A 72089-nucleotide genomic window follows, 5' to 3' on the forward strand; every position below is an offset into this window, starting at 1 on the left:
TAAAATAAAGTTGTTTAAAAAAAAGAAAAAATCTGAGTTCAAAATAATGCTAAGTAAAACAGTATTCATATTTTTAGTTAAAAAAAAAATAATAGCCAGAAGCTGGAAAGAACCCAGTTGTCCTTCAGTAGATGAATGGATACAAAAATTGTGGTACATTTACACAATGGAGTACTACTCAGCTATCAGAAACAATGGCCTAACGAAATTCTCAAGAAAATAGATGCATCTAGAGAATATCATCCTGAGTGAGATAAGCCAGTCACAAAGGAACAGACATAATATGCAGTCACTGATAATGGGATACTAACCCCAGAAAGCTCTGAACACCCCAGAAACAACCCACAGACTGTGTGAAGATCAAGAAAAAAAAGAAAAAAAAAGAATATATTTTAATTAAAATAGAACTGTATCACATCCCCCTTTCCTTCCTACAGCCCCTCCCTGTTTCTCTCCTATTTTCTCAAATTAATAACCTCTTTTCCTATATTATTGTTACATACATACATATGTGTATGTATATATACCTACAAATACTTAATTATAACCTTTTAAAAATGTATTTGTATACTTTTATGCAAAAATGCAAAAATCTGTACATTTATCTTTGTTTTTTTAAAATTAAGTTAAAAAAATCAAGTACTGACAAAAATGCATTGGTATACTTTTATGCAAAAATGCTTAAAATCTGTTCATTTATCTTTGTTCTTTAAAAAAATAAAATAAAATGTGTTACATATATCTAATACATTAACCAGGAATTGAACAAAAAAATCTTAAATTTCTTTCAACAAACAATAATTCATACCAATGCAAAATGTTTGAGACTTGTTGCTTTCTTAGTCTAAAAGATTATCAATGCACCAAAGACTTTCAGATCGGTGGGTTTTTTTTTTCTTTTTCTTTTTCTTTTGTTTTAATAACTTAGTAATTCTTGGCTGCTCTTGTCTGAAGTGAGGGTTAGTCCCTCAAACTAGGACCCCAAAGCTGTTTCCTGACAGGAAGGGTTGCCTCGTGTGTCCCTCCTGGACCTGCACCTATTTGTACAATAATGCCCCTCACCCCAAAGTCTGTAAACTCCAGGGAGCAGGCTTTGGGCTTTCTTTAGGGGAACCCATTGCTGCCAAAAATGCTTGTTTGCTTCTCTAGCAGAATGTACCATATTTCTTAAGAGTTACCACACCAGGCATTTTGAGCTCTGAGGCTTTTAGTCTCGCATTTCCTTTGTAAATGGCCAGATTCACTGAAATTAAAGCAGATGATATTTTAATATTGGAGACCTTGTGTTGAGAAGGCTAGGCTGATTCCATGGCAGGTTTCAAATTGGCAGTCTCAGTGACTAGGCCTAGACAGGTCAAGTCCAGGCAAGTGAGTTTAAAAACCCTAGGCTTCAGGCAGCTACTCAGAAATTAGAAAGTGTACAGTCACCTAGCCTGAACCAAGGACAATGTGTCAGCAAGTTTCCAGACATCCCCGGTAGCAGGGTTCAGCCCCCATGCCCTGGTACTGGAATGCCCTTAGAGATGGAATAAGATAGGGGTCCCCTAGCCCTGAATTCCCATACAGTGTTTTAAATCTAGCTTGCAAGCTCATGTGGTTGTCTATCTTGGTAACAGGGATACCTCAGCATGCTAGACTTCTGTAGAATAAAACACTCTTTGAGCTTACATGCTATTTGAGTCCAGGGTGTCATTCTTTCGGCAATTTATGTACCCTTACAGTGTGACTACTGGGAAATCTAAGGGTGGTCATCTCAGACCAGCCCTCCTGAGACACAGTTTACTCAAGATTAACCCTTTCTCTTGAAATGGGATGTTTTGTTTTTCCAGTCACCTTTACATCCATTCACTGGCTCCTCATCCCCACTAGGGGTTGCAGGGACTTGAAACTAGAAGTGTGTGTGGCTCAGGGCCCTGGCCACAATCTGCCTTTTAGCCCAGTCTGCTTCACTCTTTTGTTCCAAACCAGTCTGTCTTCCTTTTTTCAGCCCTGTTCTCTTCCCAAGTCTTTCCATCTGTACACATAACCTCTCCAGTTGCATCTCAGACCCCACCATTTCCATTCATAATTTCCCAACTGCTCAGCCATTCTCCCAATCTTTTTGAGACAGAATATAGGAAGAAGAAAAAGCAGAAACAATAAATCCCTCTGGAGCAAAACAGGGGGAGAAGGTGGGAAGGGACACCACGTGGGATATGGGCCAAGGTTAGGAGAAGGAGGATGACACAGCAGCTGCAACCACAGTAAACTTTCTGCTGACCTCCTGAAAGAGAATATCCATTCCTCTGTGCCCTGACATCTCCTCTATGGCATTAGAAATCAGATTTCTCATTCTGCCTAGTTGCACATTTGGGCACCACCTGTTGGTGTTTTGTTCTGCTTTTAGCTCTTTTATTAGATTCTTATAACTACAATCCTTACTCCACATAATCCCTTTCAGTCCCCAACACTAGGTAGGAGATAAAAAATGTTAGCAGGGGGAAGGGTGGTGGTGGATACAGACCTCTTTAGACTACTTCCTGCTGATTAGGGGGGTTGGATTCCTTGGGGGGACATCCAATATTTATTATTAGGATATCCAAATTTTTCTTCTCATTTCTTTGCTTATGATCACTTGACCAAAGACAACAGTAGCAGGGACAGCAGTAGCCTCCACAGGCCCTCTCAGGACTCACCCATTTATCTCTCCTCCAAAGTTCTTAGAATTAAACTATCTACAGCTGACAAACATCACACCCTTACTAGCGCATGAGGCAAATCACAACCACCTTCTGTGAAGCAGCCTCTTACCCCCACCTGGGATTAAAACAAAAACACATTCCCATAACATAACATAACTGGATTCTTTTAAGAAAGCAAAATTCTCACGACAAGTATAGAATGCTCATTAAAAACACAAATCTCAACATACAGAAAAAAAATTAATTAGTTAATCCTCTCTATTTTATCTGTCCACAGAGAAATAAAGCTATGTATTAAGAATAAACACATCATATTAAATATAGTTATGGGTATTGAGTAACACTATTGAATGGCAATGAATCATTGGGAAAAAAAAAAAACAGGCTTTGAAAAAAAAAAGCCAAGCACTGACAAAAATGAATTCATATACTTTTATGCAAAAGTGCTTAAAATTTGTTCATTTATCTTTGTTTTTTTAAAATAAAGTTGTTAAAAAAAGAAAAAAAAACAGGAAAACACCAATGGCTCAAGCTCTAAGGTCAAAGATTAACAAATGGGACTTAATGAGATTGCAAAGTTTCTGTAAGGCTAAGGACATCGTCAAGAAAACAAAATGGCAACCAACAGAATGGGAAAAGATCTTTACCAACACCACATCAGATAGAGGCCTAATATCTAAGGTGTACAAGGAACTCAAAAAGCTTGACACCAGAGAATCAAATAACCCTATTAAAAAATGGGGTACAGAGCTAAACAAATCTTTTTCAGTTGAGGAACTCCGAATGGCCGAAAAACATCTGAGGAAGTGCTCGACATCCTTAGCCATCAGGGAAATGCAAATCAAAACAACCCTAAGATTCCACCTCACTCCAGTCAGATTGGCCAAGATCCAAAACTCAGATGACAGCAGATGCTGGCGAGGCTGCGGAGAAATAGGAACACTTCTCCACTGTTGGTGGGGTTGCAAGCTAATACAACCACTCTGGAAATCGGTCTGGCGATACCTCAGAAAATTGGATATAGTACTACCTGAAGACCCAGCTATTCCACTTCTGGGCATATACCCCAGAGACACTTTAATACACAACAAAGATATATGCACCACAATGTTCATAGCGGCTCTATTTATAATAGCCAGAAGCTGGAAGGAACCCAGATGTCCTTCAGAAGACGAATGGATACAAAAATTGTGGTACATATACACAATGGAATACTACTCAGCCACCAGAAACAATGACTTAACCAAATTCTTAAGAAAATGGCTGCATCTAGAGAAGATCATCCCAAGTGAGATAACCCAGTCACAAAAGAACAGACATAATATGCAGTCACTGATAGTGGGATGCTAACCCCAGAGGCTTGCACTCCCCCAGAAACAACTCACAGACTGTATGAAGTCCAAGAAATAAAGAAAACAAAAACTATACATATATTCACAAAACAAGAAGACTTTGACTATTTCCATGTTGCGTTTTGTTTTGCATGTACTTTACGCTTATTGCAACTAGTACGTTTTCAATGCATACTGTCAAGCCCTTGAAAAAAATCAAGTACCGACTAAAAAACATATTCACATGGTTTTATGTAAAATTTATTTTAATGTCTGAAAAAAAAGTACTGACAAAAATGTATAATTTTAAGCAAAAAATGTTTAAAATCTTTACATCTATCTTTGTTTTGAAAAATAAAATCGTTTAAAAAAAAAAGAAAAGAAAACAGCAATGCATTTATTTATATTAAAAAAAAAAAAAAAAAGCCAAGCACTGACAAAAATGTATTCGTATACTTTTATGCAAAAATTCTTAAAATTTGTTCATTTATCTTTTTTTTTAAAAATAAAGTTGTTCAAAAAAGAAAAAAAACAGGAAATTAATTTTTTCCCTATTGAGTGACAGTAAAAACAACATATAAACCTTTATAGGTTACAAGGAGGGTGATCCTAAGAGAAAGTTTATAAGTCAAACTCCCTACTTAAAAAAAAAAACCAGCCAATCCAAATAGACAACTTAATGATGCACTTTAAAAACAAGAACATCTAACACCTCAGAAACAGTAAACAGGAAGAAATAATCAGATAAGAACAAATTAATGGAATAGGAACAAAAATAACGCAAAGAATCAATAAAACGAAGAGTCAGTTCCTTGAAAAGATTAACAAGATTGCTAAACCTTTAGCTAAATTAAGCAAAAAGGAAAAAGAAAAGAGCCAAATTAATAAAGTTAGAGATGAAAAAGGAGACATAATAGACAGCAGTAAGATCCTGATGAATATAGAATATACTGTGAAAATCTGTGGTCTACCAAATTAGAACACATAAAAGAAATGGATGAATTCTTAATGAATATGGCAATGCCAAAATTAAAGAATGATAAAAGTGTTAAATAGATCAATCACAAACAATGATATTCAGACAGCAATAACAAATCCCACACACCCCCCCCACACACACAAAAGGCTCAGGCCCAGACAAATTTCCTATAGAATTTTACCAGACTTTCAAAGTAAACTCAAAGTGATTGTCTTAGTCTGGGTTTTTATTACTGCACAGAACATCATGACCAACATGCAAGTTGGGGAGGAAAGGGTTTATTCAGCTTTCACCACCAAAGAAAGTCAGGACTGGAACTCAAGCAGGTCAGGAAGCAGGAGCTGATGCAGAGGCCATGGAGGGATGTCACTTACTGGCTTGCTTCCCCTGGTTTGCTCAGCCTGCTTTCTTATAGAACCCAGGTCTACCAGCCCAGGGATGGCACCACCCACAATGGGCTGGGCCCTTCCCCTTGATCACTAGTTGAGAAAATGCTTTACAGCTGGATCTCATGGAGGCATTTCCTCAACTGAGGCTCCTTTCTCTGTGATAACTCCAGCTTGTGTTGACACAAAACCAGCCAGTACACTGATATTTCTTAAATTGTTTCACAACTAAAAAAGGAAGAATGCTTTAAGTTCTTTTATTACATTGATACTAAAGCCAGATGAAGACATAACAGAAAGTTAAAGATCAAATTTCTTGAGGACCAAGGTACAAAAGTTTTAAATAAATTATTACAATCTGAATTCATGAACACATAAAAATCACCCATCATGATCAAGTCAGTTTTATCTCAGAATAGACAGAATAGTTCAACATATAAATCAACAAATGTAATCAACTACACAAGTAGATTCAAGGACAAAAAAAAAAAAAAAAAAAAAAAAAAAAAAAAAAACCCACATGGTCATCTTATTAAATGAAGAAAAGACCTGCAGGATAAATGCCCAGAGGAGATTAGGAATACAGGAGACATTGCACCATAAGAAGGGCAAAATACATGTCTGCAGGCAACATCATGCTGAAAGGAGAGAAATAAGAAGCAATTCAATTAGATGAACTGGCCAGGGTTGCTTACTCTCTCCACTCCTGTTCAATATAGCACTTGCATCCTTAGCTAGAGCAACAAGACAAGAGGAGAAAAAGGAGGGTACAATAGGAAAGAAAATAGTTGAAACATCCTTATCTGTAGATAGTAAAATTCCACATATTAAAATCTCCTAAAGGCCATATCAGAAAACTACAGCTGATAAATACTTTTGCAAAAGAGCACACATAGTATGCACTCTGATGAGTGGATATTAGCTCAAATGCTCAGAATACTCAAGATACAATTTACAGACCACATGAAGCCCAAGAAGGTGGAAAACCAAAGTATGGATGTGTCAGTCCTTATAAGGAGGAACAAAATACTTACAAGAGGAAATAAAGAGACAAAGTATGGAGCAGAGACTGAAGGAAAAATCATCCAGAGACTGACCCACCTGGGGATTCATCCCATATACAGTCACTAAACTCAGACAATATTTCAGATGCCAAGAAGTGCATGCTTACAGGAGGCTGATATAGCTGTCTCCTGAGAGGCTGATGCTCTCAGCCAACCACTGGACTGAGAACAGGGTCCCCAATGGAGGAGTTAGAGAAAGGACTGAAGGAGCTGAAGAGGTTTTCAACCCCATGGGAAGAACAACAATATCAGCCAACCAGATCCCCACTGCACCAAGCTCCCAGGGACTAATCCACCAACCAAAGAGTACACATGGGGGAACCCATGGCTCCAGCCTCACATGTAGCAAAGGATGGCCTTATTGGGCATTAATTGGAGGAGAGGCCCTTGGTCCTGTGAAGGCTTAATACCCCAGTGTAGGGAAATGCCAGGGCTAGGAGGCAGGAGGGAGTGAGTGGGGGAGCAGCCTCATAGAGGCAGGTAGAGGTTGGATAAGATAGAGGGACTCCAAAGGAAACCTGGAAAGGGGATAACATTTGAAATGTAAATAATGAACATATCCAATAAAAAAAGGGAAAAAAGATGGAAAAACTTAGGGAAATGACATCCTTCACAATAGTCACAAATAATATAAAATATCTTCTTGTGATGCTAACCAAGCAAGTGAAAATATCTGTATGACAAGAACTTCAAATATCTTAATAAAGAAATTGAAGAAGGCCTCAGAAAATGGAGAGATCTCCCATGCTCACAGATTGGTAGAATTAGCATAGTAAAACTGGCCTCCTGCCAAAAACAATCTACAGATTCAATGTAATTCCCATAAGAACTTCAACACAATTATTTAAAGACATGGAAAGACCAATTCTCAATTTCATATAGAAAACAAAAGAACAAGGACACACACAAAACCCAGATACAGTGGATCTAATAGAAGAAAAAGTGGGGAAGAGCCTCAGACTCATTGGCATGGGGGAAATTTTCCTAAACAGAATTCCAATGGCTCATACTCTAAGATTAAGAATTGACAAATGGGACCTCATGAAAATGGAAAGCTTCTGTAATGCAAAGGACAGAGTCAATAGGACAAATTGGCAACCTACAGATTTAGAAAAAAAATTCACTAGCCCCACATTCAATAGATGGCTAATATTCAAAATATATAAAGAACTCAAGAGGTTAACCATCAAAAATCCAAACCCAATAAAAACAATGGGTTATAGAACTAAACTGAGAATTCACAACAGAGGAATCTTGAATGGCTGAGAAGCAACTAAAGAAATGTTCAAAGTCTTTAGTGATCAGAAAAATGCAAATCAAAAAACCCCGAGATTGCACCTTACATCGATCAGAATGGCTAAGATCAAAACCTCAGGTAACAACACATGTTGGTGAGGATGTGGAGAAAGAGGAACACTCCTTCATTGTTGGTGGGATTGCAAACTGGTACAACCACTATGGAAATCAACCTGGATGTTTCTCAAAAAATTGGACATAACGCTACCTGAAGACCCAGCAATATCGCTCTTGAGAATATACCCAAAAGATGCCCACCATGCCACAGGTGCACATGTTCCACTGTGTTCATAGCAGTCTTTTTTTTTTTTTTTTTTAGCATTTGTGGCTGTTTAGTATTTCATTCATTGTGCTTTTCAGCTTCCAAACTGAGGTTAGAAGACACTGACAATTAGTGTCACTTAATATTCACAAAGTCACATATAACACTGATGGGAATATATATGTTGAACATAATTTAGTGTGTGAACTATATGGTCTAGGCTACCTTCTCTTTCTTTCTTTCTTTTTTTTAGTAGAAGAGTTAAGTTTCTTTTTTTTTTTTTTTTGAAGAAACTTGAAGTTGTTTATTAATACAGTTTGAAACTAAAAGAATGAAAACTACAGCATAATGTACAAAAACAGAGAAGATGGTTGTTCTATCAAACAGGAAACATTTTATTCTTTCTCTGCCATTTTTTTCTTTTTTGCCCAAAGGAAAATTTATCTTACTTAAATAATATAATAAACACAAATGGCTACAAAATTATAAAATTGCCACCAAATAGAAAGAGTTTGCAATCTTTTAGAATATTGGCTAAAACGCCAAAACAAAAATGGTTAAGGAGAGAGAAAAACACAAGTAGGAAGAAATGTTTACAAAATGCATGATACCAAGGATAAGGACAACATGGATGAGATAAACACTGTATTTTAAGACGATTCTCTGAATAACAATCATCTGTGAAAATTTGCTAAGATCCTCTCTTAAAGAAGCCTTTTTTCCTGTTCTTTTTTGTTTCTTGAATTTCACAGTCTGTGAGTTGTTTCTGGGGTGTTCTGAGCTTTCTGGGGTTAGTAGCCCATTATCAGTGACTGCATATTATGTCTGTTTTTTTGTGACTGGGTTATCTCACGTAGGATGATATTCTCTAGATGCATCCATTTTCTTAAGAATTTCATAAAGTCATAGTTTCTGATAGCTGAGTAGTACTCCACTGTGTAAATGTACCATAATTTTGTACCCATTCATCCACTGAAGGACATCTGGGTTCTTTCCAGCTTCTGGCTATTATAAATAGAGCTGTTATGAACATTGTGGTGCATGCGTCTTTGTTGTACTTTGGAGTGTCTCTGGGGTATATGCCCAAAAGTGGAATAGCTGGATCTTCAGGTAGTACTATGTCCAATTTTCTGAGGAATCGCCAGACTGATTTCCAGAGTGGTTGTATCAGTTTACAACCCCACCAACAGTGGAGAAGTATTCCTCTTTCTCTACATCCTTGAGAATCTGGAAACAACCCAGATGTTTCATGACAAAAGAATGGATACAGAAAATGTGGTTCGTTTACACAATGGAATACTATTCAGCTATTGAGAATAAGGGCATCCTGAGTTTTGCAGGCAAATGGATGGAACTAGAAAATATCATCCTGAGTGAGATAACTCAGGCCCAAAAGCATATGCATGGTATGTACTCACTAATAGGTGGATATTAGCTAAAGTAAAAAATTACTGAATATCCAAGATACAGTCCACAGAACTCAAAAAGTTCAACAAGCTGAAGGACCCAAAGGAGCACCCTTCAATCCTACTTGGGAGGGAAAAGAAAGAAAAACAAGCAAGGAGGGAGATACCTGGGAGAGAAAGGGAACAAAGAGAGGGGGGAAGAGGAGAACATGATCTGGTATTGGGGTGGGGGAAAGGACTGAAGCCCCGAGGGCCAGCAGAAAGAATAGAAACAGGCAACCTTAGGAAGTAGGAGGTTGGGGGACACATCAGAATGTACCAGATACCTGGGAGGTGAGAGACTCTCAGGACTCAAAAAGAGGGATCCTAAACGTTATACCCTAGAGTGGGGAGAGGGAACTTTTAGAGCCCACCTGCAGCAGAAAGACAGGACATCAAATGAGGGATAGGGTTGCCATCCCACAGTCAAAATTCTGACCCATAATTGTTCTGTCTGAAAGAACTGCAGGGATGGAAATAGAGAGGAGACTTGGGGGGGGGGGAGGTCCAAGGATAGGCCCAAAGTAGGACCCAGCTCAAGAGGAGATCCCAAGGCCTGACACAGCTCCTGAGGCTATGGAGTACTCACAAAAAGAGACCTATTATGACTGCCCACCAAAAGACCCAAAAAGCAGCTGAAAGAGTCAGATGCAGATATTTACACCCAACCAATGGACAGAATATGCTGACCCCTGTGGTAGAATTAGGAAAAAGCTGGAGAAAGCTGAGGAAGAGAGCAACCCTGTAGGAAGACCAGCAGTCACATCTAACCTGGACCCCAGAGATCTGACACTGGGTCACCCACCAGGCAGCATACACCAGCTGATATGCTGCCCTCAACACATATACAGGAGAAGACTGTACAGTTTTGGTTCAGTCTGAGAAGATGCACCTAACCCTCAGGAGACTGGAGGTCCCAGGGAGTTTAGAGGTCTGGTGGGATGTGGAGTGAGGAGGTGGGAACATCCTCGTGGGCACAGGGAGGCGGGGAGAAGGTATGGGATGCGGAACAATGGGAGGGTGGACTGGGAGGGGGATAAAATCTGGAGTGTAAAAGAGAGAGATAAAATAAAAAGAAGGAAAACGAGAATGCAAATTGATCCTTATTTATCACCCTGCATAAAATCCATGTCCAAATTGATAAAGAGCTCAACATAAAACCAAATACGCTGAATCTAATAGAAGAGAAAGTGGGAAATGTCATTAGATGCATTTGCACAGGAGAATATTTCCTGAACAGAATACTAGTGGATTGGGCTCTAAGATCAACAATTGATAAATGGTACTTCATGAAACTGAAAAGCTTCTTTAAGGCAAAGGACACTGTTAATAAGACAAAACAGGAGCCTAAAGATTGGAAAAAGATATTCACTAACCCTACTTCCAATAGATGGCTAATATTCAAAATATATTAAGAACTTAAGAAGTTAAACCCAAAACCCACTAAATAACCCAATTTTGAAAAATGGATCTCCCATGCTCATGGATTGGCAGGCTTAATATAGTAAAAGTAGCCATCTTGCCAAAAGCAATCTACAGATTCAATGCCATCCCCATCAAAATTCTAACTCAATTCTTCAAAAAGTTGGAAAGAGCAATTTGCAAATAATTTGGTATAACAAAAACCCAGTATAGCAAAAACTATTCTCAACAAAAAAAGAGGTTATGGGTGAATTCCAATCCCCAGTCTCAAGGTGTATTACAGAACAATTGTGATATTAAAAAAAAGTATGGTATTGGTACAGAGACAGGCAGGTATATCAATGGAATAGAATTGAAGACCAAGAAATGAACCCACACACCTGCAGTCACTTGATCTACAAAGGAGATAAAACTATCCAGTGGGAAAAAGACAGCATTTTCAACACATGGTGCTGGTTCAACATGGTCAGCATGTAGAAGAATGCAAATTGATCCATTCTTATCTCATTGTACAAAGCTCAAGTCCAAGTGGATCAAGGACCTCTACATAGAACCATATATATGGAAACTAATAGAAAAGAAAGTGGGGAAGAGCCTAGAACACATGGATACAGGACTCAGCTATTAAAAACAATGACCTCATGAAATTCTTAAGCAAATGGATGGAACTAGAAAATATCATCTTGAGTGAGATAACCAAATCACAAAAGAACACACATAATATATACTCTCTGATGAGTCGATATTCACTCCAAAGCTAGGAATACTCAAGATACAAATTACAGACCACATGAATGAAGATCAAAACCTGGATGCTTCAGTCCTTATAAGTGGGAACAAAATACTCCCAAGACGAAATACAGAGAAAAAAAACAAAGTATGGAGGAGAGACTTAAGGAAAGGCCATCCAGAGACCTGAGATCTATCCCATATACAGTCACTAATCCCAGACAATATTTCAGATGCCAAGAAGTGCATGCTTACAGCCTGATATAGCTGTTTCGTGAGAGGCTCTGCCATAGGCTGACAAATACAGAGAGGCAGATATTCTTATCCAACCATTGGACTGAGAATGGAGTCCCCAGTGGAGGAGTTAGAAAAAGAATTGAAGTAGATGAAGGAGTTTACAACCCCATAGGAAAAATGATAATATCAACCAACCAGACTTTGCAGAGCTCCCAGGGACTAAACCAAAGAGTACCCATGGAGGGACCCATAGCTCTAGCTGCATATATAGCAGAGGATGGCCTTCACAGGCATCAACAGGAGAAGAGACACTTGGTCCGGCAGAGGCTCAATACACCAGTGTAGGGGAATGCCAGGGCGGGGAGGTGGGAGGGAGTGAATGAGTGGGGGAGCACTCTCAGAGAGGTAGGGGGAGGGAGGATGGAATAGGGGAGGATTTCCATAGGGGAAACTGGGAAAGGATATAATATTTGAAATGTAAATAAAGAAAATATCCAATAAAAAATGGGTACAAAATACCAGGAACAGCAGAGATCCAGGAACACAGGCCTGGTGAGAAGGCATTCTGAGTAGCCAGGGAGCAGAGAGATCTCTGCCGATCACGTGGAAAGTGTGCCCCCGTGACTGGTTCAGAGGAGCAGGAACCCTGCTTTGGAGTTGTGTGTTTCCAGCCAGCGGCCCATGTGTGCAGAACAGGTGCTCAGGTCATCTGCCACCAGGAACAGCGGAGATCCAGGGACACAGGCCTGGTGACACTGTGCTTTGAATATCCAAGTAGCCGGGAAACAGAGAGGTCTGTGCTGAATGCATGGAAAGTGCATGCTCTACCCACCCCTGCTTGGTTCAGGGAAGCAGGAACCCTGCTTTGGATTGTCTGTTATCAGTTGGTGGACTGTGCTTACAAAATAGATGCTCAGGCCATCTGCAACCAAGAATAAGCAAAGACCCGGGGACACAGGCCAGGTACAAGGGAGAGGTGAGAACCAATCACTGACAACAAGACCACCTATAAACAAAGACAACAAGATGGCAAGAAGAAAGTGAAAGAACATACCCCAGGGAAACCAAGACAACCTGGCAACACCAGAACTCAGCTCTCCCATCACAGCAAACAGCTGAATGACAAACACACCAGAAAAAGAAGACTCAGACCTGAAATCATACCTCAAGATGATGATAGAGATTGTTAAACAAGAACGGGAGGAAAAGCATAAAGAATTAGAAGCTTTTAAAGAGGAAACAAGAAAAACACTCAAAGAAATCAAAGAACTAGAAGAAAACAGAACCAAAGAGATGAAGGAATGGAAGAAGGAACTGAAAATGAAAATGGACACAATAAAGAAACACAAAAAGAGACAACCCTAGAGGTAGAAACCTAAAAAAGAAATCAGGAGTCACAGATGCAAGCATTTTATACAGACTACAAGAGATAGAAGAGAGAATATCAGGGGCCGAAGACAACATGGAAAACATACACAAAACAGTCAGAGAAGACACAAAAATCAAAAGGCTCCTAACCTAAAATGTCCAGGAGATCCAGGACACAATGAGAAGACCAAACTTAAGGATAATAGGAATAGAAGAGGGCAAAGAATATCAACTAAGAGGCACAGTAAATATCTTCAACAAAATCATAAAAGAAAACTTCCCTACCCTTAAGAATGAAATGACCATGCGCATAAAACAAACCTACAGAACTACAAATAGGTTGGACCAGAAAAGAAATTTGTCCCAAGATATAATAGTCAAAACTTCAAGTGCCCAAAGTTAAGAAAGAATACTAAAAGCAGTAAGGGAAAAAGGACATGGAACATATAAAGGCAGTCCCATCAGAATCACACCCGACTTCTCAACAGAGACTGTAAAAGCTAGAAGATCCTGGACAGACATCATACAGACCCTAAGAGAACACAAGTGTCAGCCAAGCTGCTATACCCAGCAAAACTCTCAATCACCATAGATGGAGAGACTAAGATATTCCAAGACAAAACGAAATTTACACAATATATGACCACAAACCCAAAACAAAGAGGGGAACTATATCCTAGTAAAGACAAGAAAACTCCTAAGCAAGAAAACCAAAAGAAGAAAGACACAAAGGCACAATTCTACCTCCAAAAGCAAAAATAGCAGAAAATGGCAATCACTATTTCTTGATATCTGTTAACATAAATGGACACAATTCCCCCCCAAAAAAAGACATAGGCTATCAGACTGGATACATAAACCCAGCATTTTGCTGCATGCAGGGAACTCATCGCAGAGACAAAGACAGACTCTATCTCAGAGTAAAAATGTGGGAAAAAAACCTTCCAAGCAAATGGCTCCAAGAAGCAAGCTGGAGTGGCCATTCTAATATCGAATGAAGTAGATTTTCAAACAAAAGTTATCAAAAAAGATAAGGAAGGACACTTTTTACTCATTACAGGGGAAATTTATCAGGAGGAACTCTCAATCCTTAACATATATGCTCCAAATACAAAAGCACCCATATTCATAAAAGAAACCCTACAAAAGCTCAAAAAATACACTGCAACCCACACAATAATAGTGAGAGACCTCAATACCCTACTCTCATCAATGGAAAGATCATGGAAACATAAAATGAACAAGGACACAGTAAAATTAGCAGAGGTTGTGAACCAACTGGAATTAATAGATATCTACAGAACATATCATCCTAAAAAAAAAAAAAAAAAAAAAAAAGAATACACCTTCTTCTCAGCAACTCATGGCACCTTCTCAAAAATTGACCACATAATTGGTCACAAAATGAGCCTCAATAGATATAAGAAGATTGAAATACTCCCATGTATCTTATCAGATCACAATGGTCTAAGGCTGGTCTTACAACAACAACAAAGACAACAAAAAGCCCATATACACATGGAAACAAAACAATGCTTTATTAAACAATAAAATGGCCAAAGAAGAAATAAAGAAAGAAATTAAGGATTTTCTAGAATGCAATGTAAATGAAAACACAACATACCCAATCCTATGGGATGCAATGAAAGCAGTAATAAGAGGACAAATCATAGCTCTGAGTGTTTCTAAAAAGAAACTGGAGAGAACATACACTAACAACTTGACAGCAGAGTTGAAAGCTCTAGAACAAAAGGAAGCATATACACCCAAGAGGAGTAGACAGCAAGAAATAATCAAACATAGGGCAGAAATAGACCAAATAGAAACAAAAAGAACCATTCAAAGAATCAACAAAACCAAGAGCTGGTTCTTTGAGAAAATTAAAAAGATTGATAAACCCTTAGCCAGACTAACTAGAAGGCAAAGAGAGAGTGTCCAAATTAACAAAATAAGGAATGAAAGTGAAGGCATAATAACTGAAACTGAGGAAATTCAAGAAATCATCAGATTCTACTATAAAAGACTATACTCAACAAATCTAGAAAATCTCAAAAAAAAAAAAAATGATGAATACCTAGACAGATACCAGATACTAAAGTTGTACCAGGAAAACCATCTAAATAATCCCATAACGCCTAAAGAAATAGAAGCAGTCATCAAAAGCCTCCCAACCAAAAACAGCCCAGGACCAGATAGGTTCAGTACAGAATTTTATCAGACATTTATTGACTACCTAATACCAATACTCTCCAAACTATTCCACAAAATAGAATCATATGGAACACTACCTAACTCATTTTTTGAGGCTATGATAACCCTTGTTCCGAAATCTCACAAAGACCCTACAAGAACAGAGAACTTCAGACCAATCTCACTTATGAATATTGATGCAAAAATACTCAACAAATTCGTTGCAAACCGAATCCAAGAACACAACAAAATGATCATTCACCATGTTCAAGTAGGTGTCATCCCTGGCATGCAGGGATGGTTTAATATATGGAAATCAATCAATGTAATCCACCATATAAACAAACTGAAAGAAAAAAAACACATGGTCATATTGCTAGATGTTGAGAAAGCATTTGACAGAATTCAACTCCACTTCGTGTTAAAAGTCTTGGAAAGAACAGGAATCCAAGGCCCATACCTAAACATAATAAAAGCAATATATAGCAAATGAACAGCCAACATCAAACTTAATGGTGGGAAACTTGAAGCAATCCCACTAAAATCAGGGACTTGACAAGGCTGCCTACTCTCTCCCTACCTATTCAGCATAGTAGTGGAGGTTCTGACCTGAGCAATTAGACAGCAAAAGAAAATCAAAGGGATACAAATTGGAAAGGAAGAAGTAAAAACACCACTATTTGCAGATGACATGATACTGTATGCAAGTGACCCCAAAAATTCCACCAGAGAACTCCTACAGCTGATAAACAACTTCAGCAAAGTGGCCAGATATAAAATTAACTCAAACAAATCAGTAGCCTTCCTGTACTCAAAGGAAAAAATGTGGAAAAAGAAATTAGGGAAAAGATACCCTTCACAATAGTAACAAAAAATATGAAATACCTTGATGTGACTCTAACTAAGCAAATAAAGGACCTCTATGACTAGAACTTCACAGTTCTAAAGAAGGAAATCGAGGATGATCCCCGAAAATAGAAAGATCTCCCATGCTCATGAATTGGAAAGATCAACATTTTAAAAATGGTCATCTTACCAAAAGCAATCTACACATTCAATGCAATCCCCATTAAAATACCAGCCCAGTTCTTCATAGAGTTGGAAAGAGCAATGTGTAATTTCATCTGGAATAAGAAAAGACCTAGAATATTGAAATCCATTCTCAACAAGAAAACATTTGTGGGAATCACTATTCCTGACATCAAGCTATATTACAAGGCAATTGTGCTAAAACCTGCATGGTACTGGTACAGAGCTGGGCATGTGAATCAATGGAATAGAATAGAAGATCCAGAAATGGGACCTCACATATATGGTCACCTGATTTTTTTTCAAGTTTATTTGACATTTTATAAAGTAATGTCATTCATCCCTGATCCTCCCCTTCCTTTATCGGAGTGCAGTGCTGTTACTCAGTGTCCTTATACCACCTGGTTCTCATTAGTTAATCACATTGACTTGTTTAACCCCCCCCCCAAAGAACACAATACCCAGGGCCGGAGAGGTAGCTCAGTATTTGTTTTGTACAGTTCTTGCAGAATACATGAATTCTGTTTCCATCTAAAGTATCAGGCAGATCATGTAAGCCTTTCACTCTAGCTCAATTATCGAACTTTCGGCTGGCTTGCAGAGACTTGTACTCACATGTATATAGTTGAACACACACATATACACATGCTAATAAGAAGAATTTAAACTCAAAAAAAAAACCCCACAACAGTCAACACAAAGTTGCAAACTGGCTAAGGTGAAATATTTAATATCGCTGTGCTTTATCAATGAATCTTCTTGTCAAGCAACCGATTGAGGGTGTGTATCAATCAGCATTCAACAGTAAGTTGAGTAATTCTCATCTACTATTTCTGGTGATGTTGATAGGTGTCTAGTCTTTTATTTTTCTCTTCGTTTTTATTTTTTTAAATTTTGCTAGTTGGGGTTGATAAAAACCAAGCACATGTCTAACCATTCCCCTGTACATAAACAAAGAACTCCATGAATCAGTCTACTTCTTCCAAGGTAGAGATGCCTTCATGGTTTTTTTATTTCTCTACCTATGTTAACACAATTTATATTTCTTTCAATTTATTTTTATAGTGTGCTACTGAAAGAATATTATTTACCAGAAGTTACCATATTTGAAATCATTCTTTTTTAAAATTTATTTTAAAAAACAAAGATAAATATACAGATTTTAAAGCATTTTTTGCATAAAAGTATACAAATACATTTTATAAGGTTGTAATTAAGTATTTGTGGGTACATATAAATACACACATGTATATATGTAACAATAATATAGGAAAAGAGGTTATTAATTTGAGGAGAAAGGAGAGAAACTGGAAAGAGCTGTAGGAAGGAAAGGGGAATGTGATACAGTTCTATTTTAATTAAAATATATTCTTTTTTTGTCTTTTTTTCTTGATCTTCACACAGTCTGTGGGTTTTTTCGGGGGTGTTCAGAGCTTTCTGGGGTTAGTAGCCCAATATCAGTGACTGCATATTATGTCTGTTCTTTTGTGACTGGGTTATCTCACTCAGGATGTTATTCTCTAGATGCATCCATTTTCTTGAGAATTTCGTTAGGCAATTGTTTCTGATAGCTGAGTAGTACTCCATTGTGTAAATGTATCACAATTTTTGTATCCATTCATCTACTGTAGGACATCTGGGTTTTTTCCAGCTTCTGGCTATTATAAATAGAGCTGCAGTGAACATTGTGGTGCATGTATCTTTGTTGTATGTTGGAGCATCTCTGGGATAAATGCCCAGAAGTGGAATAACTGGGTCTTCAGGTAGTACTATGTCCATTTTTCTGAGGAACAGCCAGACTGATTTCCAGAGTGATTGTATCAATTTACAACCCCAACAGCAGTGGAGAAGTGTTCCTCTTTCTCCACATCCTAGCCAACATCTATTGTCATCAGAGTTTTGTATCTTGGCCAATCTAACTGGTGTGAGGTGGAATCTCAGGGTTGTTTTTATTTGCATTTCCCTGATGTCTAAGGATGTTGAGCACTTCCTTAGATGTTTCTCAGTCATTCGATATTCCTCAATTGAGACATTTTTGTTTAAGTCTGTTTTGTTTAACCCATTTTTAATAGGGTTGTTTGATTCTCTGGTATCTTGCTTTTTGAGTTCTTTGTATACCTTGGATATTAGGCCTCTATCTGATGTGGGGTTGCTAAAGATCTTTTCCCACTCTGTTGGCTGCCGTTTTGTTTCATGATAGTGTCTTTAGCCTTACAGAAACTTTGCAATCTCATTAAGTCCCATTTGTCAATCTTTGACTTTAGAGCTCAAGCTATTGGTGTTCTGTTTAAGAAATTTTTTCCTGTGCCTATGAGTTGTAAGGTTTTTCCTACTTTCTCATCTAATAGCTTCAGCGTACCAGGTTTAACGTGGAGATCCTTAATCCACTTGCACTTGAGCTCTGTACAAGGAGATAAGAAAGGGTCTATTTTCATTCTTCTGCTTGCTGAGTGCCAGTTGGACCAACACCATTTGTTGAAGAGGCTGTCCTTTTTCCATTGAATGTTTACTGCTCTTTTGTCAAAAATCAGGTGACCATAAACATGAGGGCTCATTTCTGGATCTTCTATTCTATTCCATTGATCCACATGCCTATTTCTGTACCAGTACCATGCAGTTTTCAGCACAATTGCCTTGTAATGTAGCTTGAGGTCAAGAATAGTAATTCCCAAATACCTCCCGACACATAATAGTAAAAACATCAAGTGCCCAAAGTAAAGAAAGAATACTAAAAGCAGTAAGGGAAAAAGGTCAGGTAACATATAAAGGCAGACCAATCAGACTCACACCAGATTTCTCAACAGAGACTATGAAAGCTAGAAGAGCCTGGACAGACATCATGCACTCCTTAAGAGAGCACAAGTGCCAGCCCAAGCTGCTATACCCAGCAAAACTATCGATCACCATCGATGGAGAGACAAAGATATTTCAAGACAAATCAAAATTCACACAATATCTGACCACAAACCCAGCACTACAACGAATTATAGGTGGAAAACCCAATACAAGGAGGGAAAATACAGCCTAGTAAAAACAAGAAAACTCCTAAACAAGAAAACTAAAGAAGAAAACACAGACACAACTCAACCCAAAAAAGCAAAAATGGCAGGAAACAGAAACAATTATTCCTTGATATCTATTAACATAAATGGTCTCAACTCCCCAATAAAGAGACATAGACTATCAGACTGGATACATAAACAAAATCCAGCCTTTTGCTGCATACAGGAAACTCATCTCAGAGACAGAGACAGACACTATCTCAGAGTAAAAGGGTGGGAAAAAAAAATTCCAAGCAAACAGCTCCAAGAAGCAAGCTGGAGTGGCTATTCTAATATCGAATAAAGTAAATTTCCAACCAAAAGTTATCAAAAAAGATAAAGAAGGACACTTTTTACTCATTACCGGGGAAATCTGTCAGGAGGAACTCTCAATCCTTAACATATATGCTCCAAATAAAAAATCACCCACATTCATAAAAGAAACTCTACTAAAGCTCAAAAAATACATTTCACCCCACACAATAATAGTGGGAGACTTTAACACCCCACTCTCACCAATGGACAGATCAGGGAAACAGAAACTGAACAAGGACACTGCAAAACTAGCAGAGACTTTGAACCAACTAGAATTAATAGATATATACAGAACATACTATCCTAAAGTAAAAGAATACACCTTCTTCTCACCACCCCATGGCACCTTCTCGAAAATTGACCACATAATTGGACACAGAACGAGCCTTCATCGATATAAGAAGATTGAAATACTCCCATGCATCCTCTCAGATCACCATGGTCTACGGCTGGTCTTTAGCAACAACAAAGACAACAAAATGCCCACATACACATGGAAACTAAACAACACTCTGTTAAAGGATAGTAGGGTCAAAGAAGAAATAAAGAAAGAAATTAAGGATTTTCTAGAATTCAACGAAAACGAAAACACAACATACCCAAACCTATGGGATGCAATGAAAGCAGTATTGAGAGGAAAACTCATTGCCCTAAGTGCTTCCAAGAAGAAACTGGAGAGAGCTCACATCAGCAACCTGACAGCACAGCTAAAAGCACTAGAACAAAAGGAAGCAGATATACCCAAAAAGAGTAGACGGCAAGAAATAATCAAAATTAGGGCAGAAATAGACCAAATAGAAACAAAAAAAAACCATTGAAAAAATCAACAAAACAAAGAGTTGGTTCTTTGAGAAAATCAACAAGATTGATAAACCCCTAGCCAGACTAACTAAAGGGCAAAGAGAGAGTATCCAAATTAACAAAATCAGAAAGGAAAGTGGTGACATAACAACTGAAACTAAGGAAATTCAAGAAATCATCAGATCCTACTACAAAAACTTATACTCCACAAAATTGGAAAATCTGGAGGAAATGGACGAATTCCTAGACAGATACAAGGTCCCAAAGTTGAACCAGGACCAAGTAAACCATCTAAATAACCCTATAACACCTAAAGAAATAGAAGAAGTCATCAAAAGCCTCCCAACCAAAAAAAGCCCAGGTCCAGACGGGTTCAGTGCAGATTTTTATCAGACATTTATTGGGGATATAACACCAATATTCGCCAAGCTATTCCAAAAGATAGAATCAGATGGAATATTACCCAACTCATTTTTTGAGGCTACAATAACCCTCGTACCTAAGCCACACAAAGACCCTACAAGGAAAGAGAAATTCAGACCAATCTCACTTATGAACATTGATGCAAAAATACTCAACAAAATCCTTGCAAACCGAATCCAAGAACACATCAAAACCATCATTCATCATGACCAAGTAGGCTTCATCCCTGGGATGCAGGGATGGTTTAACATAAGGAAATCCATCAATGTAATCCACCATATAAACAAACTTAAAGACAAAAATCACATGGTCATCTCACTAGATGCTGAGAAAGCATTCGACAAAATCCAACACCCCTTCATGTTAAAAGTCCTGGAAAGAACAGGAATCCAAGGCCCATATTTAAACATAATAAAAGCAATATACAGCAAACCAACAGCCAACATCAAACTTAATGGCGAGAAACTTGAAGCAATCCCACTAAAATCAGGGACTCGACAAGGCTGCCCACTCTCTCCCTACCTATTCAACATAGTACTGGAAGTCCTGGCTGGAGCAATTAGACAGCAAAAGGAGATCAAGGGGATACAAATCGGAAAGGAAGAGATAAAAACATCACTCTTTGCCGATGACATGATAGTGTACTTGAGTGAACCCAAAAATTCCACCAGAGAACTCCTACAGCTGATAAACAAGTTCAGCAAAGTGGCCGGATACAAAATTAACTCAAACAAATCAGTAGCCTTCCTATACTCAAAGGACAAACAGTGGAGAAAGAAATTAGGGAAAAGGTACCCTTCACAATAGTTACAAAAACTATGAAATACCTTGGTGTGACTCTAACTAAGGAAGTAAAGGACCTGTATGACAAGAACTTCAAACCTCTAAAGAAAGAAATTGAGGAGGATCTCAGAAAATGGAAAGATCTCCCATGCTCATGGATTGGAAAGATCAACATCTTAAAAATGGCCATCCTACCAAAAGCAATCTACAGATTCAATGCAATCCCCATCAAAATTCCAACCCAGTTCTTCATGGAATTGGAAAGATCAATGTGCAATTTCATATGGAATAACAAAAGACCTAGAATAGCGAAATCCATCCTCAACAACAAAAAACATCTGCGGGAATCACTATCCCTGACCTCAAGCTATATTACAAGGCAATTGTGCTGAAAACTGCATGGTACTGGTACAGAAATAGGCAAGTGGATCAATGGAATAGAATAGAAGATCCAGAAATGAGCCCTCATGTATATGGTCACCTGATTTTTGACAAAGGAGCAGTAAACATTCAATGGAAAAAGGACAGCCTATTCAACAAATGGTGCTGGTCCAACTGGCACTCAACATGCAAAAGAATGAAAATAGACCCGTTCTTATCTCCTTGTACAAAGCTCAAGTGTAAGTGGATTAAAGATCTCCACATTAAACCAGATACACTGGAACTATTAGATGAGAAAGTAGGGAAAACCTTAGAACACATAGGCACAGGAGAAAATTTCCTGAACAAAACACCAATGGCTCAAGCTCTAAGGTCAAAGATTAACAAATGGGACTTAATGAGATTGCAAAGTTTCTGTAAGGCTAAGGACATCGTCAAGAAAACAAAACGGCAACCAACAGAATGGGAAAAGATCTTTACCAACACCACATCAGATAGAGGCCTAATATCCAAGATGTACAAGGAACTCAAAAAGCTAGACACCAGAGAATCAAATAACCCTATTAAAAAATGGGGTACAGAGCTAAACAAATCATTTTCAGTTGAGGAACACCGAATGGCCGAGAAACATCTGAGGAAGTGCTCGACATCCTTAGCCATCAGAGAAATGCAAATCAAAACAACCCTAAGATTCCACCTCACACCAGTCAGATTGGCCAAGATCCAAAACTCAGATGACAGCAGATGCTGGCGAGGCTGCGGAGAAATAGGAACACTTCTTCACTGTTGGTGGGGTTGCAAGCTAATACAACCACTCTGGAAATCTGTCTGGCGATACCTCAGAAAATTGGATATAGTACTACCTGAAGACCCAGCTATTCCACTTCTGGGCATATACCCCAGAGACACTTTAATACACAACAAAGATATATGCACCACAATGTTCATAGCGGCTCTATTTATAATAGCCAGAAGCTGGAAGGAACCCAGATGTCCTTCAGAAGACGAATGGATACAAAAATTGTGGTACATATACACAATGGAATACTACTCAGCCACCAGAAACAATGACTTAACCAAATTCTTAAGAAAATGGCTGCATCTAGAGAAGATCATCCTGAGTGAGATAACCCAGTCACAAAAGAACAGACATAATATGCAGTCACTGATAGTGGGATGCTAACCCCAGAGGCTTGCACTCCCCCAGAAACAACTCACAGACTGTATGAAGTCCAAAAAATAAAGAAAACAAAAACTATACATATATTCACAAAACAAGAGGACTTTGACTATTTCCATGTTGCGTTTTGTTTTGCATGTACTTTACGCTTATTGCAACTAGTACGTTTTCAATGCATACTGTCAAGCCCTTGAAAAAAATCAAGTACTGACTAAAAAACATATTCACATGGTTTTATGTAAAATTTATTTTAATGTCTGAAAAAGCAGTACTGACAAAAATGTATAATTTTAAGCAAAAAATGTTTAAAATCTTTAAAAAAATAATAAGCTGTTAGTCTTTTGTGTAGATGGAAATATCTCAAGAAACACTTCTTGTTATGATTAATAATTTGAGTCTTATTTGTAACAGATAAGAGACCAATGTATTTTCCATGTATTATCATGTTAAAAAAAAATAAATCTTGTTTTGAAGACAAAAAAAAAAAAAAAAAAAGAATAGTAATTCCCGTAGATGTTTTCTTGCTGTTGCAGATGGATTTTGCTATTCTAGGTCTTTTGTTGTTCCAAATGAAATTGCACATTGCTCTTTCCAACTCAGTGAAGAACTGGGTTGGAATTTTGATGGGGATTGCATTGAATCTGTAGATTGCTTTTGGTAGGATGGCCATTTTTAAAATGTTGATTTTTCCAATCCATGAGCATGGGAGATCTTTCCATTTTCTGAGATCCTCCTCAATTTCTTTCTTTAGAGGTTTGAAGTTCTTGTCATACAGGTCCTTCACTTGCTTAGTTAGAGTCACACCAAGGTATTTCATAGTTGTTGTGAATATTGTGAAGGGTATCTTTTCCCTAATTTGTTTTTCCACATTATGTCCTTTGAATATAGGAAGGCTACTTATTGGTTTGAGTTAATTTTAGATCTGGCCACTTTGCTGAATTTGTTTATCAGCTGTAGGAGTTCTCTGGTGGAATTTGTGGGGTCACTTAAGTACACTATCATGTCATCTCCAAAGAGTGATGTTTTTACTTCTTCCTTTCCAACTTGTATCCCTTTGATTTTCTTTTGCTGTCTAATTGCTCCAGCCAGGACTTCCAGTACTATGTTGAATATGTCGGGAGAGTGTAGGCAGCCTTGTCAAGTCCCTGATTTTAGTGGGATTGCTTCAAGTTTCCCACCATTATGTTTGATGTTGGCTGTTGGTTTGCTGTATATTGCTATTATTATGTTTAGGTATGGGCCTTGGATTCCTGTTCTTTCCAAGTCTTTTAACATGAATGGGTGTTCAATTTTGTCAAATGCTTTCTCAGCATCTAGTGAGATGACCACATGGTTTTTTCTTTGAGTTTGTTTATATGGTGGATTATATTGATGGAAATTTGTGTGTTAAACCATCCCTGCATGCCAGGGATGAAGCCTACTTGAACATGGTGAATGATCGTTTTGTTGTGTTCTTGGATTCAGTTTGCAAGGGTTTTGTTGAGTATTTTTGTATCAATGTTCATTAGTGAGATTGGTCTGAGGTTCTCTTTCCTTGTAGGGTCTCTGTGTGGTTTAGGGAATGAGGGTTATTGTAGCCTCAAAAAATGAGTTAGGTAGTTTTCCATCTGATTCTATTTTGTGAAATAGTTTGGAGAGTATTGGTATTATTTTGTCAATAAATGTCTGATAAAATTCGGCACTAAACCCATCTAGACATGGGCTGTTTTTGGTTGGGAGGCTTTTGATTACTGCCTCTATTTCTTTAGGTATTATGGGATTATTTAGATGGTTTACCTAGTCCTAGTTTAACTTTAGTACCTTGTATCTGTCTAGGAATTCATCCATTTTCTCCAGATTTTCCAGCTTTGTTGACTATCGGCTTTTGTAGTATGATCTGATGATTTCTTGAATTTCCTCAGTTTCAGTTGTTCTGTCTCCACTTTCCTTTCTGATTTTGTTAATTTGGATACTCTCTCTTTGCCCTCTTGTTAGTCTGGCTAGGGGTTTATCAATCTTGTTGATTTTCTCAATGAACCAGCTCTTGGTTTTGTTGATTCTTTCAATGGTTCATTATGTTTCTATTAGGTCGATTTCTGCCTTAAATTTGATTATTTATTGCCTTCTACTCCTCTTGGGTGTATCTGCTTTTTTTTGTTCTAGAGCTTTCAGCTGTGCTGTCAAGTTGCTGCTGTATGCTCTCTCCAGTTTCTTTTTGGAAGCACTCAGAGCTATGAGTTTTCCTCTCAGTACTGCTTTCATTGCATCCCATAGGTTTGAGTATGTTGTATTTTTGTTTTCATTGAATTCTAGAAAATCCTTGATTTCTTTTTTTATTTCTTCTTTGATCCTGCTATAGTTTAACAGAGTAGTGTTTAGTTTCTATGTTTATGTGGGATTTTGTTGTCTTTGTTGTTGTTAAAGACCAGCCTTAGACCATGGTTCTGATAAGATGCATGGGAGTATTTCAATCTTCTTATATCTATTGAGGCTCATTTTGTGACCAATTTTGTGATCAGTGTTTGAGAAGGTGCCATGAGGTGCTGAGAAGAAGGTGTATTCTTTTTTTTTTTTTTTTTTAGGATGATATGTTCTGTAGATATCTATTAATTCCAGTTGGTTTATAACCTCTGCTAGTTTTACAGTATCCTTGTTTAGTTTTGTTTCCCTGATCTTTCCATTGGTGAGAGTGGAGTGTTGAGGTTTTCCAGTATTATTGTGTGGGTTGCAATGTATTTTTCGAGCTTTAGTATGGTTTCTTTTATGAATAGGGGTGCTTTTGTATTTGGAGCATATATGTTAAGGATTGAGAGTTCCTCCTGACAAATTTTCCCTGTAATGAGTAAAACGTGTCCTTCGTTATCTTTTTTGATAACCTTTGGTTGAAAATCTACTTTACTCGATATTAGAATGGCCACTCCAGCCTGTTTCTTGGGGCCATTTGCTTGAAATGGTTTTTCCATTTGTTTGTTGTCAGATATTGTGTAAATTTAGTTTTGTCTTGGAATATCTTAGTCTCTCCATCTATGGTGATTGAGAGTTTTGCTGGGTATAGCAGCTTTGGCTGGCACCTGTGCTCTCTTAGGGTCTGCATGATGTCTGTCCAGGATCTTGTAGATTTCATAGTCTCTGTTGAGAAATCGGGTGTGATTCTGATTGGTCTGCCTTTATATGTTACATGGCCTTTTTCCCTTACTGCGTTTAATATCTTTTCTTTACTTTGGGCATTTGGCGTTTTGACTATTATGTGTCGGGAGGAATTTCTTTTCTGATCCAATCTATTTGGAGTTCGGTAGGCTGGTTTTATGCTCATGGTCATCTCATTCTTAAGGGTAGGGAAGTTTTATTCTATGAAATTGTTGAAGATATTTACTGTGCCTCTGAGTTGATATTCTTCGCCCTCTTCTATTCCTATTATCCTTAGGTCTTCACATTGTGTCCTGGATCTCCTGGACATTTTGGGTTATGAGCTTTTTGGTTTTTGCATCTTCTATGACTGTTTTGTCTATGTTTTCAATGTTGTTTCTGCCCCTGAGATTCTCTCTTCCATCTCTTGTAGTCTATTGTAATGCTTACATCTGTGACTCCTGATTTCCTTTTTAGGTGTTCTACCTCTAGGGTTATCTCTTTTAGTGTTTTCTTTATTGTATCCATTTCTGTTTTAAATTCCTTCTTCCATTTCTTCATCTCTTTGTTTTTTTTCCCTCTAGTTCTTTGAATTCTTTGAGTGTTTTTCTTGTTTCCTCTTTAAAAGCTCTTAATTCTTTATGCCTTTCCTCTCGTTCTTGTTTAAGGATCTCTATCGTTGTCTTGAGGTATGATTTTAGGTCTGAGTCTTCTTTTTCTAGAGTGTTTGGCATTCAGCTGTTTGCTGTGATGGGAGATCTGGGTACTGTTGTTGACAGGTTGTCTTGTCTTCCCTGGGGTTCGTTCTTTCTTTTTTCTCTTGCCCTCTTGTTGTCAGTCTTGTGTCCCTGGATCACTGCTGGATCACACAAGCTGACAGCTGGTTCCCTGGTGTTCCAGACCTGTGTCCCTGGATCACTGATGGCTCACTGCTGTTCCTGGTGTTGGGTGGTCTGAGTACGGTTCCTCACACTGTGTTGTCCTGCTGGAAATAGCCTGATGCAGGGTTACTGGTTCCCTGGAGCAAGCTTTGGCTGGGAGGGGGAAGCCGGGGGGGGGTGGCATGCTGGCTCACCACTGGCTCACTGCTGTTCCTGGTGGTGGGTGGTCTGAGTGGTCACCTGATTTTTGACAAAGGATCTGTGAACATTCAATGTAAAAAGGACAGCCTATTCAACAAAGGGTGTTGGTCCAACTGGCACTCAGCATGCAGAAGAATGAAAATAGACCCTTTCTTATCTCCTTGTAGAAAGCTCAAGTGCAAGTAGATCAAAGATCTCCATGTTAAACCAGGTACACTGAAACTGTTAGATGAGAAAGTAGGGAAAACCTTAGAACCCATAGGCATAGGAGAAAATTTCCTCTACAGAACACCAATGGCTCAAGCTCTAAGGTCAAAGATTTACAAATGGGACTTAATGAGATTTCAAAGTTTTTGTAAGGCCAAGGACACTGTCAAGAAAACAAAATGCCAGCCAACAGAGTGGGAAAAGATGTTTACCAACTCCACATAGAGGTCTAATATCTAAGGTATACAAAGAACTGAAGAAGCTAGACCTGAGAGAGTCAAACAACCCTATTAAAATATGGGATATAGAGCTAAACAAGAATTTCTCAATTGAGGAATATTGAATGGCTGAGAAGCATCTAAGGAAGTGCTCAACATCATTATCCATCAGGGAAATGCAAATCAAAACAACCCTGAGATTCCACCTCACACCAGTCAGATTGGCCAAGATCAAAAATTCAGATGACAGCAGATGCTGGTGAGTATGTGGAGAAAGAGGAACACTTCTCCACTGTTGGTGGGGTTGTAAACTGGTATAACCACTCTGGAAATCAATCTGGCGATTCCTCAGAAAGTTGGACATAGTACTACCTGAAGACCCAGTTATTCCACTTCTGGGTATATACCCCAGAGAAGCTCCAACATACAACAAAGACACATGCACCACAATGTTCATAGCAGCTCTATTTATAATAGCCAGAAGCTGGAAAGAACCCAGATGTCCTTCAGTAGATGAATGGATACAAAAAAATTGGTACATTTACACAATGGAGTACATTTACTCAGCTATCAGAAACAATGAATTTATGAAATTCTTAAGAAAATGGATGCATCTAGAGAATATCATCCTGAGCAAGATAACCCAGTTACAAAAGAACAGACATAATATGCAGTCACTGATAATTGGATACTAACCCCTGAAATCTCTGACCACCCCAGAAACAACTCACAGACTATATGAAGTTCAAGAAAAGAAAAAAAAAAACCATTATGCTTAATCCTTACACACCAAAAAACTTTGACTAATTTCAGGTTATATCCTGTGTTACCTGTACTTTATACTCATTGTAACTAGTAAGATCTTAATGCACACTATCAAACCTTTAAAAAAAAAAACAAGCATTGACAAAAATGTGTTCATATACTTTTATGCAAAAATGTTTAAAATTTATACATTTATCTTTGTTTTTTAAAATAAAGTTGTTCAAAAAAAATTGGGTACAAAGCTACACAGAATTCTCAACCGAGGCATGGCCAAGAAGCACTTAAAGAAATGTTTAAAATTCTTAGTTATCAGGGATAAATGATTCTTAGTTATAAATGAAAATAAAATAGCCCTGAGATTCCACCTTATACCAATCAAATGGCTAATATGAAAATCTCAAGCAATAGCACATGCTAGTGAGGATGTGGAGAAAGCGAAACAGTCTCTATTACTGGTGGGACTGCAAACTTGTACAACCACTCTGGAAATCGATCTGGCAGTTTCTCAGAAAATTGGAAATAATTGCATCTGAAGAGCCAGCTATACCACTCCTGGGCATATACCGAATCATACTCTGATGTGTTCATGCCTGCCTTATTTGGAATAGTCAGAAACTGGAAGCAACCTAGATGTCCCTCGACCAAAGAGTGGATCCAGAAAATGTTCGTTTATACAATGGAATACTGTTCAAGCTATTCAAAACAAGATATCATGAATTTTTCAGGCAAATGGATGGAACTAGAAAAAAATAACTGGAGTGAGATAAGCCAGTCCCCAAAGGACGTGCATGGTATATCCTCACTGATAAGTGGATATTAGCTAAAGAGTAGGGAATACCTATGGTGTATCCCATAGACCCTAGGAAGTTAAACAAAAAGGAAGGCCCAAGTGAGGATGCTTAAACCCCACTTTAAAGGGGGAGCAAAATAATCATGGGAGGCAGAGGGAGAGAGGGACCTGGGTGGAAGTGGGAAGAGAGAGGGGAATGGGAGGATATAATCAAAATGGAGATGGGAAAGAGGCCCAGAGAACCAAGAGAATGAATGGGAACATATAGATGCCAGGGGTGGGGGATGGAGGTAATCTCAAAAATGTCCCAGAGACCTGGGATTGGGGAGGCTCCTGGGATTCAATGTGGGGGTCCTTAGCCAAAATATCCAACAGTGGGGACCTGGAACCTGAAAAGACCACCTCCATTAGTCAGACAGGACTCTCCAGTGGAGGAATGGGATGAGAATACCCACCTATCTACAAAAAATTTGGACCCAAAAATTTCTACTGTCTAAAACAAACCCAGGGACAAAATGGAGCAGAGACAGAAGGAATGGCTGACCAGTGACTGGTCCAACTTGGGATCTATTCCATGGGTGGGTACCAATTCCTGACACTGTTACCGATGCTATGTTGTGTTTGTAGACAGGAGCCTATCATGGCTCCTGAGAGGCTCTACCGGCATCTTACTGAGACAGGTCTGACTTACAGCAAAGCATTGGACAGAGACCTGGGACCCCTATGAAAGAGTCAGAGGAAAGACTGAAGGGGGTGACAACCCCACAGGAAGACCAACAGTGTCAACTAACCTCAGAGTTTCCTGAGACTGAGCCACCAACCAAAGAGCATACACAGACTGGTCCAAGGTCCCTGGCACCTAAACCATGTTGAGGCTTGATGCCCCAGGGTTGGGGAGATACCCAGGGATGGGCACCCTCTCAGAGGTGAAGGGAAAGGGGAAGATCTCTGGGACAGGTGACCAGGATGGGGCTGCAACATTTGTGATGTAAGAAATAAAATAATTAATTTTTAAAGACAGAAGAGACACAGGAAGATAGAAGGACCTTCGATGCACATCAATTGGAAGGAGTACTATTGTAAAGATGTTCAACCTACCAAAATCAGTGTATGGAATCCCTACCAATATTAACATGCAACTGTTCACAGAAATTGAAAAAAATAATTAAATTCATATGGAAACACAAAATATTCAAAATATCAAGACAACTTGAACAATAAATCAGGATGTATTACCATTTCTGGTTTTAAGTTTTATCCCATAGAGCCACAGTGTTTTAAACAGCATGTGCTGAAGTAAGAAACAGATATTTTGTTGGGATGAAACTGCAGGCCTAGATATAATTCTAGGTCTATAGTCATACCAGCCAACAATACACATTGGAGAAAAGTCAGCATTTCTTTTTCCCCACATGAATTTCAATTGTTTATCACTTATTAAAATAGATGCACCACATTGGTAACTTAAGCATAAAAATCATTGTATTATCAGTTCTTCCAGATTTACAGGAACCGATTAAACTAAGCACTCGATCCTTTTCGAAACACAATCTCCCTTAACTCTGTAATAAAGCAATGTCTTGATTTGAATTATCTATTTACTAATCGTCTTCCCCTAACTTCCCGAAAATTTATCTTAGGCTTTTACATTCTTATTTCTAAAGTGGAAAACACTATAAGAAATTTAATTGTGTCTTCTCATAACTATGTGCCATTAAATAATGTTCTCAATAATTGCCCCTCCCAACTCTTGCCAACAGACTTCTGCTGGTTCATTTCTTTTTCTCTAATTGTACCTTCTTTTTGTTTTAATGTAATATATAGTCTCCTTTTCACACTCCAAGTCAACTACATTAACATCTATTCTTGATGTTATGTGATTGATCTTCTTAAGTGTTCTCTCTCTCTCTCTCTCTCTCTCTCTCTCTCTCTCTCTCTCTCTCTCTCTCTCTCTCTCACACACACACACACACACACACACAAAATGTTTCTCTATATAATAGAAACATATATATTTGTTCTGCTGGAAGTTTACTGAAGTAGACTTGATTTAAAAAGAATTTGGGTAATTGCAATCATTCCCTTGAAGGTGATATTGGAATTCTATCTCCATCAAAAGATCAATGCTATTTTTCATAGGAACATAAGAAATAAACATTTAAAAATATATTTAGAACTGTAAGACTTCAAGGCAATCCTGAGAATGCTATGCCCATATTGAGAAACCTCCAAAGATCACCAAAGGAGTCAATCCCAATGCAAGTGCACTAGGGTCTTTTTTATTCAAGCTCTAGCTCAATATCTAGCTTGTGTTCACCACTAACCCTGAGGCAGCAGGATTATAGGGTGAAGCCCAGTGCACTCAGTGGGACAGGGTTTTATAAAAAAATGGTGAGCAAGGGGTTTCTACCTGGGAAGCATCTGATCGAGTGACTACTGTAAGCTGACAGGTGGGTGCTCTGAACTATGAACAATCACAAGCGGTCTAAAAGCACAACTGGAACTATCAGACTAATCATGATTAGCTGTTGCTAGAGAGTGACTAGGGAGTAACTATGGGGTTATGAGCCAGAGACAAACTATATGGTTCTTCCTGGAGAAGTTCTCAGGCTTGTTTTCTTTTAAAATGGAGGCCGATCCAAAAATGGAGCAGGTTTGGCTTCTCAAGAACAAAGCAGGAGGTATCATTATTATTATTATTATTATTATTATTATTATTATTATTAGTAGTAGTAGTAGTAGTAGTAGTAGTAGTAGTAGTAGTAGTAGTATTAGTAGTATTAGTAGTATACTTGATCTTAGAGTATACAATAGTGCTGTAATAATCCAAAAGGCATGGTGTAGGCTAAGGTCATAAATAAAATCAAACAGAGCAGAGAAGAAAATCTAAAAACCATTCCCAGCATATAAAGTCAGCTTTACAAATGTGCTCTAAATGACACACATCCATAAAAGATTCATTTCTGTAAATTATTTTTGCACTCAGATAGCCACATGCAGAACAAAGCTTGACTTCATTACAGCCTAGTTACAAAACCAAATCAAAAGGCTTCAAAATCTAAACCTCTTATTGTGGAATATATTTTCAATGGAATCTCACTAACATAAATATATATATTATCTTGTAATAGAAATGCACTGGACTGGGAAAGGATAATTTTGTAAAAATTTCTAAAAGTATAGAAAGCAAAAGGAAAAAGTAAAAAAATTATTTTTACAATAATTTAAAGTTGTATTGAAACAAAGGAACAATTGGCAGACTGAAGACTCAATCTAATCAGTGTGAGAAATTATTTATAATGTTGTATTATAAATAATTTATAATATTATTAATTTATAATAATTATAAATATAATCATTTATAATGTGTATATTGGGAAAGTTGGTTCTGTGTTAACTATGTAGAGGACTCCAAAAACTTTATATTAGTGAAAATATTAGGATTAAAATAGAGGATTGATCTAAAACAAACATTTTTTTTCCTAAAGGGGAAATAAAATGCATTGCAAATTCATTTAAGAAAATGACTCCCCTTCTCTAATTCCTCAGTCTTTACTAATGAAAATAATGAGGTATCGATCCATCTCATTAGGCTTAGTTCTTACCAAAATTACTTATGGTAAAAATGGGCTGATGAGGTTTTACAGAGAAGAGACCCTGTCTACACCATTGATGGGAGTGTAAATTAATACATTGGTTATGGAAACAGTATAGGGTTTTCTTGACTCAGTTAAAAAGGACAGTGTGGTTGTTTAAATAAGAATGGCTCCCATAGGGCTATAGATTTGAATGTGTAGTCACTGGGGAGTTGTACTATTTGAAATGGATTTGGAGGTATGGCCTTGTTGGAGGAATTGGACTTTGAGGTTTCAAAAGCCCACACTAGCCCCGTCTCTTTCTTCGTAATGCAGAACTCTCAGCAACCTCTCCAGGACCGGAACTATCTGTGTGCTACCATGCTCCCTGCCATGCTGATAATGAATTAAAACTCTGACACTGTAAGCAAGCCCCAATTAAATGCTTTCTTTTATAAGAGTTGCCATGGTTCTGGTGTCACTTCACACCAATAGATCAATGACTAAGACAAACAAACTACCTTAAGGCCTAGTAAGCCCATCTCTGGTTCTGCGTCAGAAAGACATGAAGTGTGTGGGTTGAAGAGAAATCTGTACTTCATTTTCTTCTTCTTCTTTTTAAACAAAATAAAATATAATAAAATAAAACAAAATCTATTAACACAGTTAATCTATTAAAACAGTAAAGTTGGATGAGTCAAGTCAACACACAAGAATCAGGGACCCACTTGTACTGGCTGGTTTTGTGTGTTAACTTGACACAAGTTAGAGTCATCAGAGAGGAAAGAGCCTCCATTTAGAAAATGCCTCCATGAGATCCAGCTGTAGGGCATTTTCTCAATAAGTAATCAATGGGGAAGGCCCAGCCCACGATGGGTAGTGCCTTTTTCAGGCTGTGGTCCTGGGTTTTGTTAAAATGCAGACTGATCAAGCCAGTAAGCAACATCTCACCATGGCCTCTGAGCAGCTTCTGCCTCCAGGTCCTATTCCATTTCTATGAGTTTATGTGACTCTGTGTGTGTGTGTGTGTGTGTGAGAGAGAGAGAGAGAGAGAGAGAGAGAGAGAGAGAGAGAGAGAGAGGGAGGGAGGGAGGGAGGGAGGGAGGGAGGGAGGGAGGGAGGGAGAGAGAGAGAGAGAGAGAGAGAGAAAGAGAGAGATCTGGCTGTGGGTCTCTGTATTTGTTCCCATCTGCTTCAGGAGAAATCATCTCTGATGCTAACTGAATAAAGCAGCATGTAATTTGGAGTAATTTTGTTACTACTTTTCTAAATTAAAGATGAGTAGTAGCCAGATAGTGATGTCACATACCTTTAATCCCAGCACCTGGGAAGCAGACACAGTTGGATCTCAGAGTTCAAAGCCAATTTGGTCTGCAGAGTGAATCCCAGAACAGCCAGGGACCCACAGAGAAACCTTGTCTCAACAAACTACTAACAAACAATAACAACAAAAGACCAGTAGTATTTGGTTTTTCCCCATGCCTCTGGGCTATCTAATCTCTGGTCCTTGGTCACCCAAACAGTATTACATATGGGTTCGATCTTGTGGAGTGTTCCTTAACTCAAATCAGAAGTTGGTTGTTTACTTCCACAAATTTTGTGCCACTATAGCCCAACATTTTTGCAGGCAGGATGGCTATGAAAGCCAAGTAATTTGTGGATGGGTATTTATATTTCTCATTTTTAACCTGCAGAGTACCTTTCCATACCAAACATACTAGAACATAGGGGGAAGGTTCTATGTAGGCTCCAGCCAAATCTCTCTATGTTCAATGAGTTCAATGGGAACTGTCTTCAATCATGGGGCCTTACTATCAGTTTGTGGAGAGCAATTTATTGTCTTAACAACATCTTGGGTTGTTTGGGGATTTCTATGGGACCTCTTTGGCCAATGACTCTATTAGATGTAACCCAGTCCGAGTACTGGAAGTTTGGTTTAGTGACAAAAGATGGCCAGTTAGGACTGTCTTCTCCATTTCTTGGAGACTTCTTTAAGATTGCCTTCATATATTTTAAGAAGTTTCACTGCACTCGGTCTCCATACCACTCCTCAGATGACCATCAGTTCTAGCTGTTTCTCACTGTATTTCCTCTCTCAACTCCATCTTCCCTCCCCCACGATCCTGTTCCTATCCATGTCCCCCTCACATGAGTCCACCCATAAAACCAATTCTATTTCCCCCTTCGAAGGAATATCCATGGGTTCCCCCAGCCCCTGTCCCTTCATTTATTCCTAACCTCTCTGGCTCTAAGGACTGTGGCTTGGTTACCATTTACTTAATGGGTAGTAAGCCAAGTAGTTAGATACAAATTCACAAAATCAGTAACCTTCCTATATGTACATGATAAATGAATTGGGAAATAAATTGGGGAAATAACACCTTTTACAGTAGCCTCAAGTAACATAAAATAACTTGGGGTAACTCTAACCAAACAAGTGAAAGATTTGTATGATTAAAAAAAAAAACCTTAAGACACACCAAAGAAGGAAGTTGACAAAGACATCAGAATATGGAAAGTTCACAAGCTCAAGGATCAGTAGGATTAACATAGTGAACGTGGCCATCTTATCAAAAGAAATGTACAGATTCAATGGAATCCTCATCAAAATTCCAACAGAATTTTTCACAGAAATTGAAAGACAATTTGCCGCTTCAGATAAAAAACACAAAAAATCCAAGGTAACTAGAATAATCCTGAACAAGGAAAAAACAGCTGGAGGTATGACCCCCTCCAAATTTCACACTGCACTACAAAGTTATAGTAGTAATAACAGCATGGTACTGACTTAAAAACAGGCATGATCATCTTAGCAAAAGCAATCTACAGATTTGATGCAATCCCCATCAAAATTCCAACTCAATTCTTCATAGAGTTGGAAAGAGCAATTTGCAAGTTCATCTGGAATAACAAAAAACCTAGAACATTGAAATCTATTCTCAACAAGAAAACATCTGCAGGAGTCACCATCCCTGACCTCAAGCTATATTACAAGGCAATTGTGTTAAAAACTGCATGGTACTGGTACAGAGATAGGCAGGTTGATCAATGGAACAGAATAGAAGATCCCAAAATGAATCCTCACACGTATGGTCACTTGATTCTTGACAAAGGAGCTGAAAACATTCAATGGAAAAAGTACAGCCTCTTCAACAAATGGTTTTGGCTCAACTGGCATTCAGCATGCAGAAGAATGAAAATAGACCCTTTCTTATCTCCTTGTACAAAGCTCAAGTGCAAGTGGATCAAAGATCTCCACATTAAACCAGGTACACTGAAACTATTAGAAGAGAAAGTATGGAAAACCTTAGAACACATAAGCACAGGGGAAATTTTCCTGAACAGAACATCAATGGCTTGTGCTCTAAGACCAAGGATCAAGAAATGGGACCTAATGAGATTGCAAAGTTTCTGTAAGGTTAAGGACACTATCAAGAAAACAAAATGGCAGCCAACAGATTGGGAAAAGATCTTTACCAATCTCACATCTGATAGAGGTCTAATATCCAATATATACAAAGAACTCAAGAAGTTAGACACCAGCGAATCAAACAATCCTATTAAAAAATGGGATACAGAGCTAAACAAAAAATTCTCAATTGAGAAATATTGAATGGCTGAGAAGCATCTAAGGAAGTGCTCAACATCACGGAAATGCAAATCAAAACAATCCTGAGATTCCACCTCACACCAGTCAGAATGGCTAAGATAAAAAAAAAAAAAAAAAAAAAAAAAAAAAAAAAAAAAAAACCTCAGATGACAGCAGATGCTGGCGAGGATGAGGAGAAAGAGGAACACTCCTCCACTGTTGGTGGGGTTGTAAGCAGGTACAACCACTCTGGAAATCAGTCTTGCAGTTCCTCAGAAAATTGGACACGCCTGAAGACCTAGTTATTCCACTTCTGGGCATATACCGCAGAGATGCTCCAACATACAATAAGGACACATGCACCACAATGTTCATAGCAGCCCTATCTATAATAGCCAGAAGCTGGAAAGAACCCAGATGTCCTTCAATAGATGAATGGATACAAAAATTGTGGCATATTTACACAATCGAGTACTACTCAGCTATTAGAAACAATGACTTTATGAAATTCCTAGGAAAATGGATGCATCTAGAGAATATCATCCTGAGTGAGGTAACCCACTCATAAAAGAGTAGACATAATATGCAGTCACTGATAATTGGATACTAGCCCCAGAAAGCCCTGAATACCCCAGAATCAACTCACAGACTGTGTGAAGTTCAAGAAAAAAAGAAAAGAAAAGAAAAAAAAAAAACCATTATGCTCAATCCTTACACACCAAGAAAACTTTGACTAATTCTGGGTTACATCCTGTTTTACATGTACTTTATGCTCATTGTAACTAGTAAGACCTTAATGCACACTATCAAACCTTTGAAAAATAAAGCCAAGCACTGACAAAAATGTATTCGTATACTTTTATGCAAAATGCTTAAAATTTGTACATTTATCTTTGTTTTTTAAAATAAAGTTGTTCAAAAAAATCTGTTCATGTAATTCTCTTTTCAAAATAAAGTTGTATGAAAAAAGATTAAATAAAATAAAAAAAACAGGCATGATCAATGAAAAGAATTGAAGACCCACATACAAATCCATGTATCTATGGACACCTGATTTTTTACAAAGAAGGCAGAAATGCACACTGGGAAAAAAAGATACCATCTTCAGCAAATGATGCTTGTCAAACTGGATGCCTACAACTAGAAGAATGAAAATAGAGCTATACTTATCTGCCTGTAAAAAATCAACACCAAATGAATCAAAGACTTCAACCTAAAATTAGAGATACTGAACCTAATAGACTAGAAGGTGGGAATGACTTTGAAGTCATTGACACATAAGAAGACTTTCTGAGCAAAACATCATTAGCACAGGCACTAACACCATCCATTAATAAATGAGACCTTGTGAAACTGAAACACACACACACGTTGCATTAAATAATAACTTATATAAATGCCGGCAGACAGGCCAGCAGGTCTTGTTCTCATCTCATCAGATTCTCTGACCCATAGCTTTGAAATCTCTCCACCTGACTTGCTAAGTTTCTATGGCTGGTTGCTGCCAGGCCAGCCCCACACATCCAAAATCCTGTGGGTGTCTGCGGTGCCCCACCACCATACTTTCTCTGGAACTCAGTTGAGTCACTGCATAAAAGAAAACACCACACAAACTTAGTTTATAATCAAAAGGTAACTCAATCACTGGGTGTGACAGCTAGGGTTAACAGATTAATAAATGGCAAAACTTGGTGTATTGACCATCTAAACCAGGAGCTAGTTGTTTGTTAAATCTTGTCCTCTAGCTATCCCCATCTAAAAACAAGACTCCTGACTATTCTTCAAGAACTCCATGCCAAGATCCAGCTCAGAAACTTGTGTCTTCCAGCTTCAAGATCTGAATCACAGAAAAGAGCAGCTGTGACACACCCGGGAGCACAGGTGAGACCACCACTTCTGCTCAAATTCCTGGCTTAAGAGGGACCCGTCCAGAGCCCTCAGGACACAGGAACCAAGGCACCGTCCAGTTTTGCTCTGTATCCTGGAGCTGACCTTATGCCATAGTTGTCCATATCCAAATTCTACCTGGAAAGAGTTGGTCTTCCAGGAGTGCTGACACACACACTTGCAGGAGGGAAAAGCAAGACCAGGTAACATCAGAGAGGCAATGCAAGAACATAAGCAACAGAAACCAAGGCCACTTGGCATTATCAGAACCCAGTTCCCCCATCACAGCAAGTCCTGGATACCCCAACACACCAGAAAAGCACAATTCTGATTTAAAACCACATCTCAGGATGATGATAGAGGACTTTTAAAAAGACATTTTAAAAACTACCTTAAAAAATACAGAACAAGTAGAAGTCCTTGAGGAGGAAACATAAATATCCCTTAAATAATTACAGGAAAACACAACCAAACAGATGAAGAAATTAAACAACACCATCCAGGATCTAAAAATGAAAACAGAAACAATAAAGAAATCACAAAGGGAGACAACCCAGGAGATAGTAGGACACCTAGGAAAGAGATCAGGAGTCATAGACTCAAGCATCACCAACAGAATACAATAGATAGACTCTCAGGTGCAGAAGATACCATAGAAAACATTGACACACAGTCAAAGAAAATAGAAAATGCAAAAAGCTCCTAATACAAAACATACAGGAAATATAGTACACAGTGAGAAAACCAAACCTAAGGATAATAGATATAGAAAAGAGCAAACATTCCCAACTTAAAGAGCCAGTAAATATCTTCAACAAAATTATAGAAAAAAAAAACTTCATCAACCTAATAAAAGAAATGCCCATGAACATACAAGAAGCCTACAGAACTCTAAATATATTGAACCAAAAAAGAAGTTCCTCCCATCACATAATGGTCAAAACACCAAATACACAAAACAAAGAAAGAATCCTAAAAGCAGTGAGGGGGAAAAGGTCAAGTAACATATAGAGACAAACCTATCAGAATTACACCAGAATTCTCAACAGAGACTATGAAAGCTAGAAGATCCTGGGCAGATATAATACAGACCCTAAGAGAACAAAAATGCCAGGTCAGGCTATTATACTTAGCAAAACTCTCAATTACCACAAAGGGAGAAACCAAGATATTCTATGACAAAACCAAATTTACACATTATCTTTCTATAAAATCCAGCCCTACAAAGGATAATAGATGGAAAACTTCAACACAAGAAGGGAAACTACACCCTAGAAGAAGCAAGAAAGTTATGTTCATTCAACTAATCCAAAATAATATAGCCACACAAACATAATTGCACCTATAACAACAAAAATAACAGGAAATAATCATTGGTTCTTAGTATCTCTTAACATCAATTGACTCAATTTCCCAATAAAAAGACATAGACTAACAGACTAGATACATAAGGAGGACCCGGCATTTTGCTGTATACACGAAACACACCTCAGTGAGAAAGACAGACACTACCTCAGAGTAAAAGGCTGGGAACAAATTCCAAGAAATGGTCCTAAGAAAAGCTGGAGCAGCCATTCTAATATGGAATAAAATAGGCCTTTAATCAAAACTTATCAAAAAAAGAAAAGTAAGGTCACTTCATACTCATCAAATTAAAAAAATCTACCAAGATGAACTCTCAATTCTGAACATCTATGCTCCAAATTCAAGGGTGCTCATATTCATAAAAGAAACTTCACTGAAGCTCAAAGCACACATTGCAACTCACACAATAATAGTGGGAGACTTCAACACTCAACTCTGACCAATAGACAGATCATGGAAACAGAAACTAAACAGGGACACAGTGAAAATAACAGAAGTTATGAACCAAATGGATTTAACAGACATCAATAGAACATTTCACCTTAAAACAAAATAATATACCTTCTACTCAGCACCTCATGATACTTTGTATCCTCAACTGATACAAGAAGATTGAAATAATCCCATGAATCCTATCAGATCACCATGGACTAAGGTTGGGCTTCAATAACAACAAAACCAACAGAAAGCCCACATATACATGGAAACTTAACAAAGTTCTACTCAATGATAACTTGGTCAAAAAAGAAATAAAGAAATTAAAGACTTTTTACAATCTAATGAAAAAAAAGGTTCAACATGCCCAATATTATGGGACACACTGAAAACAGTGCTAAGAGGAAAACTTATATCTTTGACTGCCTCCAAAAAAAAAAAAAAATGGAGAGAGCATACACTAGCAGCTTGACAGCACACATGAAAGCTCTAGAACAAAAAGAAGCAAATATACCCAAAAGGAGTAGATAGCAGGAAATAATCAAACTCAGGGCTTATGAACATACTCAATAAAATTCTCGCAAACCATGTTCAAGAACACATCAAAACACTCATCCATCATGATCAAGCAGGCTTTATCCTGGGGATGCAGGGATAGTTCAATATATGAAAATCTATTAACATAATTCACGATATAAACAAACGGAAAAAAACCCCACATGATCATCTCATTAGATGCTGGGAAAACATTTGACAAAATTCAATACTTCTTTATGTTAAAAGTCTTGGAAAGATCAGGAATTTCAGACCCGTACCTGAATACACTCATATCTACCTATTGCGAATTACAGCCACCACCAGGATCTAAGACTGCTTTCTCCAGCTCCATCTTGGTCTCTCCCAAAATCTCTGCTCCACTTCCATTTTCCTACCTGTTATCCACCTACCTCTCCACTGTCCAACCACGAATCACCTTAATATCAATTTATAATACTATAACCTCGAAAGAAATAGAAGCAATCATAAAAAGTCTCCAAACATCCCCCCCCACAAAAAAAGCCAAGGACCAGATGGATTTAGTACAGAATTCTATCAGACCTTCAAAGAAGACCTAATACCAATACTCTTCAAAGTATTTCACAATATACAAACAGAAGGAACATCACCCTATTTCGTTTATGAAGCCACGATTGTGCTATACCTAAAATACACACACACACACACACACACACACACACGCACACACACACACACACACACACACACACACACAAAACCCATCAAAGTATGAGAACTTCAGACCAATCTACCTCATGAACATCAATGCAAAAATATTCAATAAAATTTTCGCAAACAGAATCCAAGAACATATCAAAACACTCATTCATCATGATCAAGCAGGTTTCATCCCAGGGATGCAGGGATGGTTCAAGATACGAAAATCCATCAATGTAATTCACTATATAAACAAACTGAAAGAACAAAACCCACAGGATCATCTTATTAGATGCTGAGAAAACATTTGACAAAACTCAATACCCCTTCATGTTAAAAGTATACATCTGATATAGGGCTAGTATCCAATATATACAAGGAACTCAAGAAGCTATACCCTAGAGAATTAAAGAATCCTATTAAAACATGAGGTACAGAGCTACAGAGACTTCTCAACAGAGGAATATCAAATGGCTGAGAAGCACCTAAAGAAATGCTCAACATCCCTAGTCTTCAGGGAAATGCAAACCGAAACAATCCTAAGATTCCACCTCATACCAGTCAGAATGGCTAAGATCAAAAATTCAGGTGACAGCAGATTCTGGAGAGGATGTGGAGAAAGAGGAACACTCTTTCTTTGTTGGTGGGATTTTGAGGTGGATGACCAGTCTGTATGGTGTTTTCTCAGAAAATTGGATATAGTACTACCTGAGGACCCAGCTATTCCACTCCTGGGCATATACCCAAAAGATGCTGCAACATATAACAAGGATACTTCACTATGTTCATAGCAGCCTTATGTATAATAGCCAGAAGCTGGAAAGAACCCAGATGTCCTTCAACAGAGAAATAGATACAGAGAATGTGGCACATTTACACAACGCAGTACTACTCAGCTATTAAAAACAACAACCTCATGAAATTATTAGGCAAATGGATGGAACTAGAAAATATTATCCTGAGTGAGGTAACCCGATCACAACAGAACACACATGGTATGCAATCACTGATAAGTGGATACTAGCCCAAAGGCTTGGAATACCCAAGATACAATTCACAAACTACAGTGAAGCTCAAGAAGAAGGAAGACCAATGTGGTTCCTTCTTAGCAGGGGGAACATAATATTCACAGGAGGAAATACAAAGATAATGTGTGGAGCAGAGACTGAAGGAAAGGCCATCCAGAGATTGCCCCACTTAAGGACCCATCCCATATACAGTCACCAATCCTAGACACTATTATGGATGCTAAGACATGCATGCTGACGGATGCCTGATATAGCTGTCTCCTGAGAGGCTCTGCCAGAGCCTGACAAGTACAGAGGCGGATGCTCTCAACTAACCATTGGACCAAGAATGGGGTCTCCAATGGAGGAGCTACAAAAAATGATTGAAGGAGCTGAAGGGGTTTGCAACCCCACAGGATGAATAACAACTGGACTCCCCAGAGCTCCCAGGGACTAAACCACCAACCAATGAGTACATATTGAGGGTCCCATGATTTCAGACACAGATGTAGCAGAGAATGGCTTTATTGGGCACCAACGAGAAGAGAGGCCCTTGGTCTTGTGAAGGCTTAATGCCTCGGTGTAGGTAAATGCCAGGTTGGGGAGGCAGGAGGGAGAGGGTGGATAGGTGGGCGAGTACCCTCATAGAGGCAGGGGATGGGATGGGGGTTCCTGAACTGGGAAAGGGGATAGCATTTGAAATGTAAATTTAAAAAATATCCAATAAAAATATGATTGTGAAAAAAAAGATACAGAACTCTCTGCTCCTCTAGCACCATGTCTTTCTGCACATTGCCATGCTTCCAACCATAATCACAGTGGATTAAACCTAGGAAACTCATAATAATTAAATATTTTCCATTTTAAAACCTGGCATGTCCATTGCGTCTCTTCACAACGATAGAACTGTATCTAAGACAATGGGCATATAAGCTTTGTACAGTCACTATGAAGATCACTGTGTTGGTTTCTCAGAAAAAAAAATCTATAAGAACATACTGGGAACTGATCTACCACAAATCTACCTATACCATTCTTAGGCATTTATCCAAAGAATGCTTCATCATTCCTCAGAGACACATGCTCAACCACATTTGTTGCTGCTTTATTCATAATAGCCAGAAACTGGAAGCAACCTAGATGTCTCTCAACAGAAGAATGGATAAAGCAAGTGAGACATTCGATTGCACAATAGAGTATTACTTGGCTGTTAAAAAATAAACATGGAATGTTCAGGGAAATGGATGGAACTAGGAGGAAATCATCCCAAGTTGGGTCACTGAGACCCAGAATGATATATGTGGTATGTGAGGTGTCTACATTCTTAATAAATGGCACTGATCTGCCTGAATAGCTACATAGGGAAGAATGGAACCAGCCCTAACTCTCACCCTCCACAAAGCTCCAGTGCAAATGCATCAAGGATCACTACAGGATTAAGCAGGATGCCCAAATGTGCTAGAGGAGAAACTGAGGCAAATCCTTCAACCTTCAGTAATAAGAGAGAAGTATCTGCAGCAGATCTGGTAGCAGGAGGCTAGAACCCACAACTGACAAATGTGACATTATGAAGTCAAGACTTCTGCAGGGCAAAGGACACCAGTAATCGAGTGCAGAGGTAGCTTAGGAAGCAGGGCAGTACTTGTCAGTTACATGTGTGACACAGGGTCAGTGTCAGAATATGCAAAGACCTAAAAAGCTAAACACCAAGAAACCCAACAGCTGGTTTAAAATGAGGTGAACAGGAAGTTTTCGAAAGAGACACAAATCACCAAGAAATGACTTTTAAAGTGCTCGCCATCCCGGGGCATCATGGAAATTCGCACTGAACTGTGAGAGTGCTTTTCATCCCAAACATGATGGCACAGTCTAGGAAATGACACCAAGTGCTGGGGTGGGGTGTCTGGGATGGGGACGCTCACTGGGTGTTTTGTGGGAATGCAAACTGGTGCAGCCCCTTTGGAAGTCAGTGTGGTGGCTTCTCAAATGGCTAAAATTATATTTTCTTTATCGTTAGCTATTTCACTTTGTGACATATACCCAAAGGACACCACATCCTACTATAGAGACAGCCATATGTATATGTATGTATGTATATATATACATATATATGTATATATAAACACACACATATATATGTATACACACATATATGTACACACACATATATATGCATACACACATATATATGTATACACACACATATATATATACACACACATATATATGTATACACACATGCACATATATATGTATACACACACACACATATATATATATACACACACATATATATGTATATACACACACATATATATGTATACATACACACACACATATATATGTATACACACACTATAGCTGCTCTATGTGCATTGCTGTTCTATGCATTGTAGATAGGAAGGAGAAGCGTAGATGGTTACACTGAGTCAAGAGCAAAGACGCATCGCTTACACGGTGGGATTTTATTCAGTTGCAAAGGAAACGGAAATTATGAAAACTTCAGATCGGCAGATGAAAATACTCATTCTGAGACGGTGACTCAGACCAGAAAAACCTGACACTGTATGTCTTCTCATATGTAGACCCTACCTGTGGATCTTTAGATGTGCGTGTTTAAAGAAGTCACAGAAACCAGAAAGAGTGAAGAGGAGATTTCAAGGGAGAGAGGCGAGTGGAACACAGGTGATTTGAAGACAGGAGGGGGAATTATGGGGCAAAAAGGGTAAAAGGTGGGGATAAGAGGGCAGGTGAGGACTAATCAAAGACCTTTGAAAAGTCACATGGAAAGCTAACATTTCAGAATCTTCCTAAAATAGATACACATACATCACACACACACACACACACACACACACACACACACACACACACACACACACACACACACACACACGGGGCACGAGCTCAGGCACTCGCACCCCCTCCCATACATATACAAAAAGTTTTAAATGGAGTTTTCTTATATGGAGGTTGGGGGCGGGACAATGACTCTTCCAAGTGTCACAGGTTTTCAAACAAAAGATCAGAGCCAGGTGTGTGTTACTTCTGACACTATTGTTTGGTTGGGTCCCCGAGGCTGTAGGCTCATATAACATTACAGGATATTGCTGTTTCCTTTGCTCAACCTCAAGAACTTGATGGTAAGATCCTATTGCCGAAGATACTGCGCTATTTGGGACGTAGGACATTGATAAAGCATCACTACCGGCTAACACTCGTAGTGCTAGAAGGTACTAGGATACTGAGAGGGGAAAAAAGTCACTGCCATGGTGTGAACTGTGAGCCACTGGGGGAGGAATTTAGTCAAGAGGGAACCAGCCGAGATGTTGGCGCATGTGCTGTTGATACTTCCTTCCTGAGCCAACCTAGAATCTGTTTGCACAGCTAGAGACCCCTGACGCTGGATCAGGTGATGGAGCGAGCCAGCAAGAAGAAGACAGCATCGCATCTGGCTACTTTAGATCCAACGAGAAGCAGGGAGCAGGACATAAAGGTTTGCCCAGTTCCTGCAATAAATGAGTTTACTGTTGTCACTTGCTCAACCCCCAGAGCCTGGGCCATTGACTCTGTGCCTTCTTCCTCCCGCCACCAAGAGTCTTGGTCGGGATCGCAAGCCACAAGCTAGAATAAAAACCTGCCCATTGGTACCATGGTGGCGCAAATGCTACCGGAGTAAACTCAAACGTTCTCGTTGGATCTGAGACTCATTTCACAAGACAGAATTTATGTCTGCACTGTTAAGCGGACCCAGAGCCAGAATCTGTGTAAATCATAGGCCCTAGGGGAGAGCTTATCCTGTTACTCTGCTGAATGGACATAGTATCACACTGCCCAGACCTCATCAGGAAAGCTTTTTTTTTCTGCAATAGAAAACAACACAGAGACTGACAACCGTTCGATGTGCAGAAAATAAAAGGCCGTGAAGTTACTCAGCCCTAAATGGGATATCCAGTAACACGGCCTCTCTGAAAAATTCAGGATCAGAGGAAGCAGAGACACTGTAAGAGCTTGAAGCAGACAGCTACTGTATAATAATGTTTTCTGGCATGGCAGCGCGGTTGCCCAGATGTGCAGTAGCCACACCCACGATCAAGACAGTCAGTGTGCACCAAGGACAGGGGCTTCCAAAGTCCTAAAGTAGATGAAGAGGTTTTAGCAATTGATGGCTGCCAGGGAAAGGGAAACTGGCTTGTTCTCAAGATGCAACCCCTGAAAAGCTGCCCACATTCCAGTGGATGGTCCTACGGACATACTGGTAGTCCTTAATGAACACAGCGGGCTTAACAAGAGGGCACGAAGTTAGGAGGGAAAATGTAATGGCATGGGGGATGGAGCTAGGGGTTTGATACAAACGCAGTTTGTTTATGTCTGTATTCTTTGACACTTTCTTCCAGATGTAGTGCATCTTGGTCTTATCCACTCCATTCCTGGCCCTAACTCCTCCAAGATCCATCACTCCTTTCGTCCCCTCCCAAATTCATGCCCCCTTATTCGTGCTAACCCAGCAAGTCCTATTTTAACTAACCACACATTCATCCGTGTGGGACCATTCTCTGAACTGTGGTCAGCTGACCAGGGGCCACACACTAAGAGAAGCTGATCTTCATCCCCCGAGAAACGGTCAACTGTCAATAGCTAGGAGTGAGAGAGTCTGAGCCCCTTCCCTCCCCTGGCTGGACTGTTGACTTGCTTGCACATGCGCAGGCAGAGCACACATGTTCTGAGTTTGTGAATTTATCAGTCACGTAGGGTCCAGAAGACAGGCTAACTCCTGGCTTTCATAGCCTTTCAGCCCCCTCTTCTGGAAGGCCCCTCTTCAGGGTTTTTATTCACAAAGCCTTGGTGGATTTTTGTCCAAGGCCTTTCTTTATCAACTGAAGTGATTTGATTTCTGACCTTAAGGCCCTTTATGTGGTAATTTGGATTTACTGGATTTACTTACTTTGAACTCCCTTGTGTCCCTGAAGTGACGGTCAACCTCAGCGTGGTGAAAGGTCTTTTGGGTGTGTTCTTGAATTCTGTTTGAAGGTATTTGATGTTTATCAGGCAGACTTATAGTGATTTAAATATAAATTTCTAGAGCCTGATTGTTGTTAATCTTGTGTCTTTATCTGGTTTTGCTGTTGTCACAGTCCTGGATTTTGTAAAGAAGAGATTAGAAGCCACTTTTTTTTTTTCTGTTTTGCAGAGAAATTTGCATAGTAGTAGGGCTAGCTCTTCTTTGCAGGTCTGGTCAAATTTTGCAGTGAATTTGCCTGGCCCTGGGCTTTTATTAGGGGATTTCCCAATCACAGTTCTATCTCATTGGTTATTAAGGATCTGCTTAAGTTCCTTACCTCATCTTGGCTCAGCCTTGCACGAATCTAGGGATTTATCTATTTAAGATTTTTTTGGATTTAGTAGAAAAATCAATTTTTCAAACTTGTCCTCATGACTGTCCAAGCAGGGTGCCATTTTATTTATTACTTCAATTTCATTGTTTGCTTTTCTTAATCTGCTTATGTTGAATATATCCTCTTTGTTCAGTTTTAAAACATATATTTTAATTATATATGTATATATATGTATAATTATAAAAGGTATCCATTTCTCCTAAAATTTGCAATTTGGAAGGCTATAGATTATAAAATATTTTGTAATAGTTGTTTAGTTTAAGGTGATATTTATCATAATAGCACTTTTAAATTCCTATTTTATTCATTCTTTCCTTTTTATTTTGGTAGCTTGGCTGAGGATTCGTCTGTCTAACGTACCCTATAATGAGCAAGCTTTTGGTCTCACTGGTTCCTTGTATTAGACACTGTTTCACTTATTTCTGCTCCTAGCTTTACTCTAGCCCACTAATTTTGGACTCATCTTGGTTTGGTTTGTTAAATTTCAGATGCATCACTGGGTTATTTGAGATATTTCTGATTTTTTTTAAATGTAGTCACACTTTCCTAAAACTGCCCTTGTTTTATTCCAGGGGTAGAGGAAAGCTGTGTTTTCATTTTCATCTGATTCCCAGGTTTTTTAATTTCTTCCCTTATTTTTGGTTTCCTTACATTTTAAAAACTTAAAGATGATTTTATCTTTTACTCTTCTTTCCTTCCTTCAAACTCATCCATGTCCCCCATCCATCTCCTCCCGTGTTCCCCTTACTCCCTCTCAAATCATAGCTTCTTCATTGCCATCCTTGGTACACTGTCACTTTGATTTATCAAACCTTATTTTAAATAATAGTTCTTAAATGCTTTAACCTCCCTTGTAGCCCACCACCCACCAGAGGTCGTGGGAAAGAAAGGACATGGGGGTGGGGGAGGAAGCGGACCTGTTTAGAAAGGCTCTTTGGAGCAACTCCCGCCTGTGCTGTCTGGAAATAGGCAGTTCAGGTCACAGGTCAGCAGCGGCAGCTCGATCCAGTCGCAGACGCTTTGCGGACACACCAGCCGTCCAGTTCGGTAGAGTCTGGTTAGCAACAGCAGTGCCATAACCTAGCAGAGACAGCCAGGCCTCAGCTCAAATCAGTAGGAAGAATCCGAGGGACACCAGGAGAAGTCCTCAGCCATGCCTTTTTCAGCGAAGTAAAAATTGGTGAAGACTCAAGACCCACAAGCATTGTCTTGGGCAATAAGGATTTTTGACCTCTGAGAATCAACCAGTGACAACAAAACCCAGCCAATCTTCTGGGGAGGGGAGTCTCCTGGACTCCCGTGATCGACAACCAACAGGAGTCTCTCATACCTGGTGCTGCAGTTTTTATTACATGGTCATTTGCTTATGGGGTAAATATTGTCATTCGGGGGCCAAAACTTTAAGCTACTTCTGTATATGTACACATACACTTATATATGTATTATATGTAATTTCAGGTAAATAGAAAATAATGACTAAGGCATTTTCAAAATTCTTATTATCCCTTCTCCTTCCCTCTCCTGTGTGGACTTCCCTCCTCTCTCCTCAACTAGAGCCCATCCCCATGTCCCCATGTTCCCAATTCCTCCCTTCATGTCCCTTGTGCCCTGCTAGTCCCATCTGTGAGACATCCCCATGGTCCTTTATCACTCTTAATTTCTGTGGTTGCTCCAGGTTATAGGCTTATATCCAAAGATTTGGAGCTAGGATCCACAGACGAGAGAGAATGTGGGCTTGTTTTGTTCTGTGCTAGTTCACCTCCCTCAATATCTAGCTCCATCCATTTACATCTCAAGATTTCATGTTTCTTTACAGCTGTATATTATTCTACAGCATATATGTACCACATCTTTATTATCCATTCTTCTGTTGGAGAACACTGAGTTTGTTTCTATTTCTTAGCTATTATGTATGGAGCGGCAATGAACACCGAGGAACAGGTCGATCTACTCTGTGGAGTAGACTGCTGTGTGCTTCGGGCCTGTGCCAAAGAGTGGCACGGCTGGGTCATATGATAGGATTTTCGCGTTTTGAGAATTCTCCATACTGATTTCCAGGGTGGCTGCTCAGTTTTCAATCCCATCAACAGTAAATTAGTCTCCCCTTTCTGCTCACTGACATCATTTGCCATCAGTGTTTTGTTGGTCCTGCTCGTTCTGGCTGTGGTAAGATGAAATCTCATAATTGTTTTGATTTGCATTACCCTGATCGCTAAAGATGACACCTTTTGAAATAATACTTAAGCCATTTTAATACATCTTTTGAGAACTCTGTGTTCAGATTCATAGTATACTTTTAATTGGATTCTTTGTTCTCTTGACTTTTCGTTTTTTGAACTGTTCATATTTTCTAGCTATTAATCCTCTATCAGTCATAGAGTTGGCCAAGGTTGTCCACCGTCTGTGGCTTTCTTAAGTTACTCCATTGTACCTTTGAGGTCATAGAAGCATTGTTACTTAGTATCATAGTAGGAGTCCTTGAGAATGCCACTGTTGGTAGAGTAATGATCTGTTTGAGGCAAGGAGAAAACCTGCTTCCCTGCAACATAGTAGCAGGTGCTGGTTCAAACTTTTACAATCTGATCCCAGGGAAGCTTAGTTTTGGGGTATTTAAAGGAGAAGTTATGGAAGAAAAAAAAAGCATTCTTGGAAACATTTCAGAAGTGAATACATAGAAACTCTTTGCAATGTACATGTGACTTCTTCCATAAAGATGGAATTTGAGGGCCCCAGAGAAGAAAAAGTATGAGTTTTGTCATACAGATACCATAAGAGGTCACCATGCTACCAAGTATATGTGACATCTTCCCTAAGGATGGATTCTATAGACTGAGAAACAAGGCTAAAAATAAATGTCTAGAGAGGAAGGGTCTGGATAAACAAACACTCTGGGGAGATTCAGTTGAGGCCTGACCCTACAGATAGCAAAGGTCTTCCCACCAGCCTTCTGGGTGGGAAACACTATAGATATCCCATCTGTTGGAAATACAGGCCTGCGTGTTTAACATTCTTGGGCTCCCTAGTAGGTCTAGGGAGGAAGGGTCTGAATAAACATTCTGGGTCTGGCCTATAGATAGCAAAGGTTACCATCCGCCCCCAGCCTTCTGGGTGGGAAATGTACAGAAGTCCCTTCTGTTGGAGAGAAAAGCCTGCGTGTTTAACATTCTTGGGCTCCCTAGTGAATATCTGTGAGCACAAAGACCTCAGTGCCCTGTACATCTAAGTTTTTAAGAAAACATGGTAGCTGTAATAGAGGCCATGGCTTAATGCATCTCTTCCATGGCTGGTCGAATTAATACAAGCAAGCATAAGAGAATTATTATGATAGGTAAGAGAGTATCGGGGGGGGGGGGGGGGCATCTTAACCATGACATCATAGGGCATGTCAAGATTATGCTTGAGCGATATAACTCTCAGTTTTTTTCAAACCTTATTTTTAATCATGGTTCTTCAATGCTTTAACCTCCCTTTTAGCCCACTACCCTCCAGTGGTAATAGAAAACAAAGGATACGGGGGAAGTGGACCTGTTTAGAAATGGTTCTTTGGAGCAACTCCCTTCTGTGTTGTCTGGAAATCGGCAGTTCAGTTCACAGCTCAGCAGCGGAAGCTCGATCCACTTGCAAACTCTTCATGGATTCACCACCCGTCCAGTTCCGCAGAGCCGGGATAGCGAACATCAACCAGCTGTGGTGGCACTACCCAGCAGAGACAGTCAGGATTCAGTGTCTGCACAAGTCAGGAGGAGGATTCTGGTGGAATTCCTGGAGAAGTTCCTAGCTGTGCCTCTCTCAGGGAAGCAAAGATTAGGGAAGATGTGAGACCCACAAGCATCGCAGGCTCTGTAAACAAGCCAACCTCGGCCCTCACCACTGGCCATTGAGTCCTATTTATACTCCCTCCGTGTCCCCACAGGTCTTGCCTCAGCACCTGTCCTGAGTCAGCACACCTGCCTGTCTCAGCTGACATCACTCTACCAATCAGCCCGAGTCCATGGAAACAGGAAGAATCTGCAGCACACCACCAGAAGGTTTTGGTGCGTTTCCCTCTACGGAGTCCTGACCAACACAGTGTAAGGTGAAGCAATGCCAGCGTGTTGTTAGTGAAGAATCCTTTATCACATCTTTTCACATGCTTGCTTTAGCACAACATCCTCTCTCCTGTGTCTGCTTCATGGAAACCTTCATGATTCAGCCTTAGCCTTTCACACCTGTGTCCACCACCGCAAAACACCATCCAACTGACTTTATAAAGAATCCTTAAGTTTCCACTTCAGAGGCACTATTTGTAAAACTGTGGTCCTCAGTTCTCCCACCTCTTGATTTGTTTCTGCTAATACTTTGCTGTAACATTGGTAGAATTGCTAATCATCTAGGCCATCTTAGAAATCAGTCCTGGGATAGGCAATAAAAACACCATTGTGGCTGCAGACATTACAGGATCTGATAGATGCAAAGAGTCATCACAATTTTCAGAGAGAGAGAGAGAGAGAGAGAGAGAGAAAGAGAGAGAGAGCTCTTGATTCTACTGATTGAAAAGATTTACTAAGTAAAATGGGTGTAATATGACCTATCCCATATAAACATTTATAATCTGCAGGAAGGATAGTATAAATATCATTTTGAACACACACACACACACACACACATACACACACACACACAGCTTCATCCCAAAGGCAGTTGTGTACTAGAGGAAAGGACATGACTAGAAGTGGAACTGTAATAAGGAATATAAGCACATTTAAAGTGTAAAGAATGTGATAGGACAAAAAAACATTGACAGTAATATCAGGGGAAGTCCTGTTGATATGGGAGTGGGTGAATTTTATATTCATTCTCCCGTTAGCTGTGCATAGTGCTCTATAAATTTTTTTGAGGAGCCCAGGAGTAGACAGGTCTCCTTTGTCATAAACAGGTTTGGCAGAAACCATGCTGCAACCTCTGGGAATGGTGCATAAGTATTTTGCAAATGAAGCTCCTTATGGCAAGGCCTTGGGAGATCCCTGTCCACTTAACAATACTGTGCCTGCTTGTCTCCAGAGTTCACAACATGTGCCTCAAGTCCTCCTGGATTTGGCTGTGTTTACTCTTATGGTAATTTTTAGTTTCCCTTGTTCATCATGATTAACGCTGACGTTAAGAGGAACTCTGAATTTTTTTTCTTGCAACACAGAAACTAGTTCTCCCAGCAACCCAGCTGCCTCTGCAGTCATCCTGAGTGAGCAGGAGAAAGTTGCTAAGGTTAATGACTCTTGCTCGTTAACTGTTTTAGAGAAGAGATGACTACATTTCAGGGATTTAGGAGATGGCTTAAAAGATGGTATTAAAAACTTATAAGATGTATAAAGAAAAGATACAGGACATGAAAGGCCAGATAACTCTGTGGCTCAAAAAATAAATCAACACAGGAATCTAAATCTACGAGTAACACTGGAGGGAAAAGTAAAACTAGAAACTGCCAAGAAGAAAAGAAACTTGGTCACAACAGTAAAGATTCAGGTAAAAACATATTTTTAAAAAAAGAACACGGAGAGGAAGCTTGTCTCCCAGAAGTGCTGACACACCCAAACTCACAGGTGAGACCACCACTAGCAGCCAAATATCTGGCCTAAGTGGGACCCACCTGGGGCCCAGTGAACACAGGAACCACTGTGTAGCCATGGACAAGAGCTTTTCAGTTCTGATCTGTGCCTAAGTACTGGTCCTATGCTCCAGCCCTTTGTACCCCAATCCCACACAGAGAAAGCTTGATCCCCAAGAATTCTGACACACACAGGCTCACAGGCTCAAAAGCTCCCAGGAGGTACAAGGTCCAGTCAAAGACAGCAAGGCTAGCTGTCCAGATGATAACCAGATGGGCCAAAGGCAAGCACAAGAACATAAGCAGCAAAAACCAGTGCTACTTGGCATCATCAGAATCAAGTTCTCCCACCACAGCAAGCCCAGGACACCCAAACACATCTGAAAGGCAAGATTCTGATCTAAAAATCACATCTCATGATGATAGAGGACTTTAAGAAGAACATAAATCTCTTAAAGAAATACAGGAGAACACAGGTAAATAGGTAGAAGCATTTAAAGTGGAAACATATAAGTTCTTTAAATAAATACAGGAAAACACAACCAAACAGGGATCTAAAACAAAACCATCTAGGATCTAAAAATGCAAATGGAAAGAATAAAGAAATCACAAAGAGAGACAACCCTGGAGATAGAAAACCTGGGGAAGAGATCAGGAGTCATAGATACAAGCATCACCGACAGACTACAAGGGATAGAACTCAGGTGTAGCATAGAAAACATTGACACAACAGTCAAAGAAAATGCAAAATGCAAAAAGTTCCTAACCCAAAACATATAGGAAATCCAGGACATAGTGAGAAAACCAAATGTAACAATAATAAATATAGAAGGGAAGATTCCCAACTAAAAGGTCCATAAAACATTTTCAACAAGATTGTATAAGAAAACATTCCTAACCTAAAAAAAGAGATGCCCACAAGCATATAAGAAGCCTACAGAATGCCAAATAAATTAGACCAGAAAATCAATTCCTCCCATAACATATTAATCGAAACACAAAATACACAGAACAAAGAAAGAATATTAAAGGCCATAAGGGGAAAAGGTCAAGTAACATATGAAGGCAGACAAACCAGAATTACACCAGACTTCTCAACAGAGACTCTACAAACCCAAAGATCCTGGGCAGAAAACATACAAACCCTCAGAGAACAAAAATGCCAGCCTAGGCTACTATACTCAGCAAAATTCTCCATTACCATAGACTGAGAAGATATTCTATGACAAACTCAAATTTAAATAATATCTTTCCACAAATCACTCCTACAAAAGATAATATGTGGAAAACTCCAACATAGGAAGGGAAATTACACCCAAGAAAAGGAAGAAATTAATTTTCTTAAATGCAAAAGAAGATAGCCACATAAACATAATTCTATCTCTAACAACAAAAATAACAGAAAGCAAAAATCATTGGTCCTTAATATCTCTTAACATCAATGGACCCAATTCCCTAATAAAAAGATATAGACTAACAGACTGGATATGTAAATGGGACCCAGCATTTTGCTGCACAGAGGAAATTGCACCTCAGTGACAAAGACAGACACCACCTTTATTCAGAGTAAAGAACTGGAAAAAAATTTCCAAGCAAATGGTTCCAAGAAACAAGTTGGAGTAGGCATCCTAATATCATATAAAATCAACTTTCAACCAAAAGTTACATAAAAAAATGAGAGAGGACAATTCATATTCATCAAAGGAAAAAATCTACCAAGATGAACTCTCAAATCTGAACATCTATGCCCAACTACAAGAGCACCCACATTTGTAAAAGAAATGTTAGCTCAAAGCACACATTGCATGTCACACAATAATAGTGGCACCCCACTCTATCAATGGACAGACTATGAAAACAAACTAAACAGAGGCACAGTGAAAATAACAGCAGTTATGAACCAAATGGATTTAACTGGTATCTAGAGAAAGAACATTTCATCTTAAAACAAAAGAATGTACCTTCTTCTCAGCACCTCATGGTATGTTCTCAAAAACTGACCATATAATTGGTCACAAAACATGCCTCAAAGATACAAGAAGATTGACATAATCCAATGCATTCCATCACATCACCACTGACAAAGGCTGGTCTTCATAACAACAGAATGAACAGAAAGCGCATATACTCATGAAAGCTGAACAACTATCTATTCAATGATAACTTGGTTAGAAAAGAAATAAAGGAAGAAATTAAAGATGGTTTAGAATTTAATGAAAATAAATTCTAAACTTATGGGACATAATGAAACAGTGCTAAGAGGAAAACTCATATATCTGAGTGCCTCCATAAAGAAATTGAAGCAAACATACACTAGCAGCCTAACGGCATATCAGAGAGCTCTAGAACAAAAAGAAGCAAACACACTCAAGAGGAATAGATGGCAGGAAATAATCAAACTCAATGCTGAAATCAACCAAGTAGAAACAAAGAGAACTATATAAAGAATCAACAAAACCAGGAGCTGGTTCTTTGAAAAAATCAACAAGATCAATAAACCCTTAGCCAGACTGATCAGAGTGCACAGAGACAGTATTCAAATTAGCAACATCAGAAATGAAAGGGGAGACATAACAAAAGAAGCTGAAGATATTCAAAATATCATCACATCCTACTACAAAGTTTTGTACTCAGAAAACTGGGAATTTTCTAGATGAAATGGATGATTTTCTAGACAGATACCAGGTACCAAAGTTAATCAGGATCAGATAAATCATCTAAACAGTCCCATAATCCCTGAAGAAATAGAAGCAGACATAAAAAGTCTCCAAACCAAAAGAAGACTAGGACCAGATGCTTTTAGTACAAAATTCTTCAAAGAAGACCTAATACCAATATATTATTCTTCAAAATATCCTACAAATTAGAAACAGAAGGAACACTACCTAATTCATTCGATGATGCTACAGTTATACTAATACCTAAACCACACAAAGACCCAACAAAGAAAGAGAACTTCAGACCAATTTTCCTTATGAATATCAATGCAAAAATACTCCATAAAATCCTAACAAACCAAATCCAAGAATACATCAAAATAATCATCCATCATGATCAAGTAGGCTTCATTCCAGGGATGTGGGGATGGTTCAATATATGGAATCCATCCACATAATCCACCATATAAACAAACTTAAAGAAAAAAACCACATCATCATCTCATTAGATGCTGAAAAAGCATTTGACAAAAATATAACACCCTTCATGTTATAAGTCTTAGAAAGATCAGTAATCCAAGTCCCATACCTAAACATAGTAAAAGCAATATACAGCAAACTAGTAGCCAACATCAAACTAAATGGAGTGAAACTTGAAGCAATCCCACTAAAATCAGGAACTAGACAAGACTGCCCACTCTCTCCCTGTCTATTCAATATAGTACTCGAAGTCCTAGCCAGAGAAATTCGACAACAAAAGGAGGTCAAGGGGTACAAATTGGAAAGGAAAAGTCAAGCTATTACTATTTGTAGATGATATGATAGTATACATAAGCGACTCCAAAAATTTCACAAGAGAACTCCTACACCTGATAAACAATTTCAGCCAAGTGTCTGGATGTAAAATTAACTCAAACAAATCAGTAACCCGCCTCTATTCAAAAGATAAATGTTCTAAGAAAGAAATTAAAGACATGGGAGGGGAGAGTAGAAGGAGAGAAAATCGGGGACATAATCAGGTGTGGAAGGAGATGTGGGGAGGTACAAAGGGTCAGAAAATTGAAAGGAGGTGTGTGGCAGTGGGGGAGGAGGAACTAGGGGTAGCCACTAGAAAGTCCCAGGTGCCAAGAAAACAAGAGGCTCCCAGGACCCAACGGGGATGACATTAGCTGAAATATCCAACAAAGGAGAGAGAACCTGTAGAGACCATATCCAGAGGTAAGGCATAGTCAGGGTTGAGGGATGTGGCCACCACCCATCTCAAAAATATTAACCCAGATTCCTTCTGTCAAAAGGAAATGCAGGCACAAAGAGTGGAACAGAGACTGAAGGCCATCCAGAGACTGCCCCACCTAGGGATCCATTTAATGTGAAAACACTAACCCAGTCACTATTGCTAATGACAAGAAGCCCCTGCTGACAGGAGCCTGTATACCTGTCCCTTGAGAGGCTCTACCAGAGCCTAACCGATACAGATGTGGATGCTGGCAGCCAACCATTGGACTAAGCATGGAGACTCCAATGGAGGAGTTACGGGAAGGACTGAAGGAACTGAAGAGTTTTGCAAAGTCATAGGACGAAAACAATATCAACCAACCAGACTCCCCAGAGCTCCTAGGGATGAAAGCACCAACCAAAGAGTACACGTGGAGAGACCCATGGCTCCAGCTGCACGTGTAGCAGAAGACTGCCTTATCTAACATCAATGGGAGGGGAGGCCCTTGGTCCGGTGGAGGCTCCATGCCCCAGTGTAGAGAAATGCTAGGGTGGTGAGATGGGAGTGTGTGAGTGGGCGGCACCCTCATAGAAGTGGGGGTGGCAGGTGTGGAGGAGGAGATAGGGAAGTTGCAGAGGGGAAACCAGGAAGGGGGGCAACATTTGAAATGTAAATAAATAAAATAACCAATAAAAAAGAAGGCATTTTACTGAAAAAAAGAAGAAAAGAAGGAAGGAAGTAAGGAAGGAAGGAAGGAAGGAAGGAAGGAAGGGAGAAAGAAAGAAAGAAAGAAAGAAAGAAAGGAAGGAAGGAAGGAAGGAAGGAAGGAAGAAAGAAAGAAGGAAAGAAAGAAAGAAAGAAAGAAAGAAAGAAAGAACAGGATGTCACAAAATAGCGGTGCCTAGCGTCTTGAAGGCACTGTTTGACCAAGTTCCAGGGCTTGGATGGCCTGGACAGACCCTTCGTTGTCCTTGGTGGAAATTCGCTATACCCCTTTTGCTTATTCTTATATTTCCCACTGTTAAAGGCCTCTCTCAGAAGTCCAGAGCTGGAAGAACTAAAAGCTGGTGCAAACTAAAATGAAATTAGTGGACATTCCTCAGGAAAAACAGTTATGCAGAAAATCGAGTCTTTCTTAGAACTTATTACTTAGATGCACATTTATATCATTAATAGGCATTATTAGTAAACATGTGATGGAGTATTTGAGAAAAATTATTAAAGACGAGAAAATTAGGGAAATTCTAGAAGCTGATAGACTGTAATTAAACCACTAGGTTTTTATGTTCTGCTTCAGAAATAAGGAGCTCGTATGAATGAGAAGAGATTTTGATCATACGGTTAGTGACAAACCTTGGCACCTTCCTGAAGGCAAATACAAACAGTTTTTAGGGATCCAAATGTTCTCTTCTTTGCAGAATTGTAAGAAAGATAGGAATCGTGTTGAAACAAGGGCTCATGGCAGAGACACAGAGGAAAACATTTGCTCAGTGTAGTGCCTGCCCTCCTGGACAGAGCTGTCAAACCAGAACTTTTCGGGTATTATAGAAAAAACAGAAACAGACCACTTTTGCTTAAGCAAGGGGCTGTACAATACTTTAAGAATCAAAGAAAAAGGATGGTGGTCTTATGCCAGGAATATAAAAGCAATGTAGAGGAAGAAAAGGAAGAATTAAGCAGGGGTCAGAGAGATTGAACTTTGGTAGAAAGCCAAGTTTGATTTAACAGGTAGTAGGAAGTAATTCTGGTCTATTAATTCTGTGCCAAACGGAAACAGGATCAAATTCAAAAAGAGCCATCCTGTCTAGTATTTCTGTAGCCACAAGGCTTTATGACACCAGTCTTAAGAAGCTATTGAGTTAAAGGAAAAATCGGTTTTATTATAATGTTAATTTTTGGTTCTCATAAAATTGTTGTTTGCTAGTTTTGTTTCTCTTTCAGTATCCTTATGTAATAAACGACTTTAGAAGAAAAAAATATTTTTTGAAAAGCTGAGGAAATGATTTTATATGTAAATAAAGCCTGCGGGAGACACAGGTTGTCATGGTAGGTCAAGCCATACTGCGTTGTGCGTCTCCCCTCACGAAATGATACTGAGTGGTGTTCTGAGCCTGATTCATCCCTGATGCATCCACCCACTCCAACCCCCCGCCCTCAGCTGGGGCTGGTCTCCAGCAATAAAACTGCTTCTTACATAAAAGTAATATGTCAACCATTTAGAAACTACTGGACTTACACTGGGAAAAATACCATTCTGGCTATAGTATCATAGCTTCTGCTGACTGCAAAAGTATTAAAGCTTCATACTGTTATATGTTGGATAGCCTTCATTTTTGCAACCATGTATCTCCTGGTGGTCTGGGCACAGTACAGACAGGATGTGTCTGGCTAGATATAATCATTTGGCTTACAATACAAAAATTCATGCTTGGATACAAAATAAAGGTTAATGAATGCTTAGATATGGGACAAAGGGGAGTGGGGGGAGGAAAAAGAAACAAAATGGGTAAATGTTAATGAGACTTGGAAAGTGATTAAAGAGACAGGAATGAAATTGCATGGGCCTGAGGGCCTAGGAACCTATATAAATAAAGACAGCTTGAGCTATTCAGGACCACGGACTTGAAAGACAACTGGTGGTCAATGCCTTCCTTCTTGCAGCTGCCACACCTCCACCTCCATCCTGAGTCCCAGAACCCAGCTGGCAATGGATTCCAGCACAGGCTGTTCTTGATGCCTGTCACATGACCTGTGATGTCAGAGGCTGTCTTCTAAACCATCAGCAACAGATAGCACTGTTCTTGGTACAAGGATTTCAAGTCTGGTAAGAAATGCATTCAGTATTCTCTTTTTCAAGTTCATATAGCTACTGTCTCCACTATCAGAGCTTTCTCTTTTTCTCTTTCTCACATTTTTGTTGTTGTTTGTTGGTTGGTTGATTATTTCTTTACTTACATTTCAAATGTTATTCCCTTTCCTGGTTTCTCCTCCAGAATCCCCCTATCCCATCCCCTCTCCCCATGACTCTATGAGAGTGTTCTCCCACCCACCCACCTACTCCCTCCCACCTCCCCGGAATTCCCCTACACTAGGGCATTAAAGTCACCACAGGACCAAGGGCCTCTCCTCCCACTGATGCCTGACAAGGCCATCCTCTGCTACATATGAGGCTAGATCCATGGGTCCCTCCATGTGTACTCTTTGGTTGATGGTTTACTCGCTGAGACCTCTGGAGGGTCTGGTTGGTTGATGTTGTTCTTCTTATGGGGTTGAAAACTCTTGGATCTTTCAGTCCTTTCTCTGACTCCTCCACTGGGGACCCTGTTCTCAGTTCAATGGTTGGCTGAGAAGCCTGACATAGCTGTTTCCTGAGAGGCTCTGCTAGAGCCTGACAAATACAGAGGTGGATGCTCTCAGCCAACCATTGGACTGAAAATAGGGACCCAGTTGCTATCAGAGCTTTCTAAAGAGTACTTAATTATGCTAAATCCATACTATCATGATTGGACTGGTCGGTTAGGTTACTTCAACCAAAATATTTCCCATTTATCTGACTAAATTTTTATATACCATTTTTCATTCAGACAGTCGATCCTAAAAGATAAACAATCCCTAGCATGGCAAAAACAATATTGTCCTGTCCTCTGTCACAGGTATGCCTTTATCTTGTCTGGCAGTTGGATTCTGCCTTGGTGGGCTGAGAATTAACAATAGTGACTATAACAGCATCATGCTATTCAAGGGAATAACAGTACTCTTGAATCAACAGTACTGTATCCTTGCTCATGAGTTAGAGTCTTGAAGTCTCTCTAGGCCATGGGCTTGCCCTTCCTCTTGGGATGTCTCCTCTTGATGGGTTTGTAGTCTATCCTCAGTTCTTTCATTGGTCCAGTGGTCTCTGGGAGGCTGTCATGGTCCAGCCAGGACCAGGAATCATCTTGGACTTTGTTCATTTTCTGAAAAGACAGAATCATAAATTCCTTGCCCTGCCCTGGTGTTAACATTGAGACTTTTTCATGAACTAATTCATACATAATCACATGTTAGGCTGTCTCTTCTTTAGGACAAAAGGCTTTTGGGCAGAGAAAGAAGCATTATCCGTAAAAGTGAAACACTTCATATACCCTCACTGGCATCCAGGGAAGGAACAACGGGTGATCTACTGAGCAGATAGGGTAGTGAACTGTGGAACATGGTCCTTTCTGGCCCATCAAGAGGGCCGGGTGACTGCCATCAAGACTCAGGACCTGCCCACAGGTGGCTGAAACCCCAGAACAACCTTGCAAATGTTCTTCCACCTGAGCCCAGAGAGCTTGCCACACGACCTTCAGACTGTCTCAGGAAGGGATAGCCCAGGCTCCCAGAGCTCCTGGAGGACAGCTAGTGTAGTGTAGTGCACTCTGGGATCGGGTCCTTTCTGGCCCAGTGAGAGGGCAGAGTGACCTACATAAAGACTCAGGACCCGACTGCACATGACTGAGCCCCCAGAGAAGTCTTGCAAGGGCTCTCCCCCTGAGCCCACGGAGACAGAATGAAGTCACTGCAATCAGAACTCACTACCTGCCCACAAAGAGACAAACACCCAGAAGCAATTTTCTTCCTGAGCCTATGGGCCCTCAGATCCACATAAGAGAAAGGCTCCAGTCAGAAACAACAAATCACCTGTAATCACAGATGGCAAAAGGAAATAAACAAGATGGCAAAAGGAAAGCAAAAGAAACTAAACAATGGAAATCAAGACAATGTGGCAACATCAGAACCCAGCTCTCCCATCACAGCAATTAGTGGATTGACAGACACACCAGAAACACAAGACTTAGACTTGAAATCATACTTCACAATGATGATGGAGATCTTTGAGAAGCACATGAATAACTCCCTTAAACAATTACAGGAGAACCAGGAGAAATCACTCAAAGAACTATGGAAAAACACAACCAAACAGATAAAGGAATTGAAAACAGAAATAGAAACAATAAAGAAAACACACAAAAAAGACAAACCTGGAGATAGAAAACCTACGAAAGAAATCAGGAGACACAGATGCAAGCACTTTCAACAGACTACAAGAGATGGAAGAGAGAATCTCGGGGGCTGAAGACAACATTGAAAACATAGATAAATCAGTCAGAGAAGATGCAAAAACCAAAAAGCTCCTAACCCAAAATGTCCAGGAGATCCAGGACACAATGAGAAAACCAAATATAAGGATAATAGGTATAGAAGAGGGTGAAGAATATCAACTAAAAGGCACAGTAAACATCTTCAACAAAATCATAGGAGAAAAATTCCCTGTCCTTAAGAAAGAGATGACCATGACCATACAGGAAGCCTATAGAACTCCAAATAAATTGGACCAGAAAAGAAACTCCTCCCAATACATAATAGTCAAAACACCAAATGTTCAAAACAAAGAAAGAATCCTAAAAGCTGTAATGGAAAAAGGACAAGTAACATATGAAGGAAGACTGATCAGAATTACACCAGACTTCTCAACAAAGACTATAAAAGATAGAAGATCCTGGACAGATGTCATACAGAAACTAAGAGAGCACAAATGCCAGCCCAGGCTACTATATCCAGCAAAACTCTCAATCACCATAGATGGAGAGACCAAGATATGCCAGGACAAAACCAAATTTACACAATATCTGACCACAAATCCAGCCCTACAAAGAATAATAGATGGAACATCCAACACAAGAAGGGAAACTACACCCTAGGAAAAGCAAGAAAATAATTATGAAAGAAAACCAAAAGACACACAAGCATAATTCTACCTCTAACAAAAAAAAACAAAAACAAAAACAGGAAACAACAAGAACTATTCCTTAATATCTGTTAAAATCAATGGACTCAATTCCCCAATAAAGAGACATAGACTATCGGACTGGATGAGCAAACAGGACCCAGCATTTTGCTGCATACAGGATACTCATCTCAGAGACAAAGAGAGACACTACCTCAGAGTAAAAGGCTAAGAAAAAAACTTCCAAGTGAATGTTCCCAAGAAACAAGCTGAAGTAGCCATTGTAATATCGAATAAAATAGATTTTCAACAAAAAGTAATCAAAAAAGATAAGAAAGGATACTTTTTATTCACCACAGGAAGAATATATCAAGATAAATTATCAACCCTGAACATCTATGCTCCAAATACAAGAGCACCCACATTCATGAAAGAAACCCTACTAAAGCCCAAAGTATATATTGCACCATACACAATTACAGTGGGAGACTTCAACACCCCATTCTCATCAATGGACAGATTATGGAAGCAGAAACTGAACAGAGAGATAGTAAAACTAGCAGAGGTTATGAACCAAATGGAATTAACAGACATCTATAGAACATTTCATCCTAAAACAAAAGAATATACCTTCTTCTCAGCACCTCATGGCACCTTCTCCAAAACTGATTGTATAGTCAATCACAAAACAAGCCTCAACAGATATAAGAAGATTGAAATACTCCCATGCATTCTATCAGATCACCATGGACTAAGGGTGGTCTTTAATAACAACAAAGACAACGTAAAGCCCAAATACACATGGAAGCTCTACTCAACGATAACGTGGTCAAAAAAGAAATAAAGAAAAAATTAAGGATTTTTTACAATTTAATGAAAATGAAAGCACAACATACCCAAACCTATGGGATGCAATGAAAGCAGCACTGAGAGGAAAACTCATAGCTCTGAGTGCCTCCAGAAAGAAACTGGAGAGAGCATACACTAGCAACTTGACAGCACAGCTGAAAGCCCAAGAGAAAAAAAAGAAGCAGATACAACCAAGAGGAGTAGACGGCAGGAAAAAATAAAATTCAGAGCAGAAATCAACCAAATAGAGACAAAAAGAACTATACAAAGAATCAACAAAACCAAGAGCTGTTTTTTTTTTTTTTTTTTTTTTTTTTTTTTTTTTTGAGAAAATCAACAAGATTGATAAACCCTTAGCCAGACTAACTAGAGGGCAAAGAGAGAGTATCCAAATTAACAAAATCAGAAATGAAAGTGTAGACATAACATCAGAAACTAAGGAAATTGAAGAAATCATCAGATTCTACTACAAAAGCCTATACTCAACAAAACTGGAAAATCTGGAGAAAATGGACAAATTTCTAGACAGGTAACAGATACCAAAGTTAAATCAGAATCAGATAAACTATCTAAACAATCTTATAATGCCTAAACAAATAGAAGCAGTCATCAAAAGCCTCCCAACCCCCCTCCCAAAAGCCCAGGACCAGATGGGTTTAGTGGAAAATTCTATCAGACTTTTATAGAAGACCTAATACCTATACTCTCCAAACTATTCCACAAAATAGAAACAGAAGAAACACTACCCAACTTCTTCTTTGAAGCCACACATATGCTGATACATAAACCACACAAAAACACTACAAAGAAAGAGAACTTCAGACCAGTTTCTCTCATGAACATCAATGCAAAAATACCCAATAAAATTCTTGCAAACTGAATCCAAGAACACATCAAAACAATCATCCACCATGACCAAGTAGGCTTTATCCCAGGGATGCAGGGTTGGTTCAACATATGGAAATCCATCAATGTAAGCCACTATATAAACAAACTCAAAAGAAAAAAGGCCAAATGTTCCTCTCACTAAATGCTGAGAAAGAATTTGACAAAATTAAACACCCCTTCATAATAAAAGACTTGGAAAGAGCAGGAATTCAAGGCCCATACCTTAACATAGTAAAAGCAATATACAGCAAACTAGTAGCCAACATCAAACTAAATGGAGAGAAACTTGAAGCAATCCCATTAAAATCAGGGACTAGACAAGGCTGCCCACTGTCCCCCTACCTACTCACTATAGTACTGGAAGTCCTGGCCAGAGCAATTAGACAACAAAAAGAAATCAAATGGATTCACATTGGAAAGGAAGAAGTCAAAATATTACTATTTGCAGATGATAGGATTGTATGCTTAATTGACCCCAAAAATGCCACCAGAGAACTTTTACAACTAATAAACAACTTCAGCCAAATGACTAGTTACAAAATTAAGTCAAGCAAATCAACTACCTTCCTCTACTCAATGGATAAACAGGCTGAGAAAGAAATTAGGGAATTGACACCTTTCACAATAGTCACAAAGTCTATAAAATATATTGGGGTGACCCTAACCAAGCAACTGAAGAATATGTATGACAAGAACTTCAAGACCCTGAAGAAGGAAATTGAAGAAGATCTCAGAAGATGGAAAGATCTCCCATGCTCATGGATTTGCAGGATCAACATTGTAAATATGGCCATCTTTCCAAAAGCAATCTAATAATTCAATGCAATTCCCATCAAAATTCCAACTCCATTCTTCATAGTGTTGGAAAGAGCAATTTGTAAATTCACCTGGAATAACAAAAAACCTAGAATGGCAAAATATATTCTCAAGAATAAGAACACTTCTGGGGGAATTACCATCCCTGATCTCAAGCTATATTACAAAGCAATTGTGATAAAAACTGCATGGTATTGGTAAAGAGATAAGCAGGTATATCAACGGAACAGAAATGAGTACCCAGAAATGAACACACACACCTATGGTCACTTGATCTTTGACAAAGGAGCTGAAAACATTCAATAGAAAAAGGACAGCCTCTTCAACAAATGGTGTTGGTTCAACTGGCAGTCAGCATGCAGAAGAATGCAAATCGATCCTTTCCTATTTCCTTGTACAAATCTCAAGTCCAAGTGGACCAAAGACCTCCATATAAAACCAGGTACACTAAAACTATTAGAAGATAAAGTGGCGAAGAGCTTAGAACACATATGCAAAGAAAAAATTCCTGAAGAGAACACCAATGTCATATGCTCTAAGATCAAGAATTGACAAATGGGACCTCATGAAATTGCAAAACTTTTGTAAGGCTAAGAGTGCTGTTAAGAAGACAAAACACCAGCCAACAAATTGGGAAAGGATCTTTACCAATTCTACATCTGATAGAGGGCTAGTATCCAATATATACAAAGAACTCAGGAAGCTAGACTATAAAGAATCAAATAATCCTATTAAAAATGGCATACAGAGCTAAACAAAGAATTCTCAGCTGAGGAATATCAAATGGCTGAGAAACACCTAAAGAAATTCTCAACATCCCTAGTCATCAGGGAAGTGCAAATCAAAACAATCCTGAGATTCCACCTCACACTGGTTAGAATGGGTAAGATAAACAAACAAACAAACAAACAAACAAACAAACAAACAAAAAACTCAGATGACAGCAGATGCTGGCAAGGATGTGGAGAAAGAATACTCCTCTACTGTTGGTGGGGTTGTAAGCTCTGGAAATCACTCTGGAAATCAGTCTGGAGGTTCCTCAGCAAACTGAATATAGTACTGCCTGAAAACTCAGCTATTCCACTCCTGGGCACTTACCACAAAGATGCTCCAACATAAAACAAGGACACATGCTCCACCATGTTTATAGCAGTCTTATTTATAATAGCCAGAAGCTGGAAAGAACCCAGATGTCCATCAACAGATGAATGGATACAGTAAGTGTGGTACATTTACACAATGGAGTACTACTCAGCTATTAGAAACAATGACTTAATGAAATTTGTAGGCAAATGGATAGAACTAGAAACTATCATCCTGAGTGCAGTAACCCAGTCCCAAAAGAACACACGTGGTGGTATGCACTCACTGATAATCGGATAGTAGCCCCACAAAGTCCTGAATACCCGATACCCAAGAAACAATTCACAGACATTATGAAGCTCAAAATGGAGGAAATGAAAGGTCAAATAGAGGAACAGGGATTGAAGATCACTCAGAAGCCGCCTCACCTTTGGATTCACCACATATGCAGTCACCAAATCCAAGCACTATAAATGTTCCCAAAAAGTACTTACTGGTAGGAACCAGACAGAGGTGCCCCCTCAGGGACTATGCTAAAGTCATATAGATACAGCTGAGCATGCTTTCAGTTAACCATCAGTCTAATCCCAATGAGGTTGCTAAAGAAAGGACCTAAGGAGCTGAAAGGGGTTACAGCCTCATGGGAAGAACAACATTATCAACCAACCAAACCCTCCAAAACTCCCATGGACTGAAACACCAACCTTTGTGCACACCTTGAGAGACCTATTGATCCAGTTGCATATGTAGCTGAAGATAGCAGTGTCTGGCATCAATGTGAGAAGAGGCTTTTTTTCCAAGGAGGGCATGTTTTCCCAATGTAGGGGAATGCCAAGGCAATGGGGTGGAGAGGGTGATCAGAAGGGAGTGTATCTTTGTGAAGGCAAATGGAGGGGGATGGGAGTGGGCGTGGTAAAGAGATAACATTTCAAATGTAAATGCAGAGTATCTAATTTAAAAAGTGAAACACGTATAACTGATTAGGGCTAGCATAGCCAAATGTGGTATAATATGTGGGGAGTTGGGTGAGGTGCATATATCCCCTTCTTTTTTAAATTTTCCAATTAAGTATTTGATGGTGTTGTTTCATAATAACTTAATCCTACAGATCATAACAAATTTTAGTGACATGATTAATATTTCACAAACTGCAAAGTATTTTAAAGTGTTTGTTAACATAAGCAGGAACATTACCAGGTTATAGTTGTAATAGTAGTCCTAGAAAGAAAATGTATTAAGAGTTATTTGACAAAGACAAAAGTTTTTGTTTTGTTTTTTTGAGACAGAATTTGCTGGTGTAGCCTTGGCTCTTCTGGAACTTGCTCTGTAGACTAGGCTGCCCTAAAATCTACAGAGCTCCACCTGCCTCTGCCTCCTAAGTGCTGGGGTTAAAGGTGTGTACCATCACCACCTGGCTGACAAAGTTTGTTGTTTTTTCTGGAGCACCCAGAGCCTTGGATCACCCCTGAGCTATTCTCTGACCAGCTAGGAAGAGGCATTACCCAAACTTGTAGTGCAGTTTTGAGCTCAGGTCTCTGAATATCTAAGAGCATACATAGAAGGCTCCAGATACAGGCAGCTGTGGCTTCAGATGTCAAGATGATGCCCACTTACCACGGGAAGCCTGGAATACTTTATAAAATATGCTTTCATAAAGCTAGGCTCTCACAAATATCTTCTAACTTCTTCCCTTGCCAAAATCTAATATGTAGAGCAAGTCTAATCACAAGGGCGAGCACAAAAGTAAAAGAATGAAAAAGCTGATAGAGGCTGAACAACTGGTGGGTGGGAGATCTGGGCTGCCGGGGAGCAGAGAGATCTCTGCAGAGTGCACACAGAAAGTGCACACCCTAACTTGCCCTGCCCTGCCTTGCCCGATCCAGCAATTGGGAACAGAAAATTAGAACTTCTGTTTCCACCCAGAGGCGACTTCAGGACGCAGAGCGGAGCCTGGCCCATCTGCCACCTGGAACGGCGGCTCATAGAGGCTGAGCAACTGGTGGGTGGGAGACCTGGGCTGCCGGGGAGCAGAGAGATCTCTGCGGAGTGCACACGGGAAGTGCACACCCTACATTGCCCTGCCCTGCCGCGCCTGATCCAGCAACCAGAAACAGAACGTTGGAACTTCTGCTCAGACCCGACGACTCTGAGGCATAAAACAGGGCTCGGCCCATCTGACACCTGGACCAGTGGAGAACCAGGGACACAGACCAGATACAAGGGAAAGGCAAGAACATATCACTGACAAGAAAATGGCAAGAGGAAAGAGAAAGAGTATACCCCAAGGAAATCAAGACAATCTAGCAACACCAGAACCCAGCTCTCCCATAACAGCAAACATCGGAATTCCAAACACTCCAGAAAAAGAAGACACAGACCTGAAATCATACCTCAAGATGCTGATAGAGATACTTAAACAAGAAAGGGAGGAAAAGCAAAAAGATTTAGAAGCTTTTAAAGAAGAAACAAGAAAAACACTCAAAGAACTCAAAAAACTAGAGGAAAACAGAACCAAAGAAATAAAGGAATGGAAGAGGGAAATTAAAACAGAAATTGACACAATAAAGAAAACGCTAAAAGAGATAACCCTAGAGTCAGAACACCAAAAAAAGAAATCAGGACTCACAGAAGCAAGCATTTCCAATGGATTACAAGAGATCGAAGAGAGAATCTCAGGGGCAGAAGACAACATTGCAAACATAGACAAAACAGCCAGAGGAGATGCAAAAAACAAAAAGCTCCTAACCCAAAATGTCCAGGAAATCCAAGACACAATGAGAAGACCGAACTTAAGGATAATAGGAATAGAAGAGGGAGAAGAGTATCAACTAAGAGGCACAGTAAATATCTTCAACAAAATCATAGAAGAAAACTTCCTTACCCTCAAGAATGAGATGACCACGAGCATAAAAGAAGCCTTCAGAACTCCAAATAGTTGGACCAGACAAGAAATACCTACCGACACATAATAGTAAAAACATCAAGTGCCCAAAGCAAAGAAAGAATACTAAAAGCAGTAAGGGAAAAAGGTCAGGTAACATATAAAGGCAGACCAATCAGACTCACACCCGATTTCTCAACAGAGACTATGAAAGCTAGAAGAGCCTTGACAGACATCATGTACTCCTTAAGAGAGCACAAGTGCCAGCCCAAACTGCTATACCCAGCAAAACTATCAATCACCATCGATGGAGAGACGAAGATATTTCAAGACATATCAAAATTCACACAATATCTGACCACAAACCCAGCACTACAACGAATTATAGGTGGAAAACCCAATACAACGAGTGAAAATACAGCCTAGTAAAAACAAGAAAACTCCTAAAGAAGAAAACTAAAAGAAGAAAAAAACACAGACACAACTCAACCCAAAAAAGCATTAATGGCAGGAAACAGAAACAACTATTTTTTGATATCTATTAACATAAATGGTCTCAACTCCCCAATAAAGAGACATAGACTATCAGACTGGACACATAAACAAAATCCAGCCTTTTGCTGCATACAGGAAACTCATCTCAGAGACAGAGACAGACACTATCTCAGAGTAAAGGGGTGGGGAAAAAACTTCCAAGCAAACAGCTCCAAGAAGCAAGCTGGAGTGGCTATTCTAATATCGAATAAAGTAAATTTCCAAGCAAAAGTTATCAAAACAGATAAGGAAGGACACTTTTTACTTAGTACCGGGAAAATCTGTCAGGAGGAACTCTCAATCCTTAACATATATGCTCTAAATAAAAAATCACCCACATTCATAAAAGAAACCCTACTAAAGCTCAAAAAATACATTTCACCCCACACAATAATAGTGGGAGACTTTAATACCCCACTCTCACCAATGGACAGATCAGGGAAACAGAAACTGAACAAGAACACTGCAAAACTAGCAGAACTTTGAACCAACTAGAATTAATAGATATATACAGAACATACTATCCCAAAGTAAAAGAATACACCTTCTTCTCACCACCCCATGGCACCTTCTCGAAAATTGACCACATAATTGAACACAGAACGAGCCTCCATCGATATAAGAAGATTTAAATACTCCCATGCATCCTCTCAGATCACCATGGTCTACGGCTGGTCTTTAACAACAACAAAGACAACAAAAAGCCCACATGCACATGGAAACTAAACAATGCTCTGTTAAAGGATAGCAGGGTCAAGGAAGAAATAAAGAAAGAAATTAAGGATTTTCTAGAATTCAACGAAAACGAAAACACAACATACCCAAACCTATGGGATGTAATGAAAGTAGTATTGAGAGGAAAACTCATAGCCCTAAGTGCTTCCAAAAAGAAATTGGAGAGAGCTCACATCAGCAACCTGACAGCACAGCTAAAAGCCCTAGAACAAAAGGAAGCAGATATACCCAAAAAGATTAGGCGGCAAGAAATAATCAAAATTAGGGCAGAAAAAGAACAAATAGAAACAAAAAGAACCATTGAAAAAAATCAACAAAACCAAGAGTTGGTTCTTTGAGAAAATCAACAAGATTGATAAACCCCTAGCAAGACTAACTAGAGGGCAAAGAGAGAGTATCCAAATTAACAAAATCAGAAAGGAAAGTGGCGACATAACAACTGAAACTGAGGAAATTCAAGAAATCATCAGATCCTACTACAAAAACTTACACTCCACTAAATTGGAAAATCTGGAGGAAATGGATGAATTCCTAGACAGATAAAGTTTCCAAAGTTAAACCAGGACCAAGTAAACCATCTAAATAACCCTATAACACCTAAAGAAATAGAAGTCATCAAAAGCCTCCCAACCAAAAAAAGCCCAGGTCCAGACGGGTTCAGTGCAGAATTTTATCAAACATTTATTGGGGATATAACACCAATACTCGCCAAACTATTCCAAAAGAAAGAATCAGATGGAATATTACCCAACTCATTTTTTGAGGCTACAATAACCCTCGTACCTAAGCCACACAAAGACCCTACAAGGAAAGAGAAATTCAGACCAATCTCACTTATGAACATTGATGCAAAAATACTCAACAAAATCCTTGCAAACCGAATCCAAGAACACATCAAAACGATCATTCATCATGACCAAGTAGGCTTCATCCCTGGGATGCAGGGATGGTTTAACATAAGGAAATCCATCAACGTAATCCACCATATAAACAAACTCAAAGATCAAAATCACATGGTCATCTCACTAGACGCTGAGAAAGCATTCGACAATATCCAACACCCCTTCATGTTAAAAGTTTTGGAAAGAACAGGAATCCAAGGCCCATACTTAAACATAATA

The sequence above is a fragment of the Micromys minutus genome, assembly GCF_963924665.1.
Source record: "Micromys minutus genome assembly, chromosome: 1".
Classification (NCBI taxonomy): Eukaryota; Metazoa; Chordata; class Mammalia; order Rodentia; family Muridae; genus Micromys; species Micromys minutus.